Here is a 72,089-nt window from a genome sequence, read left to right on the forward strand (position 1 = left end):
TCTTTATCAGATTTATACCTAGAAACTGTCTTCTGAATTTAGGTACCTAATCCAGTCCAGCTGTATTCACATAAAACACAGACATGCTCCACTTGCTCATCACTTTGACTTTTTGCTGAGACCAGTGAATGATGTCCTCAGCCTGAAGAAAATAATTTTCAATAGCTTGCATTTGCTGCTAAATATTTTTGAAAAAAACAAGGGAGAAACAGTGATGACCATCAGTATCCAACAAGTAACATCGAAAACTTTTAGCTGCTCTCTCAAGTTCTCTTTCATAGCATATACAGAGAAATGGGAAGTTCAGAGTAAACCAGCACATTTGAGAGAGACAGCCAAGTAACATAAGCCATGGTCTAGTCTGGAGAGATGTTTTTCCTCCATGAGCTGTGAGGAGTTTCTAGAAGGTAAGCTCAGGCTTAAAGGTCTCCTCTTCGTCTAAAGAGAAATTGAATCTTAAAAGAAATGGCCAGTTTTAATACAACAATTTCATGATCAAGTGTCTATTTGTGGTGTATTCAGAATAATCACAGGTCTCTCTAGAAGTAATTCTCAGCTTTAAAGAAACCTGAATTTTTTATAAGAACTGTTTGGGGTTTTTTTTATGGTCTCTAAGGCTTTCTTTTTGGGGGGAAGTTGTTTGGATTTGGTTTATGGGTTTGCTCGGTTTTGACTAGAAGTTCAGTATTCTTTATCCCAAGCTTTAAAAAGTAGAATGGCTCTGTATTTATTTTTTTTCTAGAGAAGTGCACTATCTGGATGTGCACAAAATATATACCTAGCTTTTTCTTAAATACCTCCAAAAGCGGAGGCTCCATTTCAACCCCAAGCAACCACTTTTAGATATTCATAATCCTTCCTATTAGGAAGTTTATCCTGATATCCAACCTAAATCTCCAGCTGCAATTTCAGTCCAGGACCTTATGTTCTGTCCCCAGTAGCCACAGAAAATCGCTTAAACCCTGGCAAAACGAACCAACCACAGCATAAAATATAATCAGTTAAACCCTTTGACAAAAGCTCTGAAATGAAACACTGAAATATTTTACCATACTGGTGTCATTAAGTCCAAGTGATGGGACAGAGAGTTACCATCATTGGGAAAAAGTTTAAGAAGGGTAAAACAAAGCACAGGTTGATGAAGTCAGATTGTTTCTACCTGGTGACTGCTGTAAAACAAAGAATTAAACCAGTTAAACCAGAAGTGGGCAGAGAAAACAGACACCTCAAGTTAACACACGCTCTTTGATTCTGCAGTAAGGAAAAATTGTCTGCTAGTGTGGAAACTGGCAAAACCCTTTTCATCCTCAGCAGAATGGTAATGACTTATATTGCCTACCAACCTGTTGCAAGAAGCAAAATCCTCATTGCATTTGTTAATCAAAATCAGTAGGGATGCAGCATGGGACAGTAACGAGCATGGTGGGTCATAGTGTCCAGATCCCTGACAGATGTGACAGACTTTTCAGTTAGTAAGTTGTGTGCCCTGAGAAGATAGACGGTATCATATTAATAATTTATATCAGAGTATCATAGAAGTCTAGGATGGTTTGGATTGGAAGACATTAAATCCCCATCCAACCTAGGCTTGAACACAGCCAGGAATGGGGCATCTCACACAATTTATCTCACAGAATAACCGAAACTCACTGGGCAATAATATCGCACCCTTCTACTTTCTGTGGGCTTTAAAGAAGGCAAAATAATAATAAAATACCTAGGTTCAGCATAAAAACCTTGCTGATTTAGATGATTGAGAACAGAAGGGAATAGAAGCTTGCTGTTAACTGACAGAGAAACATGAAATTTGGCATCTGGGAGATGGGAATCATCAGTAATGGTGCAGAAAGGCATAGGGATAGGTAGGAAAAGAAGTGTTTGGGCAAGGGCAGAGCAGTAGAGGGAAAAACGTTTCTGAGCTAACCCAGGAAAATCCCAGGGTTTCCAGTGAAGACTGCTGCAAACTCTTTTTTGTGCTTTTAGGACAGTCATCACAATGACTTACACAAGAAAGGTTGAAATAGGGATAGAGAGATTTCAGAGAATAAATGGTTAGAGCTGAAACTATGGCTTTTTGCTAAAGATGATAGTCAAATCAGATTGAAGAAGCACCTTAGGACCCATACCTTATAGTTGAAAAACTTATCCATGTGTTTGTTATCTGAAAAGTGTGCTCAAACTTCTACAGTGTTTCTGTCGAATTGGTAATCGGTGTGAGCTGCTTAGACTTGGAAACACATGCCAGGCTGTGCACCTCAGCCTTGACCTTTTCCAAATCATGTACAATTACATTGTGAATGGTGACAAAATATTTAATGTTACTTTGACATTGCACCAGCAGCACTGACTCCTGGTGAAGCACTGACAAAGGCAGTGGAAAGCTACAGATAATCTTCAAAGACTGTTTTGTTTGTTTTATTGGTTTGATATTTTCATGCGCTGATTTTCCTACCAGCATAGTCCATCTTCTATCTATTAAAGGAACTTGCCAACCGAACTTTTAGTCAAAGTAATAAAACTTCACAATACTCTGAAATTATTTTTTTTATGTCTGTATATTTCTCATCTTTTTTTTTTCCCCAGCTTTTGCTGCCACTAGTTACTTTTGCTGTCACTGGAAGCATTCAGAAGATTAAAAAAAATGGAGAAAGCAAAAACAAGTAGGAGAGAAACACTACATTTTTGCTTGAGATCAAAGGAAGAAATAAAGAAGGATATGAATACAAAAATGCTTAAATACTCCTTTTTGAAAGAAGAACACTTCAATTTTCTAAGTTGTTTGTAAGGAGAAAAAACACATTAACTCTGGTGAGCGATAGTCATGTCCAAAACCAGGCTAACATCAGTAGGTTAAAAACCTCAGACTCTGCTCAGGAACTCATAAATACACAGTCTCTCAGTCACACACGAACAATAGCATTAATCTTCCCCGAGATGATATGTGGTTTGCAACCTGCTCTCTTCCACCTCCTGCTTTGATGGTCTATTTTGGATCTTAACAAGCTGCCTGTCTAGTCAGTTTGTTCCTGAATTTCTCTATCCAGCACCTGTTCTGCATTAAAACGCAAGAGTCTACAAACAAGCATTCCCGGACCAGAAATGAGGAAAACTCGGAACTGAAATGAACGTTCTGCTCCATTAACTTTCATAACTGGATGATGTCCTTTGTTTTTGAACATTGCTCTTAATGGCTCCTGTTAAAGATGAAACAACTTCGAGCTCAGCTGTTACTGGATCATCTTGTAATTTGTGTCTATTTAAAAAAGAAATAAAACCCCATGTCTTTTTTCTGCTTTCCAGCTGCAAACTTGAGGCTGTCAAGTTACACCCGTGGAAACAAGGAGGGTTTTAATTGATGTTGCTTGTTCTAAAGGCACTTTTAGAATTATTTTCCACTAGAATAAACGAAGAAGCTAAATGTGGGGGGAAAAATGCTGGTAGAGAACATAAAACTCACTCAGCTGTGAGTAGGGTCATAGGGTTTGTTTCATCGCATGCTTAAAAACAAGTGCCAAGACATTGCTGAATATAGGCGACGTGGTAGCTCAGGCTTTAAGTTTGCAGTAGGGAGAACCGAGACATGCACTGCTCCAGAGCATATTCATATGACTGCAAGCGTTCACATTTTTAATCAAGTTACACTTTCGCAATTCATCCTTTGTCACTGAGCCTTGGTAAAAGGCATGCATGCTCTTAACCTGTCCCAAAAATAAAATGTCACATGAGGCACTGTACTAGTGTCTATATTAGTGCCATCAACTCACTTAAGGGAATATAATTTACCCAAATTCAGAGAACAGTGTAAAAGTATGTCTCCTGTGGGATACTGCGGAACTTCGGAGAAATGTTAACCACATACACCAAATGACTGACGGAGTTATGCAGAACTCAAAGTAGTTTCAGCTTGCAGATTCGAACTCAAATTTAATGTGAAAATATGCAAGTGTCTGTATGTAAAGTGGTTGTATAAGATCTCATTTCCATTAGTGGAAAAACAGTCAATGTACTTGGTGAAATTTAGAGCACAGTTCATGTGTGAAGCTAGCAGGGATGCAGTTTACTTGCTTAAATATAAGCAGTTACTGCCATTTGAGATGCCTTTTGTATCCAAGACGTCCATGCAGGGGTGGTGAAATAATACAGGGCCTGGCAGACACCCACCTGGCAGAGAGACACCAGATGGGATACTGTTGAGCAACTCAAATGAGGCTTCCATATATTCACAGCTTGAACCGAGCTTAAGATTTCTGTAGACTACATGGGTAGTTTCCACACCTAGCCCACTGATTGCTCCCTATATGTGGGAACCTATAGTTACATGCCTACATCTTTAAGCTGAACTCCTGCCTGGAGGAGTAATTAAGTTGCCTAAACATAAGGCATTTATTGTGATTGAAAAATCTTTAGGTTGTCTTGACTGATCTGCTGCTGAAGTTCGAGAAAGACACAGCTCTCCTGTAGATCCCTTGCCATATCTGCCGGTCTTGGTATCACAGAAACCCCAGAACATTTGGAATTAATTAAAAACTAGTGTTGAAGAATTGAGTTATATCTATGATACCCACTAAATTTGCCAGCTTCCAAATTCTGTATGATTTATCTCCTTTTCCAAGATTGTTGTCCAATGTCACAAGACATAATCAAACTGCAGTTTGAAACCTTCATAGCCAATTATACAAATACAGGCCATTAACCAAAAGGACCTGCGCAGATCAGCGTCTGCGACAACAGAAAAATAGAAAGCTGGAGTCTTGATGGAACAGCAATATAATAAATTGGGCTTTTGTATAAAAATGTAGTTTGAGCATACCTGAGATATTAAAAGCGTAAACAACCAAAGAGTTTCCAGCAATACATGAGTAGAAAGAACCCCACCTAATCCACTGTGTAGACTCAGGACACTCATATTTTTCCTGATATCCCCCTAAAATGTTTCTAGTAATTTTCCAGAAGGAAATAAACATCATCTTTAAGTATGTTGCAGTACTACTGACCTAAATCTTAGTATTCAATGCAAAAGTTTTCCTTTACTGTAAAAAAGCCAGTAACTTTTTTCTTTCACCCAGTGGACGCAGAGAACACTTAATTCATGAAACATTTTTAACAACCTCTTTACAATATCTCAGGAAAACAGCATATTCCCATCCTTACATATTTACTATTTGAACATTTTTATTTTTCCCCAAGCAACAGATATGATTCTTTGTGATCACTTTTTCAAGATACCCTAAGTTCAAGATCCATGGTGTGTTCTACATGTGTTTATGTAATAATAGACACCACTGGAAAAAAATGTGTATCTAAAAATCAATGTATAGTGCTGTCTGAGGCACTTCTAGATACTGAAGACATCTGTACAAGGCTCATAGATCTGACAGAAGACCAGTGGGAAACCCATGATCATCTGACTTGGAAACTGGAAACCTAGTGGAATAATTTTAGTCATCTAAAATTTAAAATGATTTCTGAAACTAGATAGATGAGTCATTCCAGAGTAGATGAAGCAATTTTTATAGCCTGTGTTTTGCAGATGGAGAGGAAAGGCCAAAGGAAATGTCATATCCAGCATTATAAATTAATTTTCTGGTAAAGTCAGTTGTCATATGTAGAACACTGGAGTCTCTCATTTGTGGTTTGGCCAAGGTTTTGAAGCTGAATTGTACACCTAAAGCATGAAAAGTTGTACTCAGGTCGTTTGCAATAGATTCTTATTCCAAGTCATGAAAAGGTTCATGTTCAATCCAGTTTTCTAAGTGTCTTATGTCTCATCATGGTGTTCCTCTGTTGGTTATGCAGAAATCAGAGTCAGGGAAAGGCATCTTGAGATAAAACATGAATCTCTAGCCAAAATCTAAGACAGGTGACAGGTTTGTGACAATTGTAACAGGTGCCTAATTTTACCTTGAGTATCATGGTGAGTGGTATGAATAGAGGTTATTATCACTCACAGCTTGACTAATATGTCCCACATAAATGTTGATTATCTCCCTTATGAGGAAGTTCATGTGGTTCTCTACAATTTGGGGGTTAGCAAATAACCTTCTTTGTGATACTCCCTGTAATTAGTATAAAATACAGGTTTAGCCTCAGGATTATCTGGGAAACAGTGTAGCCAGGGTAATTGCAGAGGCATTTGTACAGGTTTTAATAGGACCGCTGTATACAACTTTACTGCTGACTTTGGCATGCTGACCTATATTTTCTCAATTTATAATTCTCCCATTATAAAGGAAGGGGTTTGAAACGGTTTATTTGCTGCCTTGTCTCCATTTTCTGACCTCTTTTTTATTAAAATCATAGCAAGGAGTCAGCTATTAAAAGCTGAATTGGTTTGTCTGCCTTGACAAAACTCAGGTCTTATACAAGTTTAGTACAGTGCTTGCATTAAGGGCTGATTAATGCATTAAGCACTCAGCCAAACATTACCTACAATAATGAGATGCAGTTGTGGCCTATTTCCTATTTAGCATCTGTGGTTTAAATATATATGAGAACTGAAGAGACGTGGTGCAATAGAGAAGACAACCGATTGAACTTATAATGTGCATATTCCAACTGCGGGTTGTCAGTAAAGTCTCAAACTGAGCTGCTGTCCAAAAATTTTAGTTACTATCATATAAACCATTCTTCTTTTCACTTAAATGTGAGTGTCCAGATATGGATCTGGCTCTAAGACAAGTACCTACATTAGGAAACTGATCTCTATAATTAATAGAGAAATATTCCCTTGAGAGGACAATTGGGAACAATTCACAGAATCATAGAACTGTTTGGGGTGGAAGGGACCTTAAAACTCATCCAGTTCCAACCCCCTGCCATGGGAAAGGACACCTTCCATTAGACCAGATTGCTCGAAGCCCTGTCCAAGCTGCCCTTGAACACTGCCAGGAATGGGGCAGCCACGGCTTCTCTGGGCAATTAATTGGATTCTTCCTACAAATCACCCTTTGAAACAACCTGTCTCTCTCCATTGACTATAGAGTAACATTGTGGTTATCTAGACTCTTAGTAGTGGCCCTAGTTTAGTTGTCTGACTTTCTGGGCATACACTACAGCAGTATATGTCCTGAGTGATGCACACATGCTTAGGAAAATCTCTACCAGCTTCTTTCCCTGGGGAATGGAAAGTTCTGTTGTTATTTTAGTTTCATTACCACCCACTGCAAGGATGGGATATAAAATCTAAGTATATGCTTGGCTATAACCTGTCCAAGAATGATCCAAACCCCATCAATCTCTGAGGCAGATTTGTCCTGTCTGGGGTGGCTCTTGAACCAGGCCTACAAGATCAAAGATAAAAGGGAAGAGAGCCAAAGACAGATTTAGAAATATAATCAGCTAGCCATAGCTACATTCTTAATTAAATTGCTACAGGCAAACAGCTGCTCTTTAGGGAGTCTCTAAACTCTAACACATGCCGCTATATTACAGTAGTAAAACCAAGGAATAATTTTGCTCGACAATAGCTTTCCTGTGTGCATTGAAATGGCCTAATATACTTTCGTGCCTGAATTTAGTGGTTTAAGAGTAAATATATAACTATGAGGCTTTCTTTCCCCCCCCCCTTTTTTTTTTTCCTGGTCCTCCAACCATGATGTCAAAGTAAGGGAAAATATTTTGTAAAAAACCAAATTAACAAACCACAAGAAATCCATATGGCATTTCCCCCATCCTCCCCGATGTCTAACTCCTGCAGTTGTGAAATCCAAAGTATACCTTTTCTCCACAAATACATCCCTCTATGGACATCAGTACCACAGACCTTAAACCAAAGCTGATGACAGAAGTAGAGAAGGCAGCAACTACTTCTTTCAGAAGGAACTACCTATAAAGTGGTTTGAGTGTCCCATCCATTCAAAGGGTAAGGGGCAACAGCACAGGGAGATCCAGTGAGGGAAGGCCAAGGTAAAGGGTTCACCATAACCCAGAAGATATCATTCCAGACTTCTAAAGTGAGGCCCTGCTTCCCAGAAAATAGCTGGACATTGTGTGCTGATGGGAAATAAAGAATTACTATTTTGTTTTCCTTTGCTTCTGTGTAAAGCCTTTACTGTACTTTGTTAAATTGCCTTTATCTTGACCCATGAGTTTTCTGTTGTGTTTTCTTCCCCTGTCCTGCTGAGAAGGGGGATTGATAGATGCAGTGGTAGGCATCCAGTGATCAGCCATGGCCAATCCACCACAACTGTGCAAAGCCTGACTCTGTCTACTTGATGACATGGTTTGGTGTGCCCATGGCAGGGGGGGTTGGAACTAGATGATCTTGAGGTCCTTTCCAACCCTAACTATTCTATGATTTTATGATTCTATGAGTTTCTCATAGGTACCAGCTGGCTTTCATTTGATTCCCACAAAACCCTACCTTTTCCAGGGTGCACAAACCCAGTTCCCTCAGCTTCTCCTCACAGGACGAGTGCTACAGCTCTCAGACATCATGGTGGCCCTCCACTGACCTTGCTCCAGTTTGTCAATGGTTTTGCTGCAGCTGAGGCCCAAAACTAGGTGCATTATTTTAGACGTGGTTTAAATTTTGATCCAAACTAACAGCTTATCATCACTCCTTCTTTCACTTGACAGATATATGTCCCACACACCACTTTTTTTTTTTTTTTTTTCCCAGAAAATACAGGAAACTGGGGCCAAAAATCACTTGGTATGACTTTAGATACCTGAGATATAGATGTCTGATTAAAAATATTTCATTTGCTCCTTTCTTTCTACATGTCCCTACCCTCCGACGTCCTGAGCTGCATCTGGATAATTCTTAGGATAAGATGAATCCAGTTTAAACAGATCACTTTTAGCTGTGTAAAGCTGCTAATTACAAACCTCACTCATAGTATCCCAAAAATAATTTACCCATGTCAAATAGTTTTAAGCTATGGCTAGTGTTTAAAAAAAAGCAGATTAAAATAGAAGTTATTTCTGGAGAGAGGCCAAAAGAGACTGAGAAAGTACTGGCATACTCAAAGGCTTTTCAGAGGTAAGGTAGGTGAACACTGGGTGGCCAAGGGCTGTGGAAAGGTATTAGCAGCAAGAAGAGGTTCAGCAAACCAGTTCAGTGACCATCTCAGCAATGTTGCTCTGCCTCACTCATGTGGTCACAAAACTGAGAGAAGCAATGACAACATGGTGCAATGGCAGCAAGATGGTATCCCGTACCATTTCTCCCTCCATTGTCCCAAGTCATGCCAAGAATGTGGCCAGGTGAGCAGCACCACCACAAAGTGAGGGAAAAGCAGTCTAGGCAGCATGAGCTAGCTGTAAATGACTTCTTGCTGCTACCTGTGGCTTTCTGCAACAGAGATCTACACCAGCTGCCAAACCCACCTGGCTTTTTGGGGAAAAATAAGCCTACATTAAGCTCTTAAATAGCTGCAGATGGTGAATGGAGCCCTAGTGTCTGTAGCATCAACACATACAGCTGAGTCAGTCTCCCTTCTTCCTCCTTACAGTCAGAAGAGGGGAATGGGGATTTTAGGGAATAATTTATCTGATTTACCTTCTATAAAAACTTTAGGACAAAAAGAGCCACGCTCCAGATTATTAAACGTATTGAAGGCATCTCTGTTGACAATAAAAAGAATTCAGCTTGGGTGGAAATGCTGACTCTTAGTCACATAAATCCCATAGCAAGTACTTCATGGCAGCTATTACATACTGCTGTCCTACAGGAATCTGTCCAAGGACATTTATTCTGTGCTTTGCATCCTGTAGCAGATATGAGAAATGAAATCTGCAGAGCATTAGAGGATATTATTCTCAGAAATTGCCATCTTTGTGTGAGGGGAGATTCATTCCCATGCACATGGTAGGCACAGGAACATCTCTGCAAGTCCTCATTACACCCCTGTGATTCAGCCAATTGTTTGCAATGCGTTGATTGCAGTCACTGTCCACATCTGTCACTGTATAGAGGAACATAATCAGGCACCATAGAGAGATTATCAATCCCCCTAAATCAACCCTCATCCTAGAGAAACTCAGAGATGAGCACACCTGAGAAGAATGCAGCAAGGGAGGACAGGAATACAAACTGGCTTTCAGCTACATAAAGTTGTGCCTGTTTCCATCTGACTTTCAGCAATATATGCCCTTCAAGAAAGCCAGTGAGAAATCACCAGTTTCAATAGTACCAATTTGCACTTGCAAACTGTGTGTCTTTGGATTTATATTTATATCAGTGACATGAAACCTTCAGAAGGCTCCATAGGTAGGAAGGCACTCTTACAGTAACTGATTCCTGACCCTACTCCAGATAACTACTCAATTCATGTTTAATTCAGGCAAGTCTGTAATTCATATACTCTCTCTGTCTACACGCAGAAGTCAGAAAACATCCCTCTTGACTGAATTCCTGTGTCAAATTCAGGATCCCCACAATTACAAATAAAGATCCACCAGCTCAGCCAGCTGCACCTACTGCTTGGAAATGATGGAGACAGAGGGAAGGCCAAAAGGGACTTTAGCTGTAGGAAAGGTGAGAGATGATCTTTCTATGTGTGTCTTGGGTACTGTGGATGTGCCTGTCGAGCCTGCACAGTAATCTCGCAAGCCAGGCATAAAGTCTTGTCTGTAGGAGATAACACATAAATTTACACATGTCTTTATGCCACTGGAGCCCTGCACTGTTGGAGCTTTCAAAGGTTTTTGCACTGGGGAGTATTTCCTGGGTAAAAAGAAGGCCAGAGGTAAGACTGCAATTGCAAGAAGTCCCTATGAGTCTGCAATATTTGTCCATCCTTGGGGAAACTTCGTGCTTGTCTGTCTGGTCATATCCCCACATCCTTTTCCTTATTATATTTTTATCTTGTTTGTTTCTTTTGCTCCTGGAGCAGTTTGTGAAAGAGGTCAACCCCTGAGGAGGGCAAGGAGGGAAGGAAAGAAAGAGAAGAAAAGTCTGTCTTTTATTTATGCAACCTCCAGGCAGGCCTGTCCCCAGCTTTGCAAAAAAAACCCTAGCCAGAATAGAGCCAACATATCTTTAATGGTGGCAATGGGGAGGGGGTGCTAGAGTATTTTGGGTGTCTTTAGGACCTGTTGTCTTTGGCTATGCCGCCCTGTCTCTAGATGCTTCCTGTCTTTCTGAGGTTTTGTTAGTTTATAGAGTATCTATGTTGGACTTGAGGTTCACCCGGGAAATTGCTTCTTGCTGTACTCAGCAAAAGTGAAGAGAATGGAGAAAAAGACAGTCTCAGGCTTCCTGCCCAATAACCCACCTCCTTGTGAAGCCTCCAGAGCAATGTTTCCCCAGAGCAGTTTCTGGAACAGATTTGCTCTTATGGATTGCAGGCAAGTTATTTCTACCACTTTGTTTTAAAGGGTTTTCCAACCTTAAACATGCAGACATCCTGGAGACCCAGCTCCCCTCTTTCTACCACACACCCCCTCTTTGGCAAGAGGGAAGCCTGAAATTTCCCTTTCACATTGTAAGGCAGCATTTCATCTTTCATTATAGCTCAGGCAGCACAGGGCCAGACCAAGCATTTATGAAATGGAAAAGGAGATCTGAGGTGGAGATCATGTTTTACTAAACACCGTGGCTGGGCTGAATGTTTCCTATAAGCTGGTCTGCCACACTGTTTCAGACATCACATCTTACTCAAGATATATCCTGGGCATTCTCTACCTGAACTGGCTCTACTGTCTCTCACCAACCTTAGCCTGTAAGCAAGACTATGCCACACATTAACAGGCTGTCATTCCTGCCTTTGTATATGCAAACGGAGCCACAGACCACTGTACTATGACTATCCAGACTCAGGTACCTACATAGAAATACATATAGACAGGCATACCTGCCAAATCCCCTTGCTTCTCAAATATATTTTCACTCATGGATGGGAACCAGACACAGGCACACTTTGACAGATACAGGCAAAATCAGTTGCAAAGCCATATGTAGTCATATACATATGAGCATCTAACTTAGATACATACAAGTTGTGTATGTATTGATATGTGTAATAGGTGTTTCCACATAATCCCATCTTATTCGTAATGATTAAAAATGGATTCTCTAGAAAAGAGAAGGATAGTGTTCAAGCTAGAAATAATGATGAGAAACTGGTTCCCCAAAGATGCTCATCAAGGAATCCCATTTCATTTTCAGCTATCACAGGATGGCAGTCAATCAGCCAGCAAGTGAAATCCTCAACAAATTAATGTGGGAAAGGTCTGCCATAGGGTGACAGGTACCTGGTGCAATCCCTTCCTTCCCACAGGGAAATGTCAGCAATGTCATTTTCATTTCCTTGTGGTATTATTTTTGAGAACAAAGCATGCTCTGCCTTTGATCACATTCTTTACGCTGCACCTTTTCGCCGTGGGTTTTATGAGCAGGAACAGCTCATTAGATCTCTGAGGTGATCTTAGTCAAAGCTGCTCTACACAAAAAAATGTGGCTCAGATTATTTAGGTGTGTACCCATGAATTGTGGCCATATTTTCATCCTGAGAGAACTTTATTTAGCTTTCTAGATGGCTACTGTGTTTTAAGCTCTGTCTGGGAGCAGCATGAAATTGCTCACCCAGCACAGGGCACAAGCTTTGCCTCCCACAAATTTGTATTCCGTGAAGCAAGTCTAACCTTGAAACTTCTTAAAACAGTATTTTTTACTTCTACTAGAAATATAAACCAGTCCACAGGCACATATTTTCAGCTATTTTCTGGGATTTTACGTTTCAAATCTTTGCTGGTATGGCAAATCGGGTATTGGAGCCAAAATTGGCATCTTGATGTTGTTTCTTCATTATTTATTAATAGTCATCTGATTGCATTTTTTTGGAATGCTTGTGTACATAAAAACAGGGTCTGGACAGTAGTCAGTATTTCTTAAGTATTTACCCTGGCTTTGAAACAGACTCCAGCTTTGGCTTTTGAAAGAATCACTTTAATCTGTCACCCCTGTTCTAAATAGCAGCAACGGGAAGCTGGCTTCAATGTGTATGTGCCAGTGCCCTACAGAAGATGCCCCTAGGCTCACAAACCCATTTATCATTAGCGATACATCATTAGCTATGGATAAAAAATCTCTTTTAACAGAAACAGTCTGTTTCTTTAGGGTGAGGAGAGCTTCAAGTATGGTCTCGGGCAACCTATGATTCTCTGAGCAGCCACAGCTGTGAGGCCAACTATTCTTCTCCTAGGACCCTCACCTGAGCTGAAGAAAGAGAGATGGGCTATGAGTTCGTAACATGGGTGTCACACTAGTATCAGTCTTTATTAATACTGGTCCTATCTGATACTACATACTCTTAAGAATGCTGTGCTGCAGAGGTATCATTACATACATATTGCTGCTTTGCCTGTGTCTACTGCTGTCTTTTTTGGCACTGCTGTGAATAAAGTCCTGTTACTGCATTTGTAAAGGGAACTAAAAGCATCTAGACATGAGGCCAGATGCATCGTCCCCTCTGTGCACATGGCCAAAGATCTTACAATTTCCTAAATTCACTATCTTTATGCTTAACCTAGATGCCATTCAAGTCTGAAATGCTGCATCTCTCAGTTAAAGCAGGTTTATAATACGGGAGCTTTGGTTAGGCAGTTTCACCAATGTGCAAAGACTATACCAATAAAAAATAAGTAGTCTTGCTTGTGTAATCATCCTTGCAGCTTCTGCCGCAGAGCTGCAGCAGACAGCACTCACACCTTTTCATGCTACTGAACAATGTATATAAAGGGAGAAACAAACATAAACATAGTTCAGCTCGTGGTTTCAATCAGTTCCCTTTAGTCCAGTGGTCGTGTTCATTCTGGAGGGTAAAATTCTGCATGTATATCACCTGCAGCAAGTGTGAAAACTGATCCCACCACTGTCTGCAGGGTACACAGAAGCAACAGGCTCTGGTACCTAAGGGATAGTATCCCCTAAGGGATAGTATCCCCTAAGGGCTGGCATCAGAGAGCTTAGGAGCAGGACAGATGTTCTCTGGGAATGCCTCTAAACAGGGACCTTGGGCATGTGTTTGGAGATTATGCTGTTTCCAGCCTTTTGTGGCGGCATTTGTTTGGGTGATGAAGTGCTGGTGCAACCAACATACCCACTCTTTGCTGCTGAGCAGAACGTGACAATGTGAGTCAGCTGTAATGTGAATGCAGGAGAGGTGCAAAGTGTCACAAAGAAAAATTCTGGCTTATGGGGATGTTGATAACTTTTTCCAGACTAGAATTCACTCCTACTCTCCAAAAAAGCAATGTGAAATTATTCTGCCATATTTCATTTACCATCTGGCCCCAGAAAGTCTCGGAAATTTGAGTTCTACTTTGAAGAATTTTCCTCTTCAATTTTTCATCCCATTTCTGCACACCTTGTTGTTGCTTAAAATGGTATTTTTCTGTCAGTTCCTTACTTGTTTGTTTGATGCTAGCATGAATCATTGGGCGTACATCGTAAATATTCATTTTGATGAAAACAATGGTTTTGGAAGAAACTAGACTGTTGGCACATTTAGGCAATTGTCTTGTGTTTTGATCAAGCACAGCGTAATCCCAGTCAATGGCTGTAGTCCTTGGCAAGAGCAGTGATGATTAAGGATTTATAAACTAATACCAATTAATGATGAATAATAGTTACTAATAGTGCCTCTGTTCATTCTGTGCCTTGCTCATCCTGCTTGTGATACTGGGATGTATTAATGCAATATTTTGTATTTGCTAGCTGCCTCCCACATGCATGCATCAGCCTCCTCTTTTCACTTTCTTTTCTTTTTTTATATGTATGAAACTCCATTTGCTGGGCAGGAAGAGAAGGTCCCTCATGGGTCTTTGTGGAATTTTGCATTGCTGAATCACAAAAGAAATTAATCTTCCAAGAGGATTTGGCAGATGCAGAGTTATCTGCAGTCCACTGCTGGTTTTTGCTGTGTCATGTCCTTCCACTCCAATCTGCTGCCTTTGGTGCCTGTGTCAGCATGTGTGTCCCAAATGACACAACCTGAAGGAAACTTTTGGGGCCTCCTTAGTCCAACCCTATGATTACTTCAGTAATTCAGGGACATGAAGGTACGATTGCCTGCACATGGTTTATTAATACAGTATCACTACTGCTGATGCTGCAGAAATAGTAGAAAAAACTAGAAACTTCATTCCAGAAATGTCAAACCACATCTTGAAAGATTCATCGTGAGTCTGTGTTATCTATGTGTCTGTGTGCTTATTCTTATGCACCCATTGATTCTTCCTGGTAAAAACAGAAGCACATCTTCAAATGCCAGTACTGTCCCAAATGACATACATTTGCTTCAATTCAGTGTAGGTCTATCTGTACATGTATATACTTTTCTTCTTCATTTCTCCTGTCTTCTTTCTTTGGTATGCATCGTAACTCTCCTGTGACACTTTTATTACAGGAAAATGAAGGAATTCACAGAACAGCTAGCTCAGAAACACAAGCACTTTTGGATTTATAAATGAAAACATTCATTTTGCTGTTTTGCTGGGCTTTTGACATATTTCAACAGCTTCAGGTAAATGGGAGAAGAAAGATAGATGGACACAGGCTACTTAAGGAACTTTAAGGAATCCAAAGAATTTCTGTGTTAAATAAAACTGGGAAAAAATAACTATGCTAAATCACAAGGTGTTTGACGAATTCATAGCTCACATTGACAGCATTGTGCAGTGTGGTTACATCTCTGCATGAATGCTCATATATGCACTTAAGATCAGTATCATATAATCAGATATTAATTCTACTAGTAAACATGAAGTGACAGATATTTTCAGATCATTACTCCTCCGAAAACACTGCTGTTACAATCAGATAAGATACTTTTTTATCTTGGTGCTGCTTTATCTTGGAGGGGTGGGGAAAGCGGTGAAGCAGTATGCAGGCAAGGTCTATGAAGTGTCAGTCTCTGTGAGCAAATTGCGAGTTGAATAAGATTAATCTCATTTTAAATAGGACTTGCAGATGATACATATATTTGTGAGCAACAGCTAGAGCATGGTGCAACAACCTAGAGTTTTGCAAATGACAAGGCATGCCATTGCTTAGGCTGCTAAAATGAGCTTAAATAACCTATTCCTAAAGCAGTTGTTTAAGGTCATTTTATCCTCAGTGTAGGGGAAAACAGTGTTTCTAAGGGGTAATTAATCTCATCATAAGAGCTAAAGCTATAAAAAATCAAATGAGTCAGATAAGAAAAATGAATTCTGAAACCAGTTCTGAGAAAAACTGCAGATTCTGTAGGGAATGGCATGTAGAGGATATTCATGCTTAAGATCAGGTATAATTTTGACACCAGGTTTGGCTGAAAAAAATTCATTCTACTCATAGAGGAAAATGTTGGTAACATAAATATGTTTTGTTTCAAAATTACACAAGATCCGTTTTGATTTTTCACTCCAAAGCAGTAATTAATTAGTTGAGGTTAAGAAACAGCTTTTAGAGTAATGAATAAGTAAAAAAAAAATGAGCTGGAACATACCACTAGGGGACAAAGTATTTTTAATTGACCTCCAGATTAAATTACTGATGTGCTTGCTTGTTTATTTGCTTGTGGGCATCACTGAAAAAATATTAAACTATTCATTTTCCTTTTGGCTTCTGGATCAAAAAAATTCATGCTTCACCCCCTGCTCTAATCCAGACTTGGATGGGTTTAAGGAGAGGGCAATGAAATGCCAGCCAATGTCCTTGCTCCATCTGAAACCCCTTCTGCATGGCTGGGTGTTGCAATGCAAGTTACTGTTGGAATGTACTATGTAATTCTGGCAAGAAGTCAATAGGCTCAAACTCCTCAAGTAACCAAAGCATGGTACTAAGAAATCATTGGAGCAGGCAGAGGCCCAGACAGCCAGTCCATTAGCAGCTTAACCACAGCAGATGTAAAGTCCCCAACAAAACTCTCTACGGAGTCTCCCAAAGAGCCAGATGCTAGTGCTATAAAAAGACCTTCTAGAAGCTTGGCATGTTTCCTGCCCACATTTTTTTTTAAACACATATTCTCTAGATAGGAGGTTGGTTTTTTTCTTTTTTTTTTTTTATTATTATTTTTTATTAGTATTTGGGGCTAGAGGTAAGTGGGTGGAGGAGGAAAAAGGAAGGAGTAAATATAGCTTATTTATTCCAGTTTGCTTGTAAGTGAATCTTGTGCTTATGATAAAAATATTCAGCGATAGCATGTCCTGAGACATGGAAAGCAGTAGGCACAATTCCAGCCTGCTCCCACACATCTTTTCTTGTGCACCTTGAACTGACCTACAGATCCATCCTCAAAGAGCTCTGTCAATGCACTTGGTGTGAAACACCAGCTGTTATTTTATTCTGTTCTCCTTCACTGGCTCATCTTGCCCCATGGGCTACTCTTTGGCAGTCCTCTTGCCTTGCACTCTTGGCTGATGCACATCAGCTCAGGTGGTTGTGCTTGGCCTTTGTTGGTCTTTCCTTTTTATGTTGCTCCATCAAAAGACTTGCATGCTTACTTGCAGCACTACCAGCCCTTTAAATGTTGCTGAAATAGCTGTGAGCCCTGTGTAAGTCCCAGCTGCTGGATTAATGTGATAATGGTGTTTCAACTGTGTTTTTAGTAACAGCAACAACAAAACCAGTAACAAAACCAATAAACTGCATGGTACAGATACAATCTGTGCCAATAAGATAAGCACTGAAGCCTAGGACAGATGAAGACAGCAGCTTTACAGATATCTGCACTTAGATGGGTGACTGCCACCCACATGCCAAGGTGAAAGGTTCATCTGCATCTGTGGATGAAGACAGATGTTGTTTGAGAAATGCATAGTAAAATATTCTGCAAGATTTAGATATAATACTTCAAGGTGACCACTTACTGGGAGTCTGAGTAGTGTTGAAGAGGTGACTTTCGCAGTCAACTGTTGAGGAAGAAAGCAGCTGACGTTCACCTGGAGAGATTAGGGTTTCTCCTCCACCTGAGCTGTACCTGACATAGTAACTAAATGTCTCTAAAAACAAGTCAGAACCGGAATCTTGCCTTGATTTTGATGGAAATTTTGACAGGTTTGGCTCTAGAGTAGACCATATAGGACGCACTGTGTAGTGGCAATAGCCCAATTTAGAGATGAGCTTTAGTGACTGAACAACAGGGGATGGAGGAGAAAGAGGTAGTCAGATCATACGTGCTAGCAAAGTGTTTCTGTAGTAAGCCCTCACAGTGTTTCTCAGCTGTATGAGCCCTAAATCAAGGATTCTTTAAACTAGAGATATCTTTGTAACAGCAGTGTAGAAGACAGGAGACATTCCCAAGTGGTTCATTGCACCAGCAGGAAAAGGAGAAAGAATTGTGTTTGCCTACTACATCTTTGATTCAAAACAATATTAAGCTATCGCTGGGGCCTAAACATTTATTTACAAGACAGTGAAGGCAAGATGCTATGAAATGGTTTTTGCTCCACGGCATACTAGGCCCTAAGAAATCACAGGAGCCAACGTTGAGAAAGGAAGTGGATACCCACAAAAGCTGCTCTGAGAAGGAAACAGATCACTGGTGGTGACTATTTCAGAGAATCACAGAATGGTTTGGGTTGGAAGGGACCTTAAAGCTCATCCAGTTCCAACCCCCTGATATGTCCAGGGACACCTTCTACTAGACCACCCAGCCTTGGCCCAACCCAACCTTGGTCACACATTTCTCGTGTCCATCTCTGGTAAGCTGGAGCAGACATAGTTGCTAATCCCATGGCCTTATCAATGGCCTGTTCGATGCATTTAGGACTAATGCTTCAGAGCTGTTTCATTCAAAAACAGTGATTCATGGTGACATTTTTTTTTTTGCCACTTACTTTCAGCTTTGTGTACAGTTAACCCAGGCTCAGTATAAAACATTCTGGTCATTATCAGCATCTTTCTAATCCTTCCTTTGCACTAGCTTTTAAATTGCTTTTAGCATTTTATTATAATTGCCATCAGCTTAATTCTGCAGTTAGCTCTCTAACTGCTGATTTTTTTATTGTGGTTATTCAATGCTACATGTTACAGTGCATGTATTCATGTAATTTGACAGTTTGTGTTCTCTCGTTCATAACATTCTTCTCTGTGAGGATGACCTCTTCAGTCATTGCTATGCAGTTTGTATCCTGGTATTCCAGTGTTCCACTGATTATCTTTTCTCCACTAAGTTTCCAAGTTGCCTGTTTTAACAATACCTCTTGCTGGTGTTACATATTCAGAATTTTTGGTATTTCCTAACAAGCTGTACTAGCCTATAGCTTCTCCTTTTTCCACCCCCAAAGGATATATATTTTTCTTTATTTTTACTTTTAAATGTATTATACCCCAGAAAATGAGCCAACTTAATTTGTGCACTTTTTCATGCTTCTCAACTCTCCTTTTCCTCTACTGATGTTTTTTCCAAAAGCATTTATTTCCCATTTCCCCTTCCCTCACACAGACACAGAAACAATGATGAAATCAAGTGACAAAGAATCACGTTTCACATGTTTTACTGAGAAAGCTATAAGACCAAGATACATATACTATAACAATTTCCAGACTTTTTGCTTGTTTCATAGGTCAGACTGTTGGAATGGGAAGTAATCCTCGCGGAGAAGAGATACATTTTAGGAAACATGGTGTACACTTCTGTTTTGCTGTGGTGTCTTCCAAAGCTGAGAAACATGTGAACAAGGTTTATTCATTGCTGATTGCTGTGAATTCTACTTTTACTGTTATTGTAAAGTTTAAGAGTTTCCTTGTATACATGAGATTCATACAACTGGTTTAGTTTCTTTTCTCCCTTACTCTCAGCATTTGTTTTTAACAAATAAAAGACAAAAATAAAAGTCACTTTATTTTTGAAGGAAGAGTGGAGGGATGTGGTTAAATGACAAATTCTTTTTTCTTATTATTTATTTAGTCATGAAAAAAATTAACCTTTTTCTTCTTCTCTTTCTTAACAGTTTTCTGTTGCTGTTAGTCTTCTATATCAGAAAGAAATTACAATGCCCAGGTATTCAGAGTTCAAATTCCAGTTTTTTCAGTTTCCTAAGTTTATTGAATCTCCACAGAGGCCACTCTTTTCCCATGAAGAAACAAGGCAAAACAAACAAAAAAGAAAACGTTTATCCAAATAACTTTAGGAACAGCATATTTTGTAGCTCTGTAATGAGAATCCAGACTGAAAAATGAGAAGACATTCCATTACATTGAAATCCAAGGCCAGCATCTGGGTTTCTCGGCTCCTATCTTGTCCTAAAAATAGTTATTTTTAAACATTAGAGGAAGAAAGAAGAAACAAACAATGCCACCAGGAATCAGCCTCTGTTGCCCTCATGCATCTGTACTCAGCTTATTGGCAGCAAGGCCTGCAGCTAAGTGTCTCTGCACTAGGTAGGTGCCAACTGATATCAAAGAGCAATCACACAATGTGACAAAATATCCTTAGTCACACTGGATATGCCAGGAGTGTAAGATTCAACCCCAGAATCTTACACTCGATGTGTAAATGACGGACCAAACATGGGAAGCAATGATCTGGAGAGATAGTATAGCTATGTCAGGGTAAAGAATCATCTTTCCAGAAAAACAGTCCAGTTTCTTAGCTATTGGACAGTTTCTCCCACTTCAGTTATCCCTCTGTTATCTGTAGTCAGTCTTCCATCAGCAACATTTGAGCACAGAGATTTCTCTTAGTTAGTGTTTAGATTTCAGACAGGATTCAGTTGCTGAACAATAAGCCTCTGATGCAATTTGAGAACCCCGAGACATGCAGAACATTCCCATACAAATGGTAAATATGACATAATGTTCATGGGAGATTTGTCCTTCTCAACATTGGCAGCTGGACTCATTGTATCCATGTCCCTTCTTTGGATGAGGTGAGTCACTCTGAATGTTGCATCTAACTGGACCTCCTTTAGGTCTGGAAACATAGGTACCCTGTTTTCATACACATGCTTGTAGGCATATTAACCTGGTTTGAGCCAAGGAGGACTATGTCAGCCAGTCAAATACTGATGGCATATTCTAGGATTTCACCTAGAGTCACATGAGTTCAAGCCACAGGACTCAATTCACTTCCCCACTCTTCAATGCGTAAAGACACCTGAGATGTACAAGAGTACTCTGCCTGGCTGCCAGCTGCCAGAAAGCACTAGTCTGCCATGGGCTCTGAGTCCCATCTGTGATGCCATGGATATATGAGACACCTGGAGCATCTCAGACAAACCATGAACCTACATATGGGACACAAAATTGAGCCTCTGTGAATAGTCGATAGTATAACAGTATCGACTGTCCCTCCAACAGCACTACTCTACTACTTCAGATTATATGATTAAATGTAAATAAGGTAGTATTGTAACACAAGGTTTGTATTAAGGAAGCATCTGAACAATTCTGACAATATCCCAACTTGCTCCCAGAGATTCTCTTTTCCAACATTTTTGGCTATTTGATCCCATTAATGGATATGCATCCAAGAGACAGGCCATGAGATAAGCTTGACTCTGCTCATCGCACATTCAGTCACATAGTAGGGGGACAGTTGTATGCATTGCCTTCACAGGGGGTCCATGTAGTCCACTGCACATATCTCACAGCCCTGCTTCACAGTGCAGTGGTTATTGGATCACAAGTACGGTAGAGTGCTTTTTAGCTGTGTGAGAAAGCTTGATGTGTCCTGCTTCCCATGTCTTTCCTGCTGAGTAGTGTAAGGAGTAGATATGTAGCCAATCTGGGAGTGCTTTCTGCAGCAATGTCTACTGGGAAGGAGGACTAGCTGGCTATAATCCCACAGAACATTTGTCCTGGGAGGTCTGCAGAAAACTGTGGAACAGTCACTAATTGAAGATGTATTGGTTACTCTCTATTAGAACTAGTACGTAGCACCTGGGGACAAGCCAGTGGAGAGGCTGTATGTATGAAAAGCCAGTACAGAGTGATCACATTAACTATTCTTAGAAATGAAAAGACACAGTTCAGTTCTTACATTGGGATACAGCTCTAGCTTTCCTTGAGCATATAGGAATGGCCAAGAAACTCAAGCCACTACTTTATTTTTGGACTCAGATCCAGATTCCCACTGAGTTAAAATCCAGTGTTTTGGGATTTGTTTGTTATATGCTCTATGGCAAAGGGCCATCACCCTTTCAAGGGTAAAGACTTAATTTGTCTTTTCTTTAACATGCCAACAGCAACAGCGCAGGGAGTGAAAGATGCCACTATTGAATGACGCCCATCATGGCTCATTGGCATATCAGTGGCACACTGGTTCTCTGTGTGTCAGGACCTCTCAGCTCTCTTTCCAATAATAATCAAAGAAACTCTTCCTGCCCCATCTGCTGCAGCTCCCAGCCCTCTGCCAGCTCTTCAGCTTACCACTGCTCACTTGTCTTCTTTGGTGGCTGACGTTGCTTCAGGTGACAAGGACTTTTGGTACCACAATGGGAATTTTCAGTGGCAGTGGGTTTAAGATAAGATTAAAGATTGAAAACATCTCTAAACAACAAATAAGAATCATGGTAGCTGTGGGCCAATCCAGATCCTTGGAATGGAAAACTGGGAGCCAGTTTTGGAAAGCTGAGTATATGTTCAGAGAAAATAAATGCCATTAAGAAAGAAAACTGATCAATAATAAGAAAAGAAACTCATCTTTTTTAGCTAGTTTACATTTTGTTCAATTATGTCTGGGAACAAAAGTCCCCAAAACCTGGATGTGACTTCAACTTAACTCCCTCCCTGGGATGCCACTGAACATAATAAAAGCCACCACACAACAAAAAGGTCTTGGTGGGCTGGGATAATGTCAGCTGCAAAAGGAAAACAAAGCTAGGCCTGGTCAGGACATAGTAAAAAATAAACTAAAGCAGAAGAAAACAAAACAAAATGAAATGAAACAAAAGAAACCCACAACCAAACAAAACTCAAACCAACCAGAACAAATTTGAAAGAAGCCACTGCTTTTCCCAATTTATCAGATACTTTGCAAAATAGATGGAGTTGGTTAATTCTCAGGTCAGCCCTTCCCCGATAGCTGAACAGAGATAAATAATGGTGAATGCCAGTTCTAAAGAGCAGGCACCTTTTCCAGGAACACAAAAATAAACAACAACTAGTAAATACTGGAAATAAAATTCAGCTCATTTGCAATGGCAAGACAGAGATAACCTTAATGGTACTGTGGCTTGGAGAACACTACTGAATAATGCCAGAAGATGTGCTGGGCAAACCTCATGTCTTTTCCTGGAAAACCAACCAATTTGCCGGAATATATTGGGAGCCAGATTTATGGAAGGCAAATAAGTGTAGGTTCAGTGACATAAACATGCATTACTCCTTCTTATCTGTTTTTACTCGCAGTTTTTGCCCATTCATTCTCTAGTCAGCTCAGTTCTACTTCCTTCCTTTCTAGAAGTGTAAGAGCAGAGATTTGTAAGTGGACATGAAGAATATGCATCCTTTGACGTTTCCAGTCAACCATAAGGGAATTAGTAGTTTGTTCTTTGGAAATCAAATCCTTTTAGAATATAATATGTTGGACTTCTAAAATAAAGGCATCCAGATTTACCAGAAAATTGCAGAATTGCAGAAAGGTCACCGATTTCTGTGCACTTGATAGGATGAGGATAACATTTCACTCATTTTTTGTCCTACCTCCTTGTACAACATGCTGAAAATATTCACTGTCTTTGATTAATCACTTACACATTCTTTAAACCTATTTGAGATGCCAAACCCAAAATAATAAGCTATGCAAGAAGAATAGAAAAGACTCACCTGGTGTTCAGTTAGCCATGATATGCTTCACAAAAGCTGGAAACGAGAAAGAGAAGGGTCATTTATCAATCCCTTTTGTTGAACTCAGTAAATTATTGGGTATCTCGGTATGATTGTTATTTAAATTCACCCTTCTTGCTTCCTCTGATGAATGAGAACCACAGCACTTTGTAAATAAGATTCCAGATGCTGGGTACTAAATGCTTTGTAAGTCCTTAAGGTAACATATGTACAGTGCAGTGTAGCCAACAGTCTAGGTAGCCAGTGGAAATGAGTGTGCACATCAGTTAATCCATACCTTGCTTAATCCCTTACCCCTGGCTGCCATATGGAACTGGCTTTCCAAAGCATACAGCCATGAGAAGCTCTGGGTCCTCATCTTGAAAGGCTTTCAAGACTTTAGCACATTTGTGCTAAGTCAGGGGGCAACCAAGTTTCCTCTGGTGTGAACCTCCAGTATGCACAGAAGCTCACCAAGTCAGGTATCACGACTCTCTCTCTCCAGTGAACTCGGGTTTACAAAGTATTTCAAAATAGAATCAAGCTTTTGTTTCAGAAAGTTTTGGGTTCCATTTTTCTCCATTTTAAAAGAAAGCATTCATTGTATACAATTTTTAAATTCAAAAGGAAAAGGAAAAATACATCCTATAGTAAGGAACTTTTTTTTTCTTTCCCAGTAATTCCCCCAGGCTTTGAATATCCCTGAATTCACCATGAATTCATAAGTCATTTGGGTTGGCTAAATCTATAGATTTCTAACCTATAAAGTATTTGTAAGAAATGTTTCCCTGAACTTGGATCACAGGTATTTGTGAATAGAAGACTACCAGCCAAATATTCATAAAATGCTCAGTGACTATGACTGATCAGCTAAATCACAAAAACAATGCAATGGTCAGTCACCAGTCAACCTTAAGAAGGGCTCAGCTGCATACAAAAGTGAGTGTTCATGATTCCTACTAGAATATTGTAGTTTTATAGAACAGCCTGAAGCATGTAGACTTGCAAGATGCAGAAAAGAGCCATAGTGCATGTACTCGTGACTTTATTCTGGCTTTCTAAAATAGCAATGAAATAAAATGGAAGGTCTTTGGGGAACCTTTTAGGATTCTTCGCACCCAAAAGAGGATGATAAGGATAACATTTTTTTGCTGAGTTTTTGAAGGAAAATTCAGTGCTTTTTCTGTAAGGAAGTCTCAAAAGGGATGTGGGGTTTTTCATTTGTTTGTTTTTTGAGAGGGCAAGGAACTGTGGAGAAGGTAAAAAAAATAATGGTTTTGGTTTTGTTTGTTGTTGGTTTTTTTTTTTTTTTTTGTTTGGTTTTTTTGTTTGTTTGTTTGTTTTTTTTATAAAGGCAAACAAAATAAGAATATACAGCCTCACTTTCCGAAGGGGCCATGGCCATTCAGCTATGGAAAACACAAGTAATCTTCAACAGATCAGGTGTCCCAGCTAAGTTACAGAATCTAAATTGGTCTAAAATATGGAAAAGCACATATCCTGCTTTAGATCTTCCACAGATTTAAACTTTCTCAGCATATTTGCAGCAAAACCTTCAAGCATATGACCACTGCCCAGTTTGAAGTGGTTATATTTACCTTCATAGTTGATACAGCCATTGGCATCTTCCTGACCAGCCATAAGCTTATCAACTTCCTCTTCAGTCAGCCTCTCACCTGGTGGAAAGCAAAAAGCCTGTTCAGTACCTGGGCCCTTTTTTAAGAATTTATGAAGCATACTTCAAAGAACAGAAGAACACAAAAGAGAGTGAGAGAAAAGTGGGTGATTTTCTCTTCAGTTTAATTTGTGGTGCTGACTGCTAGGAAAGCTACTTTTGTCCTTGCAAACTGAGAAAATTTGATCTGAAACCCAGAAAGACAGAATAAATATGGAAACCCACATGCTATCATGTTTACTTACTCAGTCTTCTAAGAATAAGCTTTCTCTAAGTGCCAAACCTTGAAGGTTTTAGTCACATTTTAACCAAGTCTTCACTAAAAAAAGCTTTTCAGTAGAGTCAGGATCTAGTTTGCCTCTGAGTTTGAGTTTCATGAAGATTCTAAGATTTAATTTAGGATCTCTGAATCGGATCAGTGATCTTTTCCATTTAGTTTCATCCTCCAAATGTTAGGAGCCCATTTGTCTGTAAGGCTTCATTTTGGTTAAGCAGAGATTAACCCAATCCATCTACTTATTCTGATATTAGGCACTAATTTTAGGATAAACTCAAATGAGTTCCAGAAAAGTAAATGAGAAATCTGAGGGTGATTTCAGCTGAAATCATAGAAATTCAAATAATGAAATGAAAAAAATTAAATAAAATAAAAAATAAAAAAGTAAAAACTGAACTAAAATAAAATAAAGTGCAATGCATCAGGTGTGCCCTGTTATTCATGTTGTTCCCCTTTTTCCATCACTGACTTCTGGCACACAGAAACAAGTCCTTAGCTGATGTGAATCCGTGAATGTTCAAATTTTTTTTTATTTTTTTTTTTTTTTACTTAAACAGAGAAGGATGTTAATTTACAAAATATTTGACTTTGCCTAGGATTTGGTCAGTATTTAGAGATGCCACCCGAAACAGAACCATTAATTCTTCAGATTGAACCACTTCCTAATGGTGAATGTCAGACATTGCTCTATTACTGAAAATAGAAGTGTAAGTAGAAAAGTATTTCTTGCAGTATTGTGAAACTTGCAATACTGCCCATACTGCTTTTTCGTCCCAGGTAAGTTTAGACATCAATCCTGACCCTGGTGGGTGGGTGTCATCACTGAATTTGGTCCCCAAGCTGATTCGATATCATCAGCAATAAAAAGGAAAATAACATTGCTTTCTTTTCTTATTCCCTGTTCCACTAATAAACATTGATGTGTCACTGAATTAAAATCCCCAGGCATAAAAGCTTTAGCTTTCTTGAACTGATATACCGGGTCACAATTAATCACTGGAATACTTTTGTCTAAATCAAATCTCTTCTGTAAAGGCTCATTCATTTTTTAAAAAATAGTGGACAAACACTTGTGAAAAGCTGATTTTGAGAAATGCTTACTGGATTCAGATGACAGCATGTCAGTGCCTTCTAATCCAAATGGAAACCTGTCATTAAGTTACAGCCAAATTTTCTGCCCTGCACTCATTCTGTTGTTAGCACTCTCTGTGAAATCAAAACTTCTGAAGTAAAAATTTGAGAGGACAGACAAATATTTATCCCTTCTTTAAAAACAGGGACTTTCAGTTTCAGAGACACTTCTGTTGAACAGACGACTGATAAAAAAGTGCATAATCTTAAAACTTTTCTTGAAGGTGCAGAAAAATATTGAATAGCATTCCAATGATTGGATAGTTTTATGGTGATAGAAATATAATATTTATTGGAAAATAACATAAAAGAAGCAAGCAAGCAAGCAAAGGGTTTCCTTGAGCTGTAGGTCAGTGATATTTATCTTCATTATTAAAGAACATTTTCTTAGTCTTTATACTGAAGACAGTGCAAAATTTGAAATCTTGCTCAATCATTTCTTTCCATAGAGGTTACCCATAACAATACAAGCTGTATGGGAAAAACCTCAGTGATGAAACTGCATAAGGAAAGGTTCACCTTACCCAGTGTAGCCAAGACATGGCGGAGTTCAGCTCCCATTACCGTTCCATTTCCCTCCTTGTCAAACACACGCAGGCCCTCCACAAAGTCCTCATAGGTGCCTGTGTCTTTTGTCTTAGCAATATGCTGGAGCATGGGCAAGAAGGTCTCGAAGTCAATCATCTTGGAGTTCATGTCTACAAAGATACAGATGGAAATGAAAGTTTCGGTGGATTCTGGGAGAGCTGAGGTCTAACCGTGGGGCATCTACCATGGGTAAGTGATGAAGGTAGAAGAACTATGAGAATAAACACCAGCTAAAGTGAAGAGCATAGACGTGTATTAAGTATAGATGGAAGAGTGGATAGAGTAGGAAAGAGGTCTGGCAGAGAGAGAAATACTTACTTGCCACTGTTTCACTGACGTACCCCAACATCTCACAATTGTTGAATGAGGGCTTAAATGACAATTCCACCCCAGTGGAAGGAAAGGACAGAGAAGTAATTTACAAAATGCTCAAACATAGATATGGTTTGAGAGATTTCCTTTGCTCTGAAGAGTTATCCAGTGTATGGTCAATGTTGAATGGAGATATTGCTACCATCATTACAGACCTTCTAATGCATAGTTTTGAAGAGCAAGCTGTGCCCTCACAATTAGTCTATCCCTCTTCCTATTTTTAGACATCTTCAAAATGTCTGCAGTTTTAGTAAACACACATGAATGCCTGCCATCAAAGCAATTTTAAAAGGCAGAAACACGTTGACACACAGGACCATTAATTCATTCTTCTAAATTTGAGACGATATTAACTGCAAGATTACTTTTCGTCGTTTATTTTTCTGCTGGTGATTTGTAGAGGCTGTTCCAAACCCTTTGTTATTTCACAATCTTTCCATCACAAAATGGATATCTCATCTGCTTCGCAAAATTCTTGGAGTGATCTTTTTGAAATAAACACAGAGGAGGACACCAACCTTCTGGTTTGGGCCTGCCAAGCACTTTCAAGACCTCAGCCTGGGTGGGATTCTGCCCCAAAGCTCTCAAGACATCTCCACATTGTGCGTATGTGATTTTCATCTCAGATTTAGGAGTCCGGTCAAAGAGTGAGAATGCTTCCTTAAATTCTGGAAGACAAAAAGATAAAAAGAAATGCATGCCATGTTCCCACAGATTAAGTCAAAGCGAGCCTAGACTTTCCCCCTAACTAACTCTGTCTGACCCTTTTATTTTGCAGTTTGGGAACAAATTAGATGAGCTCTGTTTTTGCTGTTATCTTCAATGTTTGTGTTCCTCCTCCCCTGCATTTTCTGGTTCAATCAGGGAATGGAATCAGAGAGGTCAAATGCTCTTCTTATGGTATTTCCATCTCAGCTAACATCAAGAAGTGCAGAAAACCTTACAGAAATGGTTGGCCTTGAGAGCTTCCTAGCTCATCAGAAGCAGTCAGGATGGCACAGAATTCAATAGCAGTTCTGCTTGCTAGCTAACTGGATATTTAATTCACCATTATATACTTAGAGAGCACTGGCACAGCCTACTGAGATAAAGGAGTACCTCTCTTAGCAGGTAACAAGATATGCCGTGATAACCTGTTGGAATTATCACACAAGAAACAGTTGGGCAAGGGTGGAGGTATATGGAAAGTCTGGATTACCCAGGCACACTGCTCAGGATCGCGTTTCACTGCTGGAGTTGCAGATGAATTACAGAGACCAAGGAGCATCTCAGGGTGCAAACAACAGTGATAGGCTGTTATTGTTCACTGAACACACTCCATAGTGTCTATGGACATCATGGTCTATAGGTGATCACAGATATCCTTTTGACTTTAAAGCTGTGAATCTCTGAATCTGCCCTTTGTCCTGCTGATACTCTTCTGTATGTTTCCTTCCCACTCTCCAAATGCAGTGAGGAATTTTATTCCCTAGCTCCTGACATTCAACCATTCAGCCACGCGCTCTGCATGCCTGATTTTCTCCATCTTTCCCTTCTCAATTCCTTCTCCTCCTCATTATTCCACCTCTCTCTTTTTTATTTTTTCTTCTTTCAACTTTCAAACGATGATGCCTTTTGTCATTTCGGACAAATCAATGCTCACCTTGGTTTTCTCTTTTAATCTTCCTCTTTGCTCTCTCTATCACTCTCCCTGCCTCTCTCTCTCCTGGATCTTAGCCTCCTTGGCACCAGCCAGAGCCCAGGTCCCATTGGCAGCCCTCATTCCAGCAGAGGGCAATAGTGGATTTTCATGGGCTCCTTCTGGCAGTGGAAGGGGGCAAAAACCCACCCCCAGCTCTGTCCTTTCCTGGAGGTCTCAGCAGCTGAGATGGGTGAAAAACATAGCTACCTTCCTGAGCTGCTCATCTGCCTGCCACTTACCTATTGCCTGAGCACCCTCTGCACCACCTTCTGAAGGTTCACAATTCGTTCTTTTTTCTTTTAAAATCAGATGAAAGCACCTCCCACCAGAACATTGGTCTGTGTGTTTGGACACCCCATTTTGCCAATATACAAAAGCAGCTTATTTTTTTTTATTATTATTATTATTATTTGCATTTGGATTTGCTGGTTTAATGCAAGTTTCTATCAAAGCAATGAAACTAGCCTGGCTATAGTCTCCTTTGACCTTCTGCTAGCCACTAAACCACTGGCAGGAGCAGTGTATATTTTCATGTGCTTAATTGCTCCCTATCTTCTCACCTTGAATAGTTCATATTCTTTATTTTTCAGTAACTTAGGGGGCTGAAAAGGCCAGAAATCCAGTTTCCTAAATACACATTGCCACAACCAATGAATTTCATTGGTAGCTTGGGCATAAGGATGTATAAAGATGGGTGTGTTACTCATGGCTTTACCCACAGACCATTCTCCTTCTGAAAGTAACATTTTGGAGGCTAACATAAAAATGAATCCTTGCAGGAAAGTAAGTCTGACGCAACAAAGTCTTTTTCTCAGGAAAAGGGATAGGTTCTGGGTACCCTACAAGACAGGGCTGGAAAACACCTTGAGATGCTTCATTGTCTGTTTCTTCTCCACCACCTCAGTTCAGAATGAAATGCCAGAAAACCAGTTGTGTCAGTCGTGACATACTGACAGTCAGTAATACCTATCATATAAGATAGACTTCTTACTGATCTAGTTTCACCTGACAAATCAGGAAGTATTTCATCTCACTGAGGAATCTAGGTCCCCCTCTGGTCAACAATGAGAGAAAGAGGTGATTATTGTATATTACAGATTTATATTTAAATATCCCTACTTATAAAGGCATGAGAGGTGACCTTGACCTCCTGACAACTTAATGAAAGAAGAAATTTGACAAAATTAACAGTGCAACTTAGAGCAGAAAATAAATACAAAAAAACCCAAAAACAACTGCAACTGAAACCTAGAAGAATGAGAAGGAAACAACAGATCAAAAGGACATATCCCAGACCTTTCGAAGTCCCAGCTCTCAAGTGATTTCAACAGCCAGTATTGCAGCTATAAATCATGGCAAGTGGTGCTTGCTTTCTAACTGTGTTTTAACGCAAAATAAAATGGTCTCAAGCACTGGAATACTGATTGTCCACTTTCTTAAGTCAAGTGGCACACTTCTTGGCAAGGTTTTGACTTGTGCAAACCAGCACAGAGAACAGAGTGTGCCAGGAACAATCCAGGTACAGCTGTGGATTATGCAGTAGATATAATTCTACACCTAAAGCAACTAAGCTCTTCCGAAGAGTAAGTATGTATCTAGCCACTATCAATCTGTCTGCTTAATCATCTGTGAACCTAAGAACTTCCTACCTTCTAAAGGACAAGTGAAGGAAAAATTAAAAAGAACCAGAAGAGATCAGAGGGAAGGAATTGAGCTAACTGATCAGCAGTGCTTTTCTGCTCAGTTTCCCAGGTGATGTTTAGGACTTGAGGTACTCCTTCCAGCAACTCATGGCAGAACCTATGAACCAACTGTGTAATTAACCCTGAGTGGATTTCGTGTTTCTTCCCAGTGCTAGTACACAATATAACTCTGCTATGTTGTGGTAGCTGATATGGAAGTGTCATAGCCTTTCCCACACAGATGATGTTATCTGCTTCCTGCCCCATGGCTTTCCCTTTAATATTTCAAGGACATCCTATTTCACAAGTCATATACTCCCAGCTTTTCTCTGTAAGCAGTGAGTACAGCTAGACCAGAAGCCATTTGTAAGAAGAAAATTAAAAAGAAGATGCAACTTTCTGTTTCCAGAGATGCTCTAAATCTGCTCTAGGCTTGTTACCTTTTCTGACAACTCTAAGTTTTCTCCAGATTTGTCATTTCCTAGACATGCCAGTGGGCCGATAGCCAGACAAGCATCACATTTTTTCTGAATAAGTCTTTTCCCATTTTCTGATACAGTCTCTAGAGCTTGTTACCCTCAGGGAAGAGAGAAAATAAGGCATAGAAACTAGGTGGGTCCTATCCAATCCCCAAAACATTAACTGATGAGAGATCAACTGTTGTGTGCTGCTGGAATAGTTCAGAGGTTTGTGGCTCAGCATTGTGCCTCTTGTATGGTTCTCCCATGATTTTGGGACTAGAAAAGGTACAGCCTCCCAGAAATTAATAGTTGGCTCCAACCATGAGTTACTTTTGACCTGTTGTTAGCAAATAGAAACTAAGCCAAGCCAATTAAGGGGAGATGGAGGGAGGAGGGGGGTGCTTGAAAATCCCAAAGGCAATGCTGGAAGTCTGCAGCCAAGCCTCGGTCTTTAAGATATTATGGCGTTTGGTTCCAGTTCAGAAAATCCTTCCTTCTGTATCTGTCCTCTCTAAATCAGCCTGACTAGATTTTGTGGTTGGGTTTTTTCCATCTGTTCTAATTAACCCATTTTCTGATACCATCTTTCATAGTCTCTACCAAGTTCTGCCAAGTGTTTAAAGACCAAAACAAAATGCCAGATGTTTGTGACTCCATCTATCAATTATCCTTTAAGTAAAAAGCAAGCTGGTGGTTGAGGAAAAAGGGGAGAGCTGCAGCGGTAGTGTTCCCAGGACTTCATGCATGAGGTTTTAGTATCACTTTCTTGGGCTGGGACAAAGGTTTCAGAAACAAATGCTGACGTTTTGCTTTGGAAGCAAAAGAACTCCATCACTGTCATTATTTGCTGGTTTCTGGAGAGCTGTCCCTAAACTGTAACACATTAAATTCTGATTGAATACAGGGAAAAGTTCTCAAAAGCAGAGTTGGGAGACTTTCTCTTGAAAGCATTGACATATCGTTAGTGGGACTTTTAAAACAAAGAGCATATTTGGACTGAGGGTTTTTGGGTTTTTTGGGGGTGGGGGTTCTTTTTGTTTTTTCCTCTGATATGTGCTTTAACAAGTACCTATTCTTCATGGTGCATGACTTTCCCCTTTTTCTCTTGACCAAGTCAACAGAGGAGGGAAGGAGCATGAGCAACACCATGAATTAAACACAGCCTCCTCAAGGCACCTCAAATACCACACCTGTGTTCAACCCCAGCACTTGCCAGCATGTCTCAGTAACAATATTTACTGTGTGCAGAAGAGAAACACATCTTCCTCACCTTCAATCTGATCAGCGGTGAATTCAACCTGAAAAAACAAAGAATAACAGCCAGATAAAACCCAGAAAACAGAAGCAAACAAGAAGAAAATTGGTTTAGTCTTTGTCGTATGTTTTTGGGTGGGTTTAAGGTCAATGAAAGAGACTTACTTATAAAGCCAAGACAACAATTTTATAGAGCCTATAGAGCCTTGTTTTTTCCTCCTCCATCTTCACCAGCCCCATCTTTAGGGCCTCTGCCCTTAGCACAAGGCTTCAGACGCCCTTTATTCTTCTGCTGCTCTTGTGTTCCTGCTGTAGTCTCTTTCCTTTATCCCAAGTGACTCCCCACTGCTCACACCCTCTCCAAAGATGATTATGGTAGCAGCAGGCTACTTTCCTGAAAGGATTTTATCAGTAGACAAATGAGGATCTATAGTCTTTTCCAGTGAAAGAACTAAGGGCTATCAAGTGAAGCTGGCACAAATCAGGCTCAAAGGAAAGTGAAGGAAGTGGGGTTTTTTTGCTCTAATAGCTGAACTGTGGAAAACTGGTTATGGGATACTGTGGATGTTCACGGTCTACGTGTGTGTAAAGAGTCACAGGACCATTTCAGGGAAAAGTAATACATTTCTGTACGGTACAGAACATACTAAAATACGTAGTTTAGGAAGTGCCTGTGTGAGGTTTAGGACAGTGTTTTTGGGAAGTTTTCCACAGTTCTTGTACCTTTTCCAAAAGTATCCTCTAATAACCACTGCTGTACTACATTGGACAACTCTCTGGACCTTGCTCTGACTCTGCAATACATATCATTTTCTCATCACTTCGTATTTCCACCTGTTTCCTAAGTTTTGGGGTTGTCTTGCTCCATATTTTTACCTGTCACAGCACTCTAGCCGCTGTGGACTTCAAAAATGCTACAAGATGCCAAAAAGCTGCTGCTGAGCTCAAATGAAAAAGAAGAAAAAACAAGTCCAGTGTGAGGTCCAAGCTTCTGCATGAACAGGCACAGGGCAGCAATGTGAATTTACACCAGAATTTACACCTTCTTCTGCAAACCAACAGGTTGGGAACATTCCTGCAGTGCAAGAAGACAGGCAGATTGCCCTTATGGTGAATACATAAATAAAGAGAAACCATATTTTGCTATGCATAAACTTATAAATGAATATGTGCAAAGCATACGCTTGGGAAACACCTAACAGTACATGAATGGATGTTCTTGGTATCATTCCTCTGAAATAGACTTGTAGAATCATAGAATGGTCTGGGTTGAAAGGGACCTTAAAGATCATCTAGTTCCACCCCCCTTGCCACAAACAGAGACACCTTCCACTTATACCCCTCCCCAACATACGTACAACCCCACATATTTTGTGTTAGATTTTCCATATGAAGCTGACCACCTTTCATTGTTTAGTGTCAGATTTTGTTCCTTGGTAGCAAAGCATCCAAGTGGAAAAAAGGCATAGTGAGAACCTCAAGCTCCTTATTTCCTTGTTTCAAGGTGAAATGCAACATGACTCATCCCTTCATCATCTGCTTGGGGTTTTCATAATATTAAAGGATGGAGCTGTTGTAACTCCCCAGCTTTCTAGCCAGGATGGTTGTGTCATAGCAGAACATGACAACACCAATCTCTTCATTTCACCCAGGGTTCAGTGAACAGCTCCAAGTCACTTCTCTGTCTCCAGATACCGTGAGCAGCACAAGGAGCTCTAGCACACATAGGGTCTACAAGTCAGATACAGACAGCCTAAAACTCATATTTCTGACCTGTGACCTCCTTATCCCTCCCTAACATTGTGTTTCTCCTCCTTATCCCTCCCTGACATAGTGTTTCTGAGCATCTTCTGGCTTAGGACAAGGAAGAACCAGAAAATACCTGGTGGACTTGGAAGGCAGGACTCAACACTAATCCTGCAACTATAGAAAATCAGGCCACTATTTTTCTGTCTGTCCAGTTCACATTTTACCTGAACTAGCTCATTCAGGGGATTACCACTTTGTTTGCAATACTCAGTCATGATTTACCTTGAATGAAATCAAATCAATAAAATAGCTACCAAAGTGACATCTAGGAAGCTGTCTGGAAGTATATAACAAATGCAATAAAGGAGCCCCCAGAAGAATAACAATGCTCTTCCTTTTTCTAACACATGGAGGGGTACAAACATATTTTTCATGAACTGTAGAATCATAGAATAGTTAGGGTTGGAAAGTACCCTACGATCATGCAGTTCCAACCCCTCTCTCATGGGCAGGGACACCTCACATTAAACCATGTCACCCAAGGCTCTGTCCAGCCTGGCCTTGAGCACTAACAGGGGTGGAGCATTTATCACTTCTTTGGACAACTTGTGCCACTGCCTCACCACCCTCACAGTAAGGAACTTCTTCCTTATATCTAACCTGAATTTCCCTTGTTCAAGTTCGAGCCCGTTACCCGTTGTTCTATTGCTACAGTCCTTGATTACAGTCATCTAGATTGGGTCCTATCCCAAATCCACATACTTTAGTGTAATGATAAATAAATACCCATCAGGGAATACATTTATACAGGTGCATTGTCAGCAACAGCCTTACGCTCAGTGTGTCTAATTATATCAAGCTTTGAGAATTTGACTGAAGGTAGTCGCATATTGAATTTATTCAGGCATCAATAGCCAATGTGGGTGAAATACAGCCAGAGGTGCTGGCAACTCATATTTAAATCACTGTGGTGGATTGCTCTTGGGAAAGAATTTATCTCAGCTACACTTAGATTAGACATTCAGATGTGTCAATGACCCCACATGTGCTTTATACCAATAGAAGGGAATGGACACTTGTAGGGTGTGATTTGACTTGGTTTAAGTCTGTAGTTGGGGAGAAGGTTAGTTATGCTCTCCTTTTCATTCAGTGGATTAATCAGTTCTCTGATGATGAAGAAAGAATGTGGGCAACTAGCAGAGACGTAGATGTCCTTTTCTGATCTGATGACTCCCACTTGGAAAGCTTGAGGCCAGACCTCTGGCAGGCTGCAGATCAGGACAAACTGTGCCAGAGCAAAAAAGAATGACTGTGGCTGGATCAAAAGGAAGGTTTGAGCTGAAGGGCTGAGTATGCCTCACTTCTAATCATGGCCTTATAAAAACACCACCCAGAGCTGGAGCACCATGTATAACAACTGGCAAGACAGTGGCAGACAGTTTGACCAAACCTACCACCCAGGCACAGCTTCCTCTCAGGAAAGCTGCAGATATGTGTGGGTGGCAGCTGCTGGTATTTTCTTCCTTCTCAGCACATACCACCATGGAGTTGTAAGGAGAGACAAGTCATTATTTGCCCAGCCACAAGGTATCATTGCAGACAAATGGAACAAAGTCCAGGCTATATTTAAACTGAAGACGGCTGTTTTTTTATTTTCCCTCCCCTCTTCCTCAGAATGGTGTGAGCATACAAAACCAAAGTCATCTCCGTGTACCAAGAGCAAGGGGGTGGAGATGTCCATGAGAACCGTTCTGGAGATCCCAGGCAGGAGGGATTCAGAAGACAAGCAGTAAAGTTAGGTTCAGCCTAAACCAAGCAGTGGGCAAACGAGTCTCAATGCATTGTACCCACAGTGACCCATATCCATGCTTTGAGGCACCTCTGTCTGCTGCTTTAATGCAAAGGGCATCCAAGGGAGTAAATGTCTCCAGGGGTATGTCTGATGCCCACTCCTGCACCAGGCAGTAACTCTGCTACACACCAGCATCACCCCACACTTCACTGACTGGGTCAGCAAAGCAGCCATCATCACCCGGAGCTAGAGGCTGCAAAGTCTTAATGTGAATTTGCTTTCCCATATACGGCTTTACATTCTCCAGTTCCTTGGAAGCAGACTTGTGGTTTTGTTGATTTGTTTGTTTGTTTGCTTGTTTGTTTGTTTTAAATACACTGGCACTTCAGAACAATTGATTTTCTCCTGGCATTTTTCCTGCTGGCACTGAGGTTTTAAAGCAAAGGCATTGCTATGAGTGCCAAGCATTCACAGCACCACAGCTCACAGTAGTAGTGTTTGATGCTGCTGACTGCTAATATCTTTCCACATGTGTCCTGCCCTTGTGTTGGCCATGCTACATGTTCTTTAAAGACATCAGACTTCTGAATAAATTTTTTTCTATAACAAACTGGAAGTATGATATCAGCTTTCCTCGTCTTTTAGCAATCTTGGCTTGAGGGGATCATCACCTGGCCACTGGTGGTATCAGCTGTAGCCCTAATGCTACTGTCCCCTTTGCCTGAACCATGGCATTAAGCTGGTTTTGTTCCAGAGACACCAGGAGGGATGCATGCACCCACTGGTGCTGTTAAGGTCATTCACAGCTTCATATCTCAGTGAATTTTTTATAAATCCATAGTATCTCAGTCAAGGACATAACCCTGTGCATGATAAATCAGACATAACTAAGCCTGAAATAAGTCCTATTAATAAAACTGTTGCTAACCAGCAGTCAAGAGGTTATCTGGGGGCAAACATTTAGACAATGCAAGCAAGGAGCCGTCCAGAAAAGGAACAATATACCTCTTGTTTCATAGTACACTGAGGAATCTTAATATAAACAGCAAGGTTTTCACTTAGCCCTGACAGGGCTAGTTTTGGAGAAAGAGAAAGGGTTTTTTTACTGTGCTCTTGGGAAACCGATTTAGGAGGCAGAAAAGCAGCAGATGGAAAGAGGCCCAGAAGGCCATCAAGATCAGTATCGTTGTGTTGAGGTCATATTTGTATTTCACAAGTATGTGTTTTTTTCCACTAAGACCTTTTTAAACCTATTAATACACATAAGCCCATCACTTTCTGCACAGAGCAGTTATGATGCATGCAAACTACTCCACTGCCCATAGGGAAACTTTGACATGTGGTCAAGTTTCATACAGCTCCATCCTTTCCTGTTGTTTGATAGTCACTCCTTGTCAGTCACCTCCTCTGCCTTCTGAAACTCTTTTGGTACATCTACATTTAGCTCCTGAGGTTGCCCTAAGGACTTTCCTTATTTTTTCTGCTCAGGTCATGGTCTGATGGGAGGGAAGTTATGATATGACACACAGACATTGACTGGTATAAGAGCACATGACAGTACAAGATCCTCCACCTGGTCTTCATGGGGAACAGCTAAAATTTAATAAACATTTTGAAGAATGGAAACCCAACCATAAAACTCTATTGATACTCTATTTTTTCAGGTTTTTGTTTGGTCCCCAGCATTTTCAGAAGAAAAATTATTGCAAGTTGAATTGAAATGATTGGTCATTTTGGAATGACAGAAAATGCATCATTTGGGAGTTGAATAAAGGACTGAATCTTTGACCTTTTACAACACTTAACTATACTGATAATGAAAGTGAAGTGAAAATAGAATTCAGCCATTATTTTCAGCTGAATTGGTGAAGCCTTTCATAAAATCCTAGTATCCCAGTTTGGAAGGGACCTCAGGTATCATCTGGTCCAACCTTTCTAGGCAAAGTATGACCTTCACTAGATGGCCCAGCATCTTGACCAGTTCAGTCTTAAAATTATCCAACACTGGGAATTCACCACTATCTGGGGAGATTATTCCAGTGGCTTATTGTTCTCATTGTGAAAATGTTTCCTCTTGTGACTAGTGGAATCTCCCCAGGAGTGACTTGTTCCCATTACCCTTCATCTTTCCAAGTGACTTTCACTAAATGATATGTATTTCAAGATCCAGAAAATGATGCAGAGCTTTTGTCAAGGTCGTGCAGAGGATGCTGCTACATAAGGAAATACACAAGCATTTTTTTCCCCAGCCTGCACTCTATTTCACCAGAAGATGGTCACCTGGAATCTTCCTTTTATCTGGGTTTCCCATGAGCTTAAAAATTACAGCAGTATATCACCATTGCTCCTACTATAACTTCAGCAGAGTTTATAACTTTCAGATCCCTACTTTATTTTGGAACAAGTCTGGATGACGTCTGCTAAGTTGTGGCTTTTGATTCACCTGGTATCTCAAGAAGTAGGAGAAAAAGCCTTGTGTGAAGAAGGAGCAGACTCACCTTCAGCACTGATGCTTTGCTTCCTCAGCCTGAACTAAAGCTCTGGGTGGCATTGCTTCTTGATTTCTTGTACATACCTTCTGGGGTTGAAGGAGCAGTGCACTTTTCAATCACTGCTCTTTTCCAGCTCTAGTAGTAGTCTATAAATTGGTAGCACCCTTTCTTGTATGAGGAATGTGTTGCCATAACTTTCTGGAGTATAAACGGAAATTCCAGAGCCTCAACAGGAGAATGACACAGCCACTTTGGCAAACTGAGACAGCTTCTGGCAATGGCCAGGACCAGAAACATAAAACACTTTAAAGACTGACTGTTCTTTCTGTAGCAACATGGTTTTGGAGTCTCCAACCATTGACAGCTGGCTTCCAGCCTTCTTTGCAATTTCCCCCCTTCACCAGCCTCACCAGCAGATGTTTGTTCAGATGTTCACAACCATGGAAGAAATTAGGAAACCTAAAAAAAATACCCTCTGTTAAATCCTGGATAGGAGCCTGGGATGTAGGAGAGGTCAGACTGTGCTTTCTGCTTGAAGTAGACAACAGCTCCTGGGTTGGTTCTTTAATGACAAGAGCCTCAAAGGTACAGCTTGTGAACCACATTGCAACATTTCCTAGAGGATTCAGACCCTCAAACCTCCCGGTAAGTGGGTGCTAAGAATAAAAAAGGCCCTTATTTCAATCCACATCCATGGGCACAGGTGTACTTCACAATTTCACACATAATTATTGAACAGCATTGCACTTGCGCCCCTTCAGATTACCATCTTAAAATGGAAGGTGTCCAACAGGACAGGGAAATTAATCACCAGATAATACATTTGGTGGATATACTGAGAAGTGCCCAGGAAAAGAGAAACTCTTCTGTATTTCACTTGACAAACAGCTTAAGAAAGAAAAAAAATGAGGCATTATTATTATCATTAGTATTATTACACTTATTATTTTGATATATAAAGCCCTTTCTCTTTAATTTCCAAAATGGAATGTTTTGCCTTGTAAATACTGGCAGCTTTTTCTTTATTATTATTATGTTTTATTTTAAATTCAAATGTTTTCCTGTTGAAGTGGCATATTTTGTGTAAAATTGACTTTAAGATCCTCTCTCCTCTGTATTATATCATTCCAAATCCTACCAAAACAATTCTTTTGGGGCTGAACAAATCCATTTCAAGTGGCCAAAAGAGGATTTTTGTGGGTTTTTGAAAACTCCTGAAAATTTAAGCTACTTACTTCTAATTTCCCCACCAAGCCTAAAAACAACCACCCTTTGCAGAATTATTTTTTCTCTCAGATTGCACAGTTGTGTAACTCCTCCAGGTTTCTAGCTGATGTGTCAGTCACTCTAGCAGTAAATGAGACCATGTGAGACATCAAGTTAGCCTTGGTAAAATAAGCTTGATGGGTCCCAGGAAAGGCATAGCAGAAAGGCGTCTGTAAAGCAAAGTCTCCTGGAAGATAAGGAGTCTATTTAGAAGACAAGAATCACAGAATCATAGAACGGTTTGGATTAGAAGGGACCTTAAAGCTCACCTATTTCCAACCTCCTGCCTTGGACAGAGGCACTTTCCACCAGACCAGGTTGCCCCAAGCCCTGTCCAACCTGGCCTTGAACACTGCCAGGGATGGGGCAGCCACAGCTTCTTGGGGCAACCTGTGCCAGTGCCTCATCACCTTACTTCACAGGGCCTCACCACCTGTATTGCACCACCACCTACATGGAAGCTGAAGCTGTTGCTCATACACAGCAAGGTCCACCAGGAAACAAAATACCTTAGCAAAGTACCTCCACCATCAGCACCAGACGCCAGAACCATCTACCATGCTTTTCTTCTTCCAGGGTCTAGTCTGACAGTGCTTTGCTGCCCAGAAGCACACGCAAAAGAGCTTCAGTGTCCTGGGTAAGAAATACTAAGTTTTTCCCAGACACAACCCTAAACTGTGGGGCTCACACAGCAACACGATGCAAACATCACACTCCCCCAGTTCTGCCCCAGAGGTGTTATCTCCATCATCAACATTGCAACCACCATCACCCCAAGCCCTCCCAGGGATGGAATGATGCCAGCCTCCAGCCCCTGACAAATCCAGCCCATCCTTACGCACTTGCGGCTCCTGCAAAATCAAACAGTAGCTGGACCCGTTTAAAATGTCACAACCCTGTCTTGAAAAAAAAACCAAACCACTCAATCAACAGGATTAAGCTTCCAAAGAGTCACCATGATAACGTGCTGGCAAGGGAGAGAGCTCTTCTTTTGTTTCACAAAGTTGGCATGCACAGCGCACATGCTGCTCCTAAAACAATCCCACTGTAACCCAGCTCAGGTTTTCAAAGGGCCAAAACTTCTCTTGTAGAAAATCTGAGAGCACAAACTCGTATCTGCCATACTTCATACTCTGGGGGTTGCATTTGGTTGTTTGATTTTTGTTTTGCTTTGTTTTATTATTATTTTCCAAAGCAGGATGTTATTCATTGTGAGCTGAAAACCAGCGTGCTCTGATCTCACTGTGTAACTGCAGTCATACTGGCTGTTCCTGCCAGTCTCCAGCATCACCAGGGAGCTTTTAGCATGAAAAGATGAGCCCTAGCTAGTGGGTTGGTCAAGAGGATGGAAATTTTAAATCTTGCCCTTTTACTGAAATTTCAAATTCTGCTGGAAAAAAAAAAAAAGAAAGGAGAAACCCTTTCCCCCTCCCTGCCACCACCACGAGTTTTTCATTTCAGTTCAGTCTGCTGGGGTCCTTTAATTTAGAGGTTTATTTATGTAGAAAGGAGCCAAATCTGGAGTCTCCTACAACCACAGTTGGAGCTGATGTTTCAGAGTTTTGGTTTGGTGTTTTTTATAGTCCTCTTACAATGGTGTCAATGTCCAAATCCTGATCATACTAACAAGTGCTCTGACCCGTGATGGTTTTCTCCAGGCTTTGCAGCAGAACCTGCCAGGTGACACTGAAACTCCCGAGACCCACAAGCGCTGTGCATATCCTGTAGCCTTGGTCCCCAAGGCCCTTTTGTGTTCCATACAGCCAGCTCCTGCCATCATGCACAAGGATGTAGGCAGATTCAGTCTCTGTGTTTATAAAGAGCTGTCACCAAGCAGCATGGTATTTGATGACATTTAATTTCTGGGCAGAGGGGGGTGCATTTGGGGAGGGTTGTTCTTTCGCAACCATTAAGTGAAAGGGAGAGGACATTTCTACCACTGCCAGCCAGTGACTGTTACCTAGTAGTCAGTACTAACCACAAACAGTCAAAAGTTTGAGCTATTTTCCTTAGGAACGTTTTCTTTTTTCTTCTTTTTTTTTTCACTGCCTTTTTTTCTTCCTTCTTTCTTCTCACCTCCCCTTTTCAGCACTCAGCAGTTGTCAGGCTGTTCTTAACCATAGTGGGGTTTTCCATGTCGCCTTATTTTATTTCCCTGATCCCCATTGCTGGTTTTTTTAAGGTTAGGTGGCTTACAATCTGGTTTGTTTTCTGAAGATCATTCACAGAGGCAGACTTCTCACAGTAGATTGTTCTGTCACGTCTGCCCAGTGGCTGCAATGTTCCTCTGCTTCCCAGAAAATACGATCAATGGATTGTCACTGTTTCTATTCTGGGCTTTGGATGCCTAGGTTTGCTGGAGCAGAGCGGCTTTTGCAGGCTGGAGGTTGGGTAGGCTGCTTCTGGGTTGCAGGCTTAGTGCCACCTCCCTTTCTGGCACAATCCCAGTGGGTTGGGCTGCAGGTTTGGCTCTCCCACACCTATTAGAGGGCTGAAAAGGGGGCACTGGGCCCTAGGCTGACCATCCAGGCACCTTGCATGGGTATGGTGTGTGGTTACACATGCACCAGGCATTTGGACAAAGAAAAACCTCATAGGGGTGTGCATGGGGGTCAGCGTTTGGTCATCTATATATATGCGTGTATATACATGTGTACTGATTCACAGGTACATATGAATATGCATAAATTCACGCTCATTTCTTTCCTACATACATGTCTATGCACACATGCATATAGTATATATTTCTATACATTCTTTTTTTTTTTCTACATTCATATGTATATATACATAATCATAGAATGGTTTGGATTGGAAGGCACCTTGAAGATCATCTAGTTCAAACACCTTCCACCAGACCAGGTTGCTCAAAGCCCCATCCAACCTGGCCTTGAACACTGCCAGGGATGGGGCAGCCACCGCTTCTTTGGGCAACCTGTGCCAGTGTCTCACCGCTTCACTTCACAGAGAGGAACTTCTTGGTATATATTGTATGAATAACTCACACTGACTACTATATCCACATATCAATCCCCAAGGCAGCTAGAGAAACCAGAAGTGAGAGATGATAGTTTACAAAGGACTGGCATAAATCTTTTTTAAAACCTTTAAAATTTAGAGGCCAGGATCTTTTGGATTTAGGGCAGAGATCTGTGGAAATGTAGGATACAAGTATTGGGATAAACCAGTGTGGGTGTATGCATGACTGGAGAGGGCTGTGCTGACTGACCCCTTGGTGGGAATCAGTCTGTGATGTGGATAGCATTCATGTGTAAAAGCTCCTAAAGCTTTCCTGATCCCTGTTATTAGTGGCAGTAACACGCAGTTCCCTGGCTATGGCCAGGATTCTGGGAAGCAGCTATTTCAACAAAGAGAGCTGGGCTGCAAGCTGACTTTATACCCTTAGCATAGCAGGATGATCTCAGTTTATATTTAGGTGAGTCTCTCTCTGCCTGTCTGCTTTTTTAGAATTCAGATTGCAGATAGGACAGGGGAGGGAACAATGACATCTGAGATGCATGCAATGAGATAATGAGACATGAAACTTAACTCAAGAAGGAAATTTGCTCAGGAGGAAAAAAAAACACCCAACATTCTGGAGATTATATTGGCATTGCCTCTCTACTAATACTACATCCATTTCCTTTCCCATATTTCTTTCCACTTCCTTACACTGGCTAGCAGATGATGATTTTACACGCATACGTATATAATATTGTTGGTAAATATGTTTTGACATTGCTTTTTTGTTGCTGAATTTAGTAATACCCGGGCTTTAACCAATACTTTTGCCACTTGGAAACCTTACAACTAAGTCTAAGCAAACAGGTCAGTCCCTGGGCTGAGGGAAGAAGGAAGAGGGAGATGGAGAAGCTCACTACTAGTCTGACATCAGAAAGCTCTGTACTTTGAGATCATTCAGAGCTACTGTAGCTTTAGGAGAGACTGGGATGATTCAGACCAAAAGTCCCAGAGCCTATTCAACGAGGTGGGCAGGTCTCATCAGCAGGAGCCTTGTGCATAGAAAGGCAGCAGGAGCTCTTCCCATGCTTGGTCTTGGTACAGAGCTAACCAGCTACACTACTTTTACCCAGTCCAGAGCAGGTACCCACCGCACACCTCTGCCTGAAAATCACTGTAGATACACTCTGCCTTTTCCTGCTGCCAAGGGGGACTGCTCCATAGCAGTTTCTAGGTACTTATATCAGCCCTACTCTTCTAACACACCAAAATCCTTCACTAAAGCCCATCCAGATCTATAATTATCAGTGTCCCCACTTTGCTTCTGGAACATATAAGTGCAGAGATAGGTTTTTACCCAAGATGACTGCTCCCAAGGTCACCATCAGGACTCTTTCACTTGGGAGTCCACTTCCTATGGAAATGCATTGCCCTTGGCCAGCACATCAAACACTTTGTGACAATTTGGCAAGCAACCTGCTACTGGAAAATGATGGGGTACAGAACCATGAGAGAAAGCAGCACATCATCATCTGGCTCTGAGTCATGTCACCATCCAACTTACAACCTGTGTGGCTCCACTCTCCATGGGGAACACCTGCTAACAACTTTTTCCATCCTGGCACCTCTGCCCAAACACTAACATCTTTGCAAAAGTTTGGGGAAACCCGTCATTTCTGTTTCTATTAAGAGCCACAGTTCCTCTCCACCCCCATCCCTCCTATAGCTACTCTCAACATTTTTTCCGCTTCTCCAAGTTAAGATTTAACTGGTTTACGAGAGGAATAAATACTCTGTCTCTACAGCCCAACCTTCCAGCAACTTGAGAAAAGTTAGCACTTTGGCCAGAGCCTTCTGCATGCTCTGAGCTGTGCATTTAATTTAAATTTAATAGTTATTGCACGTTACACAAATGGTGATTAAAACCATATTGATTGAGGTTTAGCAGCTATGTGAGAAATGCAGATCTTATTACAGAGTTGCTCCATATCCAGAGTGCACTTTTAATAACTCCCTGCTCATCAAGTGGCAGACTGGAGAGAGAGGGAAAGGAAAATGCAAGGTTGAGAGGCACAGGCTGGAGGGACAATGGTAAGGTTGTGGATCAGGCAGCTCTCACTTGCTTCCCATCTCTCATACACACATCCATAGCGTGAGATCTCCACACTGATGTCCTGCTGACCTACCCAAAGTAAACCTACATTATGCAAACCTTTTTTCATATATAGACATGCAAACCTACAGAAGCCACATCCATACCACGTGCTGGAGAAGCAGATAAACATGTTGGCTGAGATCTCAAAAGATGAGTTTCTATGGTAGGATGTATTGTCGTAAGGGCTTTCTAGGTCAGGACCTGCTGTACAGCCATTTGAAAACCACACAAACTGTCAGAAAAAGGGTTATTTGTTATTCTTTCATATATTTCCACCACCCCTTTTCAAAAAGCTGCAAAGTTAATTTGGTGGAATAGCAGAAATAAACAAATCCTTGTGTCCTAGTTTGTCTGAGATGGCGACTGAAAAAAGAAAATGAACCAGGAAATAATAACTGTGCTGAAGTCACCCTGCTGAGAGCAGTGCAAACCTTTAAGAACCAACTCTTTGCTTTTGCACAACTCTTTGTTTTGCACAGTTTGCTCAGTTTGCATACTTCACACAGAAGTGAAAAGCAGCGCTAGTAAATACTATAGCGACAACGAATGTATAATTTTTAAGATGAGACAGATAAAGATATGAAACATGCAGGATTACAAGGGGAAATATAAGGAAAAAGAAAAAACAAAACCCAAAAAAACACCAAACAACAACCAAACAAACAAAAACCCAAAAAAAAAAAACAATCCTAGACATGCTTGCAGAAAATCTTAATCTTACTATGATAATTTCAAATGACTCAGTAAATCTGGGCTACATTTGGGCAGGGTTTACCCAGTGCACAGGCTTTTCTTCTGTGTTAGGAAAACAAAGTTAATGGTGTTTAAGACCCTTTACAGAAATCACCTCCTTTACGTGAAAGACTAAGGAAAAGCATGTTCAAAACATCATTCTGTGCTTGTTCCTCTCAGCAGCCCAGATACAGACTCAGAAAGCTGCACATTTTGCTTTAAATGATCCAGGCCCTGAGGATTCAGTAATGCTGCAACTCTGAGATATTTCAAATAAAAAAGAATTTATGAAACTTTATAGGTTTTCATCTCTACATCCCTCAGACCAAGCTGAGCTGTTTACAGGTTTGATTTTGTACATCTTTACATCTCTGTGCCACACACATCAGATATTGCAGAAAAGTTACTTTTTTTTTTTTTGACAGATGCTTAGCAAAGGCATGGAAGAGCCTAGAAAAAAAAAAAAGAAAAAGATTTTTTTTTTTTTTTAATCATACTACTACATCTTTTAAGGTGCCACTGAGCAATTTCCAAATTTTAAGGGAAACAGTAATTTTGATTAAGAAAGAAACATTTTGGGGTTTTGTGTTCTACTTTATGACAGTTTCAGTTGGAAATGAACGAGAAAAATTGTTCCAGATTGGTCAAAATGTTCTCTTTTGCCCAAACTGAAGTAGTTTCAACCATTAAAAAATTCTGGGTATTTTTTTATATAAGAATGAAAAAAACCTCCAAAATTAATAGCTGTTTCAGATCAAAAGGAAGAAAAAAAATCTAAATAGGGAATTGACTAAAAAAAAGCTGAAACTGGTAATTTTCTTGATCCTTTTAGGTTTTGGTGTGTTTTTTTAAAGTCCTTGCAAAATATGTGTGTATTTGCAAAACATTCTGGTACCACCATATTGCAGTGTTCAAGTCTCCTTGAAAAGTATTTTTACGAGAAATGTCACTCAGCTCTGTGAACAAGAGAGATATACAAAGATAGCCAGACTTTCATTGGCCCAGAAAATTCGTCTGGAAAGCTCCTTCGCTTTCCAGCACTACTCGGGTTTGGCCTTAAGAATGAGTGGAATATACCACAAAGAAACCCTTTTGCTGTGTTTTAATGCATGCTTGCTTAACATCTTACTGTTTCTTCTCTGCTCTGCATCCTAGCTTGCATCTCTCTTGGGGATCATCTCTTCTGGGGATGCTACAGCCCCGGACACTTGAGACATCTCACATCTCCTCTTCTGATGAAACATTTCCTTGGATCAAGGCTATAGGTTTTTTCCTAATGCTGAAATACCCCTTACACTCTCAGGCACTGATTCATTTCTGTTAAGCAAGCTGCCAAACTCATGTCAACCTGTGGCCACTGTTTCTGAAAGGACGGACAGGAGGGAGAAAGCTGCTCTTTCCACTCTTAAAAGCAGCCCCAGCCTGCCTCGGACTACCCTGTGCTTACAGACTGACATGAAGCACGATAAATAAAGAAGAGAAAAAAAGAGCAGAGCTGCCTTTAGAAACGAGCTATGGCCACATGGCATTTTAATTATGCTTATCTCTAGGGTCCACTCAGAAGCACTGAAGCAAATTGTTAATGGGGCATTGACCCCATTATAAGCTTGGCCATGATTTTTATGTGCAAGGGAGCATGTCTAAGCAACTAGCTCCTGAGAAAATATTTGTGGTAGCTGCATAAAACAGCCTCTCCTAGGCAGGGAGGCTTTGGAGAGGGAAGACAGACCTGACAGCATCCTCTAGCTTTTCCTCACAGCGCACACTTGTGTGCGTGCAATGTGTATGATATCAGACCTCTGCACTCCCTGCTATGCAGAGAGGGCAAGAGAGTGTGTGAGAAAGCACCATTTATAAAGGGAAAGTGCTATGCTGCTGTGAATTTGGAGGGGAATCCCTCAAGGAGGATGATGCTTCCTCAGCTCTCATGAAAAGCAATTGTTGACTGGTGTGACCTGAAATCCACAGGTCATGTTTTTCTCAGAAAGGACCACAGGCTACTGAATTTGGATTCCCTTCAGCTTTGTGTACATGACAGATGGGAAAGATGCAGGACTTTCTTTCAGACATGGCAGTGATTTCTCATGGTCAGGATCCTGCCAATCTGTTCTCCTCCATGGTCAGCCCAGAGACAGGGTTTTGGAGTAGGTCCATAATTTCTTTTAGAATAGGGTCTTAGGCAGAGCTGCTAACATTCAGTAGCCAGTGTCTATACTGTGGAAAAGTTACAGACTGGTAGAAATCCAAGGCAGCGAATTTCTACCAAAGCAGTGCTACACAGCACTGTACAAACCAGATAGTTTTTATTGGCTTGCTTCTAGGCACGGTCCATCTCTGGCAGTACTCTACTGGTGAGCACCAAGTATTTGCAATTCACATCAGTTGGGGCACAAAAATGAGCTGCCAGGGCTCTTCACTGCATCCAGATCATGGCTTGCATATGCTTACACTTCAATGGGCCCTCTTCTCTGCCACTGCTTAATTTCATCTACCTTGGATGCTCGCCGCCTTCTGGTGAAATAAATAAACTTCTAACAGTGCCTGTTAGCAGCTGTGATTGATAGGAGCTTGAAGAGAATAGCTCAGCCTTGAATATCTAACTTGTAGATGCCTGAAATACATCAGGAGAATCCCACTTTTGATCTTCCTTTCTTTCTTTGTCATTAGGCCCAAAATGCTTTCCCCTAACCAGAATCTTTGGGCTCAAGCAGAGCTCATCTGGGTCAAAATCTGCATATAAGATGTCAGATTAGATAATTAAACAGACTTAAGGTCCGTAAAACAAGCACTTCTCACACTCAGTGGCATGAAATGATGATAGATCATCTAGGAGTCTATATCCTTCTTCACTTATCCTCAGTATAGTGCAGGCTGAGCAAGGCAAAAGGCTCTGGTTATCTGGAGTTTGAGTGGAATTTCTCCTTTTTAATATTTTTCTGGTTCTTCTGTGCCTGTCACAAGGGTATCAGGGCACTTTGGTTGAATATCTTTCTAGTGCAAAAGGGAAATGGGTGACATGTTAAGTAGTTGTGGAAACTTTGGTATAATACAATCCAAACCTCCAGTGACTCTCTGTACTTATCTGGATTGTTTACTAAGACCTTGTGCTTGAGATAGTAATTTGAACTTGTGCAGCCAAAATTTTCAGGATGGAGCTCCTTTTTCTTCACTATAAACAGCTGAGATAGACATCTCATCTAAGCAAAATATCTAGGTTCCCTCCATAGAAGCCAGACTGGACTTTTTCAACATTCGAATTTATTAATCCCATTTTAAGAAATATATCTGTTATTTAAAATAGGTGGCATCTGACGTCACCCAGGAGTGTGTACCATTATTATGCTGAAAAGGGAGTTGTCTCTATGCACCTGAAGACAATTTGCCAGTTCTATGCAGTTTCTGAGCAGATACCTAAGAGGCATTCACCACTTGCTAAATTGAAAGTAAATCACAATAAGCTTACAAAAGTTCTCATGCCTTGCCAAAGCACTGATCCATAGCTAGGATGGTGAGTCAGGGGCAAATCCCATAAAACTCAAAAGGAAAGATTTCCTACTGACTCCCACAAGCTTGCAATAGTGTCTCTTGTCTTCATTAAATTTCAGTTATTTTTGCTTGGGGCCTCCTCAAGAATCACTACTCAAACTTCTCTGTGCTTGAAAGGCTCAGAAGGAAACCACTGAAGGCCCAGCATGGGCTTGGTTTAGCCTGGCAGGTGTCTGCCCACTTCAGAAACCTTCAAGTATGTGAGCACAGGAGGGAAATTGCTCTATAAATGTATTTTTACTGGGAGGCAATGTAGGCCAATAATAATGGTGATGACAATGGAAACATGTAGCACCTGGAAGGAATGAAACCAAGGGAAAAAAATAGGTTGGATTGAGAAAGATGAGAGGGTGTTTGGGGGTTGAAAGCATATGGTGGCCACCTTCAGTTGTCCTCATGCCTGATCTTGGAGGCTTAGGCATATGCATGTGCAGCAGCACCCCATGTCATTCTCAAGGAAACAACATGGGCCAAATTCTCAAAAAGAGAGCTAATATCCTGATAGGTTTCAAAGTAGGCAAAGATCTCCATCCCCCACCTCTTACTAAAATATAACATGATAGCTTCTTGTAGGCTGGATATGGCATGCGTACACTACATGGGATATCCAGACAGGCTTTCTTGGAACCAGACAGGCCCTTTAGTAGCTGGATGCCTTTAGCATGTGCCAGGATATCATCTACTCAAAGACCTCTAGAAATAATCCCCACACTGAGTACTGTACTGCCCTTTGTGGGTGGCTTGGGGACAGCTCTGTACCACCATCTATCTCATGCACTGTTGATATAGCTGTGTTTTCCTGGTGTAAAGAGGAGGTGAAACAGATTGGTGAATGGCATTGAAGACACCTGCTCCTGTTGTCTCTGTACCAGAGGTAAGGGGTTCTTCAATATGTTCAGATTCAAATCATGTTTGTGCTGGGATATCCTAACCTTGGCCAGGCAAATGGCTTTTCCTAGCAAGAAAATGCCCTGTTGTAGCATGATTCCCACAGGCCTACACTGCACAGGACCTCACACTCCTATCATCAGCCAGCTATGAGGTTATCTGCCTCTCACGCCAGAAGAGATGTGTGCCCATGAGCTCATAAGCTGGCTCTCTCACACATTCAGATAAAATAACTTCTGCACACACAAAATCTCCCTCAAATGAGCAAACACCTTAGCTTTCTTATTCACAAAGAAGCTTTTTTGCAGACAAAACCCTTCACCCCTACACACACTCCATCTCTTCTTACAGAAGTCAGGGACCTAGCTAAATTCTTCTCTCTGACACATGCAAAATATGCTTCATTCTCCAAAGGTATGCTCAAAACTTCTCAACACGTTTACCCCACAAACAAAATCCTTTCTGCCACAGAGTGACTCCTGTTTTGTCATTCCCCAAAGGCCTTCTCACACATATATTCACTATTAACTCATATACATTTCTCCCCTGTCCAAGCTCACCATGAAATAATCATTTCAGTCACTTCAGCCCAGAATAAATTCTTCAGCAAAGCATCAAAAACTGCTCTGACAATACAACCGAGCAGAGCATTTGATGTTGAAATGGGATTTTTCCCAATGAAAGTCAATCCATCTCCCCCAAGAGATGTTTGCTTCTCTTCCCCCAGACTTCAAGCTTCCTCCCAGTTATTGCTCAGCCTGCTTCACACTGCAGTGGAGGCTCAGACACGTACCCTCGCACGTCTGCCATCACAGTGCGGCATACTCGGTGCTTGGGAGCTGAACAGACACATTGGCAGGTTCTCATCTTTACTGGTGCTGCACGAAGCCTGTGTATTTCCCTTGTGGCTGCTCCCATCCCAGGTGAAGATGAAAAGAAAGGGTAGAAGCTTTTATTTTTTGCTGTGCCTGCAGATACTCAGAAGCCTGCAGGAATTTTCATGGAGAACAGTTTTCACATGCCTTTAAGATCACAGTTCTCCACAAAAATAAATGATGACACTTTTTTCCCCAGGCACCTGTACTACTGCATGCTGCTACAATAAGCATATCAAGTGACAGTGCGGGAAAATGTGGTTATTAAGGATAACTCTGTACGGTAAGCTGTGTCCTTTCCAGGTCCTCAAATATGCCAGCTGTCTTTTTTGTACCCAGTACTCACTAGACTTTGAGCACACGTCATCTCGGCTATCTTTAGCTGCTGAAATTGGCACCCCAATACCTCTCTCAACTCTCTTTATCAACAGATCTGCATCTCCCAAAGGTGATTCAATCCATCCTCATATAGGTGTTCAGCACAGCTGCAAGGGATAAAACTCTCTAGAGTTGATTATAGGTGATTTGCTTAAGGTCAGTGGTCAGTTTTTTCAGCTGTTAAAGTTAGATGACCCAGTCACACTTTCTGTGTCCGTAACAATGAAAGATTCATCCTGTTTTCCATCAGCCTTAATGGTTTTCAGGAGGGCGGAATATATTTCTGGCAAAATGTGTCACCTGCTACAAGACAGCATTCAGATAGGAATGAATTAGAAATACGGAAAAGACAATCTTCTTGCTACAAAATCTCTTCGAGACAATCTATTTCCCAAAGTAAAGAGGTTCAGGGCCCCTTCCAGAGGAACAGTTTCTTAAAGACTTCCTCATGGACTCAGACAAAGTCTTACAGAAAAGCAAACAAACCAAAAAATAAAACAACCCATAACTCTTTTCTATGAGTTGCAAACAATATTTAATTGCACCCAATTTACTCTGAAAATTTTTAAGTATTGTATCAAATACCATGGGAATGTATATGTGAGTAGCACTAAAACTTTAGTATAACTTCATTTACTTAAGGGGATGTATCTCAGATTTAAGCCACTATAAATGACATCCCAATAGAAGCCAAATACACCCTGAGACCATGAAGCAGCTAGAGAAAGACAATGGGAAAATCTAAAATTATTCTGGAGTGTAAAATAAGGCTCTTAAACCGTTATCAAGACAGCAGACATACCAGAAAAATTGAAACAAGAAGTGTTTTTCTCTACCACAGAAATATTTTAGTTTTGAGACTTAAAAAATTCAAAAATTCAAAATTCAAAATTGTGCAATAAAGTCTGAGAATAAATATCAATAATTTGAGGCATTCCCATCAAAAGATGCATTTTGATCATTTTTAACATTTGGTTTTGATACAAGGTTATTTTTCTCAGATTTTTTTTGACTACAGATTATTGTTGGCCTAAAATCAAGAATCAATTTTATCCTGGAATGTAGAAATCAGATGTTTGGAGAATTTCAAAACTCTTTAAAGCCTTTTCTTTTTTTTTTTTTTTAATGTTGTAGAATGACCTACAGAGGTATTCTGATCTACACCAGATGGCCTGAGCTCCATCACAACTAGGTTTATGTAGCAAGAAGCGGCTTACTGCCAGACCCAGACCTGTGCACTTCAATTTTGACAAAAGCATTCTTGATGAAAAGCATTTAATTGAAAATTCCCAAGAAAACTTCTCAAACTTCTCTAGAGAATGTCATTTCCCCTTGCTATGGGACCCAAACTATGCAGCTACCAATGCTTTCCCTAGTCCAATTTTGTATATAGCAGATAATGGAATGTTCTCTGCAAAGATGAAGGGATGTTAAAATGGGATATTGAATTGATTTATTTATTTTTAAGGAACCCAAAATTAATTTTTGGCAATTTAAAAATATTATAAGAGTCCATAATTGCAAATTAGGCTAGAGGAAAAATACGAGAGTTTGCATGAATGCGTGTGCAGATTAAGTTTAAAATAAAAATGCAGAAATTAATTGGTTTCAAATCCTACTTGGATGGAAATGTATTTGATGATCTTGGTATTGTGTTGACTACAAAGAGAAGTGTCCATTTTTTGAGCAGTACCAGTTTGGGATTTTTTTAGTTTATTTTTTTTTTTTAATTATAACTCACATTCCTACTGAACTTAGCTGCCCTTCATACCACAGTGTCACACTATCCCAGCTGAATGTTACCACAATGTCATGGTATCCTGGCTGCAGCCATCTGTGCCCTGGAAGAGAAGTTATTGCAGTTTCCCCCTCCTCCTTTTACAGCGCAGGAATGTTAAGTACAGAGAGCTGGATCCCACCACGTACCACTTACTCAAGGTCACAGTGGAAGTTCTCACTAACTCTGTGGGCATTACTTTAAAAATCAGCCCAAAACCAAATCTCTTGTAATTTGAGTTCTTCTTGATATAGCTACAAATGATTGCTTTTTCTCTCTAGCATTTGCACTGAAAGATTTGCAAGGTATTTATGTTTCAAGGCAGAAAATCCTCCACATTCAGTGCTTCCTTTGTTAGAAATCCCCAGCTGAAGGAGTCACTCCCATGTGAAAGAAGCAAACAGCTTCAGCAGTCCATGATTTACAAGCCACCCATGAGACTTGCTGCAGTGTATTCAGGCGGCACACTGAAGAGACAGGGTAACAACTTACTCCCTTTCTCACATAGTTCCTACGTTTTCCTGAGGAGGAAATCACTTTCTGACCTAACAAGAGAGGGTCCCGGAGACACTTATCCCTCACCTCAACTCTGAGGAGCTGGTGCTATGGATGACAGTGGAGTTCTGTCCATTTTCCTCTTTGGCATTATCGAGTTTTGTTTCATGTCCTATGGCTCACCACAAACACAGATGATAGCCAGGACTCCCCTGTTGATTACTCAGTTTCTTGTAAGAAACAGGAAAGAATCTGAAAAATCTGGTTGCTTTAATCAACAAAATAATGCTGATCTACACCCAGCCATTGTCTGGTTCAAATCCCCATGAGAAAAAAAACTAGGAGAGGCTGCAAAGCTCGTCTTCTTTTCCCCAAGGTCAATGCCTTTTCCCAAAGGACAATGCCTTGCAAAGACATCCAGCTACATCTTGCACTGTCCATCTATCATGGGGTATTTACTCTGCTAACAGTATGGGAAAGCTCCCTCTAAGGATTCTTGTGGGGATCTGTAACATCGCTTGTGTATGTGTGTTGTGCAGAAAGATCAAAGGGGAGCTAGTCATTGTCAGATCTTTATTTGCTTACTGCATTTTTGTAAGTCAAGAGGTCACTCTTGAATAGTCCATTTCGTGGTCATTTTCACAGGACTATAAAATTTCTTTCTCCTTATCATTTCCTGAAGCAAATGTTTTTCAAAGTAAAGGTCACTCTCAGATATCTGCTGAAGAGTAAATTTCCATGGAAAAAAGCATTTGAAAGAGAAAGATCTCCAGCACCATTTCAGTGGAATTACCTACTTCACAGTTTTAAAACCTTGAGTGTTTCCTAGACATTGGTAGTTCCCTGTCAATGGGGTTGTTCACTGAAAGGGCAATTTGATGCCAGTTAGGCAGCTCAGGATTAGAGTATTCTCAAATTTTCCCAAATTCTCTCAAAACCTGTTTCTGAAATGGTCCTGAAAACAATCTTTTCCTTACATATTTGAGGAAGACTTCAGCAAATCCTGCTGAGATCAGCAACAGCTCTTTCCAGCAGAGACTTCTCTAAAGGAGAAGGAGAAGGCTCATGCCCTTTGAAGGAATCCTTGGTGCAGAATTTGAAAGCAGCAGTTCAGTCAGGAAAGCTGGATTTTTCCCAAGTTTCTTTCTGCCTTCCAAGATACACATAAGCACAGAGTTCCTTTGCCATTCAGTTGGGCTTTTCTGGAAAACCTCAAGAGGTGTCACTGGCTTACTTTAAGGAAGTCTTGGGCTGGTGATATCTACCAAAATGATGCATTCCAGGGAGAGAGAAATTAATTCAACCCGTGCTCCAAGCCCGCTCCAAGCTTACAATCTAGCCTTGGCCATTGGTTAGTTAGTGGTCAGCCTCAAATATAGTCACATCTTCCTGGCATCTACCTGCATTGTTGCCAGCAGAGGAGCAATAAGCTTCCCACTGAGATCAGTGAATCTTGCATGCAACAAAATCTGTTACTTTGGGGATAAGATGGAATTAATAGGTCTGAACACCCTCAGATAAAATAAGATTCGCTTTGAGTGTCTCTATTTAGCTGATCCCCCAATACTTTTCTCCAGCTCTTACTTCACCTGTAGCAATTGCCTTTGCTGCTCACATTCTGCTCAAAATCAAGAGCTGCTTCTGGAGAACATCATCTGACAGCATTGAATATGCCATTGCCAAAACCACCACCAACCCAAGACCCACCAGCCTGCTTCCTCCCATGCCAGGTTAAAAGATACATACTTTGATAGAAGCTGGGTTAAATTCAGCTTCTTTGGGGGGTTCTGGTTCTGCTGGTTTAGGTGCTGGTTTGGGTTCTTCCTTCTTAGGTTCTGCCTTCTTAGGTTCAGGCTTCTTTGGAGCCATGTTGGTTTGCTGGTGAGCTGCTTTAGAATGGGAGAGAAGGAGACAGACAGACAGGAAAGAGATGGCTGCTGCAGGATAAATCACCAGCACACACAGGTCTTTATCCCTGTCCAGTCTCTTGAAGTCACACATTATGTCACTCTCAGACCTGTCACATGCCAGAGATTACAATAGGGCCACAGCTATAAAAGGACAAGACATTTACTAGGCTATTTTAGAGCTATGGGATATGATATTGTTACGAATTGACACTTAAATGGAAAGAGAGTTTGGGGGGTTTAGGGCTGAGGCTGGCACCGGGTCAAAAATTTGTGGTTGTGTGTGCATGTGTGTATATGTACGAGGGGGGACATTGGGTTATGGCTCAGGTCCCATAGATGGGTTTTGTCCTCCCCACGGCTGCGCCAACAATTACCTTCTTACTTCACTTGCAGAGCATCTCGCTTTCAGTCAGGACTGCACCCCTGGCCTTTGTTGTGCTGCAGTTCATTAAATGACAAGCACAGATCTATATTTAGACATGAGGGATAGACTTACGTGGGAGATTGACCACCAACATGTCATCTAGCGCCGGGAAGAGTTCATGCCTCAGATCACACATTGGTGTTCTGGGAATGTACAAAAATCAGTAGTACTTATAGTATAATGCATCTAACAAGGAAGGAAACATACACACACACACTTGCATGGTGTGGGATATGGTCTGGGATAGTACTGTGCATCTGCAAGTACATCCTCATGGCTGAGATTTTCCAGACTATTTTACGGACTTGAATTCCAAATTCCCATTAAAAGAACTAAGATAAGGGTATCCCTTTGAAGCTTGTCTAATCCCACCACTACTTTGATTTAAATAACCCCCCTTCAAAGCAAATTGAACTTAACAGTTTTCAGATCTGCATTTGCTTATGTCCATTTTCTAAACAAGGAGATCACACTTCCACTTTGCCTAGATTTTTACTTTTTTTTTTTTTTTTCTCATAGAATCGTTTGAGTTGGAAAGGACCTTAAAACTCATTCAGTTCCAACCCCCTGTCAATACCTGAAAGTTATTATATAAAGGTAACCACTCCAGTTCAGGAAGTCCATAAGGAAGAAATTTCTGGAATGTGTTTTGAGGATGTATATTTCTTTTCATATAACATCAGTTATATGAAAAAGAGTATAAATTTTTCAGACTGGCTTTGGGTTGGAAGGGACATTAAAGGCCACCCAATTTCAACCCGCCTGCCACAGGCAGGGACACCTTCCACTAGCCCAGGTTGCTCCAAGCTCTGTCCAACCTGGCCTTGAACACTGCCAGGGATGGGGCAGCCACAGCTTCTCTGGGCAACCTGTGCCAGTGCCTCACCACCCTGACAGTAAAACAGTTTCTTCCTAACATCCCTTCTCTACTACCAGCTTTGACCAGAACTGTGTTTCCTCAGTGTGGGCTAAGAACAACCTGGTCTAGTGGGGTTGGAACTCAATGATCCTTGTGATGCCTTCTAACTCAAAACCATTCTATGGTTGTACGTGTCTCCATGAGAAGCTGTGCAGAGATCTGTCTACTCACTCTGCCTAGACCAGATTCTAGTTCTGACAACTCTCTTCAGTTCACAAAAACCACCAGACCTGCTCTGATGAAGCCTACCAGATCCAACTCATGTTCGTATGGTCACATGGGGAAGAAGTTTCTGACAACAACTTTCCAATATATTGATCTACTCACTATAGCAAGTGCAGACAGGGGAAAAGTTCAGGTACATTTGGCCCCTGGGTTGTAGTCTGGGATTCGTTTGCATTGGAGGTGTGACAGAGATACACTAGATGATCCTACCTGGCCTTCAACTACCGTTGCAGAAGAGCCTCAGTCTCTCATAGGGTCTGTGCCAAAACTTCATATTTACCAGTCCCATACATATCTCAGATACCATAGGGTATCAGAAATGGCTCCAGAAACACTTATGTAGGCAAATTAATCCCATCCCCTGTGAATTATTAAACTACAGGACACCCACAGGGTTCTGGAGAGGCCTTTGGAGGCAGAGGCAGCTAAAATGAGTGAAGCCATAGACACCTACAGCTGAGAGATTCATCACCCTCACACTGAATATATGGGCTAGATCTCTGTTGACTGCAATGGGAGCAGAGCCACAGAGTTCACATAAATATGTTTACATTGTAGACACCTAAATTAAGTGACATGAACCAAACCTGGGTTGAATTCTATCTTCTGAAATTTCTTTCAAATTGCAAAGCTCTGGAGTAGAGGTTTTTCTGCAGGTTTTGAGTTCTCATTTGGCCATTTTCTGTTCAGGGCAAACAACAACGAATGCTGATCAGAATAAGTGATCCCTGCAGATTTTGCAAGCTGTAGATATTTCTGCTAAAAAATAACAGAAATCATGCACTGTTTTCATGCCCTGTAAAAAGTTTTGCTGCATCGATTTCTGCGTTGGAATGTGTCATGGCTGGAGAACTGTAAGAGCTTTCTACAGACCCAAAGAAATACCAGAGAGTAGTTTCACCATATTCTCCCACTACAGACTTCTTGAATGACATTGCAAGAGCCAGGACCAACCCAGGAAATTCTAAGTTTAAATTCAAAGTGTGAATCTGTAATGCGAATTAGTGTGCGCCCTGAGAGAAGCCATAACCACAAAGACGATGTCCGAGCAGGCACAAGCATATACGTGTGTTTTACATGACATTTTAGAAATCCACCAGGTCTTATTCCTGAACTGAAAACAGCACTGGAAAATACCAGGCAATTAAGATGCCAGCAGCAGTTCAACAGCAGCTTGGGATCTTGTCAGCTCCACCTCTGTGAGATAAGAAGAGACCATAATAACAGGGAGAGTCATATTTCACTTTGTCTTCCGAATTCCACAATTGGCATGGTTGTGGGGTTTGTTGGTAGGCTTCCCCACACTTCAACTATTCTCTAATAAAAATACATTAGAGAAATAACAGTAAAGAAACAACCCAGAAAGGTATCTGGAAGCTCACCTTTGTCGATTCTCAACCAAAATCCAGTAGTCATACTGTCATACAAGGATTATATCAATATGTTTTTTTATATATTCAAGATAAGGGATATTCACAGTACAGCAGACATGACACAGAGATGATCCTTTGCACTTCTGTCAAAATCAAAACTGTTGCCACTTCTTGTAAATTGTCAGCTCTGCATGGAGGAGAAGCTTCTGGCAATGACAAAAAATCCCAGTTAAATACTTTGGGATTTTATTCAATCTCTTACCTGTCTGTTCCTCTTCTATGCCCCTGGAACATTGCCTCCTGACTTCTGTTTAGTTTACTTCTGTAGACCAAACAATAACCAAAATACCCTAACAGATCAGCCCTTTCACACAGCTTCTGGTGGGTGGTTCTTCAGTTTTCTTTTTCATCAGGATGTAACATAGATGGCAGGCAACTGCTCCATCTATGTGATTGCTACATATGATTATCTTTATTCAAATAGACAATGTCAAGGCAAACAGGGAAGTACATCATGGATTTTAAGTACCTGCAGGGCTGGCTAACCACTGCTGGGTGGGTGTTTTGGATCAATTCCATGGATTAAAGATATTCCAATGCCCTGTAAATCGTTGCAAACAGCCAAATCAAGGTAGTTCATCTTGCCCTAACTCCCCCGTTGGGATGAGAATCCCTAGAGTCCCAGCAGCTGCAAAAAAAAATCCTGACCAAATATCCCTCTTCCTATTAATAGGTTTTGAAAGGCAGGGAACAGTGGGGGGAGTCCTCTTTATTTTTCAGTTGTGTTCACAGCAGATGTTAGCAGCAGATCTCAGCCCCGAAAAGCTATTCCAATGTCCTACATGGGAGGCTGGGGTAGCTGTGAATTTTCTAAAATTCTCTTGGTCATCAGGGTATGATGAGTTTCTCCTGAAAGATGGACCAGTTTAATCTTCAAAGAGAACAGAGCTCATCAGGACATTTTCCAGAGGAAAAAAAAATAAATGCTTTAGGAACCAGAAAAATAGAATATAAGCGAAAACAAAATATTCTGGCCAAATCTGAATTGTTTCAATTTGGGAATGCTGCCACAGTGCCTTATGATTCTCTGGTCTTTGATAAGTCTGTCTGTCATATGGAATGGAATGCCGGAATGTCTGCTGGAATCACAGAACATCCCAGTTTGGAAAGGACCTCAAAAGATCATCTGGTCCAAGAAAAGGAGCCTAGATAAATTCATCTAGCAGTCTTACTCCATTTACTGCAATTTACCATACTCCTCCTTGGACCAAGTGGAGGAGTTGGTATAGAGGAATGAGAATTGTCTCTTTCCGAGGATAATAAAGACCTGAGAAAAGTTAAGAATTTTCATGAAATTTTGTTGTGGGATATTTGAATTGAACTATTTGGTGCCAAAAAGTATCACTTTTCAGATACTTGAATTCTCAACAGAATAACATCCCTCTCCCCCAAGCAGGCTGTTTTTGGTTTGTTTTTTTTTTTTTTTATCTTAAAAAAAAAATTAATCTTTGAGTTTAAACTTTAATTCTCTCCTCAGAATAAACTGTTGATGGAAACTGTCCAGACATCTTTAAATGAGAGGCTGAGAGCACGTCAAAGATGTTTCTCTCTCCACCTAAATGTGGTTGAGCAACTTCTCCCAATAAAGAATGCTGTCCTTAGAGTTGTGAGATGGCCACAGCTTGAGTGTCTTCCCCAGAGAACAGAGAAAAAGTGTTTTTAGAAGATTTGTAACCAGAAGACAATTTATTTTTCTGCCTTTTCAGTCCCTAGCACAGCAGATGTTAGCTGTTGGATGAAGAAAGCAATCTGCAAACCACATCTGCTTATATGCTACTCAACCTCTGTACTTTATATAATCAAGTTATAAACAGAAAGTCAGATATTTTCAAATGTCGGTGGCATTTCAAAGATAGCTAATGAAAAAAATACAAAATAAAACCAGATGGGGCTTCTCTCCCTATCTTTTGTCAGCTATACAGCTTATCAGTTTTTTCATCCATGTCTTAACACCTGAGTGGTTCAAACAAGACAAGAAGATACTGGAAGAAAGAACAGAAGAGGATGTATTTACATGGAGAGAGAAGGATGTGGTAGGCCATCTGTGAGGGGGTTTATCTGATGGGAAGTTGCTGTGAGCAAAGGTGGAGGAAGACAGAAAGAAAGGTAAAAATAAGAATTTTCTGAAAGATTACTGTTACTGCTCCCAGTTTCCATAGGGTGAATTGTCCACATCTCCCTATAGAAACATCAGCTGTGAAGAAAAGCAAATGCCTGCCTTTGGAGCAACACTTCAGCTGCTATAAATCAGAGAGTTCTACTAACTTCAAGGGAACTATGTTGATTTATGCCAGCTGTGGATATGGACCAGAATAGTAGATAGTCTGGCAGTAACCATCTTAGTTTCTAACTATTGGGATCAGGAGAACACATGTTTGCTGCTCATCTGGGGGGGGGGGGGGGGCAGGGGGGGAAAGTGGGGCGGGGGGGGAAAGAAGGCAAAAAAAGCTGTATCTTTTATACAGAAAATGCAACAGTAAATACACCAAGCGGCGCTGGTGACACAAAACCCAGTCGAAATGTGTTCTTGCTCATGAAGACAAATGGGATTTAGTAGAAAATGAACATATAATGGATCCTGAGACTATATAGGTACCACAGGATGAAGAACAGAAATGAAATGTTTTCTATATTACAGCCTTAACGAACTTTTGAAGACCTGTTCCAAAGACAGTGAAAGCATGACAAAATCAACAAGATCCTTCAGTGGTTTGTTGAAAGCAAAAAGTGCTAGATATCAATTGAAAGGACTAATTGCCAGCTATTTTGCAGACTTCATGATAGCCTACTTCTTTTAAGTATAGACTTTCATTTTCTTCAGGAAATCATCCAATTCCTGTCAAAACATTAGGGAACAGTTGTGTCATTTAACTTCAACATCAATGAAATGTCTAGCTTTTAGATGAATGATCAGCTATGCCTTTTCTTTGTTAAAATGAAGAAACACCCCCAAATGGTCATTCCTTCCATCTTTTTGTCTTTCGAACAGATAGGATAAATATCTTTCTAGACTTTTCTTTCGCTATATATACTGGCCAAGGAAGTTCTAGTTGTTAACATTGGAGGCTTAACTTTCAGATGTTTAGAATTAGGAAATTCCACATTGCATACACATACAGCCCATTTCATCCCCATTAGGACATTTAGATTTTTCTTTTAGGAAAGGAATAAAATAATGTATTCCGTTTTTTCCAGAAGGAGCATACCTACTTCCAGCCATCAAAGGTTTTTATGTGTTTGTTTCTGGAACTCAGGAGTCTGGGAACTCTTCTCCTTTGAAGACTTACAGGCTATGGTCAAGTCAACTCATGATCTTCTCATGGACAAATAAAAATGATCAGTCTCAGCAACTGACAGGTTGACAGCTGGTTACTATCCATGACCTGATCACTGGTTACTTAGCAGGTAAGTAAATACATCTCTTTGAGATGACCTTGCAGATCCTAGAGCAGATACTGAAGGCAAAAGTAGTAAATGAATGTTGATTTACCTAGAAATCCCCACTACCATCACCACTTTGTCATTACCTTGTGTTTTCAACTTTATAAAGTGCATTATAAGAAAAATGAGATACACATGGCTGATTTAAATGATGATGTGATGTTTTCCTCTCTTCATTTCTTCTCCTTTCTCTCTTTTTTTGGTACCATTAGTGATCAGCAGCTCATATGGCAGTGCAAATATTTTTATGTCCTTTGTCTGTCCCCACTTGTACTGCAATGTGCCTGCTGTAAATTTCAAAGCTGAGCATTTCATATTTTTACTAAACCACTACCAGAGACAGCTGCAGTGCAAGGGGTGGGCAAAGGTAGTATTCTTCAGTACTTCCAAGCTGTTTTGCTTTCAGTGGCATTAACTGAAAAGCAATCCAAGGGACTATAAATAAGAGCAGCCTTATTCTAGCAACCTGAAGTGAATTCACAGGGATCTAGCTCTGTTCTAGGAAAATAAATCCCAAAGGGGTCAATGATGGATGCATGGAGGGGGGAAAGTAATTTATCTGGATTTACAGCAAAGTCCGAGAAGAGGACATCCCAGAAAACTTCTCTTTCCACTAGAACTAAACCAATGTATCACGCAATGGAGGGAATTTGTTAGGTATTTTGGGAAGCATCTTCACCCAGACCTGTAATCAAATGCCTATTTTTTTTGTTTCAATGTATACAAATCATGGTGGTAGATCAGGCCTCTTAGGGTGAAGCTTTTTCAGTAGCTCTTCAGAAATTCAAATTTTCCTGTCACCTCCAGAGTCTGAACAATGGCCACTATTAAATACCTCATGTAATTAAGACTCTTGCTTTCAACCTCAAAAAACCATCCTCTATTCAGGGCTGCAGTTGACTCTTTCCTTATTTGAAGACACCATAAGGCAGCCAAGTTTGTTCTCACACTGGATCTACAAGTCATTCTTCCTGCTTTCTTTCTTTTGTATTATTGTCTATTCAGGATCCCTTTTAGGAACTAATAGAAAAAAAATCCATGCATAAAGCACTATTTATCACATTCTCTTGGAAATCTGTCTTCCTTTTCAAAGGCATCTATATCACTACACTTACCAGACTAGAAGCCTGGAATCAGGATAGCTAGTTAGATGAAATGAGCTCCAGCCAAATGAAACTGTATCTCAGGCTGTGAAGTTATGTTAACATCTGCAATATTGCAATTTGTGGTTAAAGAAGGACACAGACTGAGTCTGAGACTCCCGCTTTTCATTTCTGATGCTATCAGAGTGATGCTGACACCCACAAATTTTCTGGGGAGCTGTCTCTACTCCAGGCAATACCAAAGCCCAAGCCCAGTATGTCAGAAGTTGTTTCAGGACATACCTCAACTGCAGCATTAAGCATAGCTTTGAGATGCACAGAGCTTATACTATCTCCTGATGTGATGGCAGATGAAGGCAGAAATCCCACATCGCAAGAAACAGCCTCCAACAGCTCAGGCCTCTGAAATTTCTGCTCAACAACAAAAATAGATGTACCCAGCTGATCTTATTTTTGCATCCTGTAGGCCAAATCCTACTTGGAGATGAGCTCTAACAACTTCAAAAGAACCATAAGACTCATGATCTGGCCCTGCTACTCATTTTTCTATTGTTTTTTCATTAACAGAGAAATTTAAAATTATGTGCCATAACTGTAAAGGCAACTTTTGCATCAACAATGAAGTAATTTATACCTTATTAGCATTTATCATTATCTTGAAATCCCAGCAGAAACCAGAATTCCTCCTTTCTAGTTACAGATATGGAGAAAAAAAAAAAAAAAGCAAACTGTAGAAATAAAAATGTAAAAATTTATTATATGCATATAATAGGGAGCTAAAGGGGGAATGGGAAGTGTTATCTTAACTCTTGTTTTTTGTAATGGAAGGATAGTTGATTTGACCACGTTCAGAGCTTCTGTGACAGAATTCGGAAATAAATAAATTTCTCATGTTTCCATACTGCACTATATACTCTGGGTGTTGAATACAATTCCTGTAGGAGGCGTACAGTGGATGTGATGGGAACATACCCATGAAACCTTGTACAGCAATGTTTTAACAGTAAATAATTTACTTGGTCTTGATGCTATTTAAATATATATATATATTAATAAGCAGAAGGGATATTAAGGGGGAACATGGAGCTTTTTCTTTTTGGTGTCACAGGTGTAATATTAATGTCACTTCCCAAAATACTAATCTTTTTTCATGCAGTGGAATTTCTGGCTGGGTTGTGAAACTCAATGCCCCCTGTAAAGGGCTGTAACCCAATCTGGATCAACAGCTTGGAAACAACAGAGCTGGCTGGCAAAGGAATGCCAGGAATGTCCTGGGCTGAAGGACTCAAGGGCTAGCTCCACTCTGTGCTCTTGAAACCCTGGGTACCCTCCACCAGACACTGCTTGATTGAAGAAGCCTTGGAGGTGTGAAAAGAGAGTTTCACTCTGGCAGAGTTAACATTCAAAATGCGCAAAGCACATGGAGATCCAGATCTGCCCACTGATAGTTTGTGATGTACAGACACAATTCAGCCAACAGGGACTATGATCCCATGCTAACCCCCTAGCATTCATATCCAGGACTTACCCTAGCATGTATTTCTAGTTACATTTATCACCCTGTCTTAGTTATCATCTTATCCTTTTATTTCTTATTTCTTTGTTGATCACTTTTAAAAAGTGTCCAACAAACTTATTTTTTATCTTGACATCTAATTAAACTTTCATTGTTCTTCAAAAATTACCCTTTTCCCCTCTTCTGTTGTACTCCTCCTTTCCCTTGCTTTTTAGCTGAGCCAAGAGATTTCCCCTATACCTCCTCAAGAAGCTGGAAAAAGATTTGGGCAGATATCTAATGACTAAGGATGGCTTGAGCTCCACAACTGGTCACTGATCCACTGCTAACATCCACTGAACCCACTGAATGGGATAAGGATATGGGAAAAGTGACATTGAACCTGTGCTCCACCAAGTGTCTTCTGTGTTGTGATACCAAGAGTGGGTATCAGTCTCCTAAAGAAGCAGCTAATGAGTCATGTTCCATGAGTGTTGCCTATAGGATATCCTGCATACAACACAGAAAGGCAAACCCTTCTGCTCCCCAAAATAGCAGTTTATTACCAGCAGTTAGCACCTAACAGCAGTTGAAGAAGTGCTGTGTTTCCCTTTCAAGATCCCAAAGTGGTGTCTGAGAGCACATCAAAACTTAATGTATGACGGGACTAAGCTCACAAGTGGACCTTGGCCTCCAGTTCGTGGGATAAGAGACATGTGATCCCCAGCAGCTCAGGCCAGTCCCATTTTGGTTTTACCGTACGCCACAAGGACATAATGAAAGAAGACAGTTCCTGGAAAGAATGACTCCAATTCATACTTGTTGACGTCAACAAACCAGAGATATGCTTGACCATTTTGAAGAATTTCCCAAAACCCAAAAGTGGTTCTGTAAGAATGTCCTGAGGTTCTGATATCAAAGCATATTTGCTTTCTGTCTGGCTTGTTACACTGGCTTATCTGGAGCAGAAATAAATATATTTGCATTGCTACCTGCATACACTGTGAATGTGTGTAGCCTACTGCATACATACATAAACATATAGCAGAAAGAGAAGAATACAGTGTAGTTCAACTAATCTTTCAAGGAAATTCTGCATATATGTTGTTTAGATATATATGAATTTGCGCATATCACTCTCATATAATAATATATGTATAATGTACATACATATACATACACACACATATATATCTCATATACATACATGTATAATCATGGTGTCCCTGCCCATGGCAAGGGGTTGGAACTAGATGATTTTTAAGGTTCATTCCAACACAAACTATTCTGTGAGTCTATATTATGTGTATGGTAAATATGAAAACATTAATAACATTGTCATTTAAAAAAAAACATAAACAACAACATACCAAATAAACAAAAAAAAAAAAAAAAATCCAACCTCACAAACATATCCAAATCTGTCTGTTAATTCTGCTCCTAGTGACCACAGGTTTTCATGCTGCTTCATGCTGCTTCTTATTTCTGACAGGAGCACTGGATAGATACAAGGTTCCTGAAATTCATGGCACGGAGAACATGGTAGAGGAATCTTCTGGCATGATAAAGGGTACCTGGGGCTTGATAAGGGAGAATCGAAATAATAGAAAGATATTTGTTTGTTAGCTGAGGGTGATGATGATAACTGTTTAGTGTTCAGGTAAGACCTGAAGAGCAATGCAGTCCTCAGCTGTCAATTTTGCTGCGTATCCTATACTGGGCACTGAGTGATCTCTTTGGTGAACAAGTATCAGTCGCACAGGTATGAGTGAAAGGGCAGATGACGTGATTTGTTCAGTGTAAGTGCAGTCATAATAAATGGTTCAGTGTGTCTTCAGAAGATATGCAACTATGCATATCTTCTGAATTCTATGCATTGGGGAGCAGAAGGGTTTTCTCGGATTCACCTAACCGTGCAAAGTAAGCCTAATGAAATGAATGCAGAGTACAACACAGAACTGGACATTGCTGCATCCCATTTCCCATCCCCCATTGGTGAAAAACATTTATAGAGAAAACTGTTTATGGATATTAATTTTATGAACATTTTTTCATTAAAAAAAAAAAAGTCTGTTAGACATCTTTCCCTGTACATGAGCATTCAGTTTAGAAAAACTACAGAAAAAGAGAGTTTTAAGAACAGGTCAGATAAGTAGAGGACCTAACAAACAGGTAGGTTTTCCAAGTATTGTAGAGTTTGATTTTGTCCCACTTGTGTCATGTTGAATGGCAGCTGTAGACAGAACAGTTGTATTCACCGTATCACTGCAGTCTGAAACAAAGCAGCATGTCAACCTCTCTCACATCTGGCCCCCGAAGAGGGAAAGATTAAGTGCAATCTGATTACAGCATTGTTCTCCCCATTCTCGTAAAACACTGAGTCTACCAGACTTTCCCTTCTGGTTCATCAGCTGTGAAAAACATGGTTTCACAAAACATCAGATCCCCAGCCACTACTCACAAGGTGTTAGATGAAGTGATGGGCCTTGCTAGGATCCCAGGGTAATAGGAGCCATATGACTATTTGACTTGTTACAACACTAGCTCGGAAACTTATTTAAGGGAGAGATGAAGGGAAGGGGCTTTCAGTTGTGTAAATCCTCATCTGATGAGTACTGATTGGTAAGGTGTGAGCATCTACTCTTGTGAAGTGGGGATGGCCATGAGCATGCAGCCCACTCATCTCACTCAAATAACAGCCCATCAAATCCTGTAGACAGATAGACAGAGACACAGAGGTAGGTTTGTTTTTTCATATGGGGAAGAGAAGGCAGACTTCCCCAGACACTGTCAAACAGAGATATCCAAATAAAATCAACTATGAAGACAGACTGAATGAACTGGGGTTGTTTGGGCTAAAGAGGAATGAGTTGGGGAGAGGGGAGGAGAAGGCAAGAACTTGATAGCCTTCAAAAACAAGAAAAAAATATTCAGAGCAAACAAAATTAGTCTGTTTTCAATGTTTGTCACACTCAAGAGCTTAAACTGCAGGATGGTTAATCTTCTTTCTTAAATATTAGAAGAAACTCTGTTAGGATGAATGCTGTGTGCTGGAATCTGTCTCATGGAAAAGTTTTGCCTGCTGGAAATCTTTAAGGTGAGTTTATATAAACTGCTGTCAGGAAGAGCATAGATGTAATTATTCTTGCCTTGGGACTGGATGGTCTTTCAGGTTCTACCAGGATGTTGAGGTTCCTACTAGAAATCAGAACTATTCCCATTCTCTCAGTCACACAGACATGACAATTAGCTGCTTTAGTTTCCAGTCACAAGGCTACACCAAATAAAGCTCAACATAAATATTGCCTACGGCCAATTCATTAGTGTATCATGCCCTTCAGTTGGGTTTGCCATCCCCTTTTATCCAGCTCTTGTTCTCATTAGCTGATCAACAACATGCTTCTTGTTCTTGCCTGTTTAGAAATTCTTTCAGACATATGGATTAAACAGCAGATAAAAAGAGGCATCAAAACCCAAATAAATATCACTAAATATAGTTAGGGCCAGCTGGTTTTAATTAGAATTGTCTCAAGGCAGCCATGCCAAAAGCAATCTGAGCAGAGTCTTACAGCATGATCTGTTGATCTGCCAACATCTTTCAGGGGTTTACTGTACCCCCTGCAGTGAAATTGCCCCCCTATGTAATACAATGACAGTGCATTCCAGACATATTTTTCTGCTGAGAGGCAGTGTTTTGGATGCAGTGGGAGCAATTGCCGTCATCTGATCCTAGGGCTCTGTTTTGTGTTGAAGGCATCACATTGCAACCTAGATGGGCTCTGTAACTAGGTGACCTCATGGGAAGGATCCATCCCCATGAAGAGTCCCCCAGTGCATTGGTAAGAAATATGTGGAGGGGTGAGCCAATCTTGGGACATGTCTTGAGGCTCCTCCAGGCTTTTCCATTCTCTGACCACCCTACACACCATGTAGACTGCAGAGCTCAGTGTGTCAGTGAATGGTACCAATCATGAACTCAGGTAGGCTGGCAGTGGTCCAGGTTCCCAAAGAAGTTTTCATACATACAGAATACAGCTCTTCATGTTGAACAGCCTTCCTGACCAATTAATTGCACAGGCTATAAAAATGTAACAAGGCCTGAGAGCCAAAAAAACCTACCTGCACATGTTCTCTGTACCAGCAGGGACAAAGAGGACTGGAAGGAGGCAGATGAGTCTAGAGTTGGTTTTTTTCACTAATCACTCAGAATATTAGAGGAAGAAGGAAAAGATACTAGGGACTCAGTAATTTTGTTATTGGACACAGGAATATTCAGTCTCTCCTTCTTCCACCAAAAGAGAAAGATGGTAGATAGGGATATGATCTGCCATACTCTCCACTGGTCCATCATCTCAGAATGTCTTACAGCCAGCCACATTCTACCTCAAGGTTTACATATTGATTTGATTCATCCTCATGTTTTCTCCCAGTTCTAATATGATGTGGGTTTACTAGTAGTTTCTCAGACAGGCTAATACAAGACCTGCTGAAGTAAAAGTAGTTTTTTTCTGTAAAGCCAAGCACAGAAAGTGGATAGCTGTTAAATTTAGGTCACATAGTTCTGCTTTCAGAAAGGGATATGAGACATCTTCCCATCCAAAGGGCTGCAGTCTCATGCCAGATCACATTTCCTCATGGTCCTTCCTATACCGAACAATTCTTCATGCACATGTCTTGCTTATTACATTTTACCACACAGTCAGAGAATATTCACCACTAACAGGGAAAAAAGAGCACTGGATACCTGTCATGTCCTGGGGCCAGAGCAGAGGTTCAGCTGTAAGTGGACAGAGGACCTCTTCCAAGACTAATTTTTCTGCATAAAAATGTTAGTGCTTTCAGCTGTCTGTATCTATTGACCAGCCTGAAGTCTGATATTCCTGCATCCTGCTAGTACACAGGACAGTGTTGACATTCATCATGTAAAGCTGTTAAGGTTTGCTGACGAATGCTTGGTTTTATATATAGCTGGTGTAGTTTCAGCCTCCTCACAATGTATGTTCTTCTCTGTCCCCAGAAGAAACCTCAAGCCCATGCAACCAGCAGAACTGGGGTAGATGGGACTCTCTCTAATCCAGCACAAAGGCAGGTAACCTTGTGGTGAAAGGTAACACCCATATGAATGGCTCTACAACAGTGAAGATAGTTAACCTCAAAGAAGGATCTCTAGCAAAAGCCAGCAAGGGATAAAAGATAAAACAGGTAAAGCAAGAAATTTTTCAGTCTTCATGGTAGTTGGTCAAAGAGAGACAAATCAGTCTCTGACTCCATCTTCCGTCCTCTCTCCTTACTCGCATGGAAGCTCCTTTGGCACTTCCCAATTCGTCATGGTAATTGCTTACTTATACACATTGTAAAATCCACTTTCCTCCACTTTTGAGTATCATTTTGACTCATGTCACATCAGGTAAATGGCAGATCATTGCACATACATGAACACAGAAGGCAGAGATCGTGTGTAACGTTTTTATAAGATCTAAACTTTCCCCCAAAGAATGACAAAATCAATTTATTCTATTTAGATTTATTTCAAGCAGTACTTCCTGAGAGTGTTCTTCCAGCAGGAAACCCTTTGTTAGCATTACTTGACGTATGGGAGAAAACTGAAAGGAACTTGTCAAATCGCAAAGCTACTCGAATCCCCTTTTGCTCCATTAGGCCTGATCCTAATCTTATTTATAAATCTTCATCCTAACAAGGATTCATTTGCTTTCCTATGCCAAAAAAAAGCAAATGTAGAATTAAGAAGATATTTGCAAAACTAACCCTTTCTCTGCAGCAGCAGCGTTGGTTGAAAACTCATAAAATCCTTTTGCTCATGTCTTCTTGCCTGGTCAAGATTGAGTCTACCTGTCATTCCCAGCAGGGATGTACCTAAAATCTTCAGGGATGGGAAGTTATCTGTCTCCCTAAGCAACGCATAGAAGGTTTCTTTCCCCCTACCATTACACAAGTTTTGGTGGATTTGTTTGTTTGTTTGTTTGTTTGTCTTTGTACAGATGCCTAAACTGATTCATCCTTGTTGGGATTTGACCCTCTGATTATTTAGCCTATTTGCATTAGAGACTGAGAACTTAAAAATAATGTTTTAGCTCTTTCTTCAGTATGTTATTTTTACACCGCAGATTCCCTCAATTTTTGCTGGGAACTTTCAACTACTTCAAGTTTATACAGAGCTAAGGCATATGGAGAATTTCTTCCATTTGTGTAGTACTGTAACACAGTACAAAATACCAATATTAATAGCAAAAGTAATAACAACATTAATATTAACACTAATATTAATATAAACTTGAAATGAATATTAATAATTTTCCATCTACAGATTCAATTAGTATTAATTCAAAGTTGAAAGGAAAATGCAAGTGAGGAAATTACTGGTTTTGCATGTGCTCCAAGCTTTGCTATGTAAAGCAGAATTCCTTTGCTCAATACACCATGCTTGGTACTTGAAATAAATTGATGAGGTCTGTCATGGGTTGCACATTAAGCTGAGATAACCAGACCATTTATAATTGTCTGATCTGATGTCAGAATCACATATATCAATCTCATAGCAAATGTCCCCAAAGTGGAGTGAGGAAGAAGTGAAGTAAAATAAAAGGAATTTACGCTAGGAACATAATGTTCCTCTTTGCTTCCTCCTGCAACTCTGCCCCATGCAGTGCAAATTTCAGTTGTGTTGAATGTTAATTTTTCAAATGCAGTAGTAACAGGAAAACTCTTCATCTGGTACATATGAGCACAGTCAGAAATGGATGTTTGTCATGTAGCCAGAGAGGCAAATTTTGCCCATCAGTTTATGCATATGTTTCATAAACAAAAAGGAAGTCTATGTTAGGGTGCTGGGGTAGATGCTATAAACTTTTTATTACAACTTGTTTTTGTAAGTCTTGTCTAGCAAATCCATGTGGTTTCCCTCAAATTTTCAGTAATAAACATTTAACAGCATGTTCCCCCATCCCACTTATATAGGAAATTTTGTTGGGTGAGTGAAAGAAATTGCTCAGAAGAAACAAAGATCGCTGTGTTGCAGTGTGACAACTACATACTGCAGAGTCTGACAGTCTCAGGCTTGTTGCCTCTGTGAGATGACCTGTGGATGTGGCGTGTTTGTCCTGAGACTGGAAGAGATCCTGGGGTTTTGTATAAAGCAATAGACACTTCTGATAAAAAATGGCAGATGGTATCTCCTTCTGCCCAATTATGGACAG

The 72,089-nt window shown here is 40.6% G+C and overlaps 1 protein-coding gene across 1 annotated transcript; it reads right to left on the bottom strand.

The window, feature by feature from the left end:
• Positions 1-19,408: 19,408 nt before the first annotated feature.
• MYL3 (myosin light chain 3) lies at positions 19,409-55,889 on the bottom strand. Its single transcript, XM_065666977.1, has 7 exons — positions 55,672-55,889; positions 32,836-32,863; positions 28,260-28,409; positions 27,306-27,479; positions 25,297-25,374; positions 23,699-23,734; positions 19,409-20,173 (listed from the first exon to the last, which is right to left on the bottom strand). Exons 1-6 carry the CDS (start codon positions 55,792-55,794, stop codon positions 23,706-23,708), a joined length of 582 nt encoding a protein of 193 aa, XP_065523049.1. The 5' UTR covers positions 55,795-55,889; the 3' UTR covers positions 19,409-20,173; positions 23,699-23,705.
• Positions 55,890-72,089: the final 16,200 nt, after the last annotated feature.

Source organism: Lathamus discolor, chromosome 2, assembly GCF_037157495.1.
Source record: "Lathamus discolor isolate bLatDis1 chromosome 2, bLatDis1.hap1, whole genome shotgun sequence".
NCBI classification, from domain to species: domain Eukaryota; kingdom Metazoa; phylum Chordata; class Aves; order Psittaciformes; family Psittacidae; genus Lathamus; species Lathamus discolor.

Coding starts and splice junctions, on each gene's coding strand:
- MYL3 (XM_065666977.1), bottom strand. CDS start 55,794: ATGGCTCCAAAGAAGCCTGAACCTAAGAAGGCAGAACCTAAGAAGGAA. Junction 27,480..28,259: donor TGGCAGGCCCAAACCAGAAG/GTTGGTGTCCTC, acceptor GTATCTTTGTAG/ACATGAACTCCAAGATGATT. Junction 25,375..27,305: donor CCATGTCTTGGCTACACTGG/GTAAGGTGAACC, acceptor GCTTTCCACCAG/GTGAGAGGCTGACTGAAGAG.